The sequence below is a fragment of the Panthera leo genome, chromosome A1 (genome assembly GCF_018350215.1).
Source record: "Panthera leo isolate Ple1 chromosome A1, P.leo_Ple1_pat1.1, whole genome shotgun sequence".
In the NCBI taxonomy this organism is placed as follows: Eukaryota; Metazoa; Chordata; class Mammalia; order Carnivora; family Felidae; genus Panthera; species Panthera leo.
In genome coordinates this window covers 24,508,828-24,571,356 of record NC_056679.1, presented here as the reverse complement: position 1 = coordinate 24,571,356, position 62,529 = coordinate 24,508,828, and the positions used below count along the sequence as shown (strand labels likewise).

Below are 62,529 nucleotides of genomic sequence, written 5' to 3'. Positions count from 1 at the left end.
CTATTGGGAAAATGGTAAAGATTTCTAGCAACAATTGCTACACCTTTCCAGCAGACCACGCAGCCCTTTCACCAATGGCAAATCAGAGGTTCCCCAAGTGTTCCCCACCATTAGGAAAATCAAGAGCATTACCTGTGGGCTGCCTAGGGTTTCTTTTGCATAAGCTTTTATCTCAGTTTAGCAACATAAAAAAAAAAGACACAAAACACAGGATGTATATAACCTTGGCTCACCATTACTCTGGCCTCCTTAATACAATCTGCTAAAAGAGAGAAGTGTTGTGGTTCAGTTTTTTCTCATCACGTGTTTCTGTCTAATTGCAAAGCTAATGGGACAAGTAAACAGGCTGGCTGTACTGTACAACAGGTAAAATAAATCCTTCAAATCAACGACGGAGCTACTGTATTTAAAGAGACATGATTTTTTTTAAAAGGGAAAAAAATGGAGGTTGTGTAACATTTTCAAAAATAGTAAAAAAAAATTGATAAAAATAAAATAATCCAAATTGAATGTGATTTGTACTTTCTAAATCCAGCCTGTATTTGTACATCATTTCCACATTTAAAGCCCTGGGTTCTACCTGGTACTTGCTAGAAGGAATCTGCAGGGAATGAAGCCTGGTGCCTGATTCCATATATGACAAAGCATTTTTAAAAAAACTATTGATAAGCACATTGCCTTGATTTTGACCATGCAATACAAAGCATAAATTTTAAAGGCCAAGCATTGGTCAGTAAAACTGAATCTCAGCAGTTGGCACGGTTCAAACAACTTTTAAGAGCACAGGAACCTGACTCAATTTAAATACTGGAACACACATTTATATGAGAAACACATTTTTAGGCCTAAAAATACAAACATTTTTCACACTTACACACTATGCACAACAAATACTACTTGAGACAAAATTGAGCAATCAGATCTGCCTAATGCTGTCAATTTTCTTGTCTTTCTGAGAGGCTTATCAATCCGCGGAGCAAAATCTATAGGCAAAAACGGAATAAATTCATGGTCTGTGGCCGCGGCCTCATTGGGACACATTAATGTTACAAGGAAAAGAAACCACATGCTAATACTGTAAAGAAAAACAAGGTGCCTATTTCCCAGAGTCTGATGAAATACCTTTTTACTTTTCCACTTTTTTCAAGGACTATGCTTGCTTCTAAGGAGAAGAAGGAAGACTTGGTTAGGGAGTAAATCTTAAAGGATCCCCAAAGCTAGACAGATTTATAACGAAGTCTCTCACCTTCCAACATCTGTTACTAAAGTTCCTACACTTGTACTTAAGAAAAAAAAATTAGACTGCGAGGAAGTTCCATCTGCATTACTTTCTGAGTTGGGATTTACACACCTACCTGATGAGTTTTCCCTCATACTCTTTCTCCCTCAAATCTTCAAAGAAACATAGACATACACGCAAACACAGACGATGTACCGAGCCCTGCACGTACAGGATCGTCAACACCGAGAGAGAGGAGACAAGCCATACTATGATCAAAACAAATGACTGTAACCGTGAGAAACGGGTGGGTTTCTTTTAAAGCCCCCTTGGACCCTTAATGCCCCTCTTCCTACTCCAGGAACTTCATAGGCTCAGAAAGGCAAAACAGTTTGCATTCAAGTAAGAGAAAGAAAACAGAATGTTCGCTTTTCTGGGGCACTACCGCTGCGCCCAAGTGCAGCATTAAGGAACGCCAGCCCAGACCCTAGATACATCGTGTAATCAAGGAGAGTAAATAAATAATAGTGGTCAATGTCATTAAGAAGGAGAAAAGTAATAACGATTGTCACCACGGGGTTCCGTACAGCAGCGACACACGCAGCGGGCTTCTCCTCCAGCCCCCACCGCCCGCAACCTCCCGGCAGCAGGACACCGCGGCGGAGAGAGAGGCCCGTGGGCGCCGCGCGCGCCGAGCCGTGGGGCGGGGCCGGTTCCGCGGGGCTCGGCGGGCACGCGCCCCGCCCGGCCCCGCCCTCCTCTCCAGCGCCGGCGAGTCCCGCGGGCTGGGCGGGTTTATCGGCTTCCGGTTGCTAGGGCCCGTGCCCTTGGCCTCAGGCCAGGCCTTGCGGCGGGGGTGGGGGTCGAGGGTAGTTAATCTAGGTGCTTTCCCGGCGGACTGCTTCTCGCGGGAGACTGCCTTGACCTTTACCTCGCTGCCTCAATTCCGAGGAAAAGATGAAAGAGGAAAAGCCGGTCGTTTTGAGAAGCAGCTGATTGCCTTGAAGGATAGTGTAGGGGTCCAGCGCATCTTCTCCAATAATACGGAAGGAAAATTACCGGCATCAAGGGGGACGTACTAACAGGGACCATACCTTGAGCGCTTGTGTGCAAAGTTATCTTTGGGGGATAAAACGGCCCATTTATGCAGCTGCAGAGCATTCCCTTCCCAACTGTCAACGGAATCCTGGTGTGCCAGGCACTTTGATGTTGCCTTGAGAACTTAGCGCATGTTTTGAGCTTCTGGCATTATTTCTAAATTGTACCAATTGGAACAGAGATCCTGGAAAATCTGATTATATTGAAGACCATCTTAGTTTTGGGTTAAAGAGTATGACCCAACTAGTCGTGGTTGAAACTTAAAACAAGTCCTTTTGCAGAAAGAAACCAAGTTACCTGTGAACTGTAAACAGGTATTTCGAGTCTTAAGAGGCTATCATGGAGGGATTTCCTTAATCTTTTTGACCAAATCTTTTCCCAAATATGTAAAGCAATAACAGTTTGAAGGTAGAGGTGAAAAAATGAGTGTTATTTTTACTGTTCGGGAAAATCAGTATCTACTAAATGATCTAGCATGGGCAGATTGAACATTTTGCTAATAGGAGAAATTTTAGAATGATCCTGATTGGTAATAGTGTATATATTTTAAAATTGTGTTCGTCATAAACCTAAATTTTATCTAGAGTCTTTCTAGAAGTTTTAAAGAATTTTTTTTTCCTTATCCTCTTTTTCTTTTATAGGAATTCTGCTTGGACTCAGCACAGTATTAGCAAAGAATGATTTTCACTAAAATGTAGATTCTAATGAATTACTTTTCAGCAACAATTCAAACATATTGAAAACCTTTTCAATTCCCGATTAACCAATAGCTGTGAAAAACAGTGTTCATTGTTAGTTAAAATGCAAAACCACCCACAACTACTTCGAAGACCTTTACCTCCAAAACTCCCTAAGCTGCCTTTACCTAAGAAGAGAGTCTATGCAGGTATGTGTATTAATCAGATATGTTATTAAGTTTATTTATTTTTCATAGAAATTTCTCAGGCTGCACGGTTCAGAACCACAATAGTAAAAAAGACACTCACTAGTAACCGGTAACTTCCAAATGTTTGTTGTGAGAGGATAACATCCAATTCAATTCTACAGTTACAGTTGACCTTCATTATTTGTGGACTCTATGGGTGCAAAGTTACCTAACTGCTACAATTATTTCTAACGCCCAAACCAGTACCTTGTGCTGTATGTTATCTTTTTAACTCAACGATATGTCAATGAAGAAGACTTCAGAGCAGTAGAGACAGCTCTTTTTCTTTTTTTTTTTTAATTTTTTTTTTAATGTTTATTTATTTTTGAGACAGAGAGCATGAGTGGGGTAGGGTCAGAGAGAGAGGGAGACACAGAATCCGAAGCAGGCTCCAGGCTCTGAGCTGTCAGCACAGAGCCCGATACGGGGCTCGAACTCACGGACCGTGAGATCATGACCTGGGCCGAAGTCGGACGCTTAACCGACTGAGCCATCCAGGCACCCCTCTTTTTCCTTTTATCATAGGTGAAACTGTATGCAGGAGAATAGTATATATGGTAACTCTCAGTCATTAGTGGATGGATATGAGGCAGGCAGTGCAAACATACATGTTCCCAGCTGACGTCCAATAAGGAAAATGCTCTGCCTTCTTGTTTCAGCTCTCGTACTGTAAACAACTGCCCTTTTCTCACTCTGTTTTCAGTCTTTTTCCTCTGCCATGTTTTTAAAATTTTTGTGCCTTTTGTTGCTGCTTTTGCCATCACCCCCAGGAATAGTGTTCAAGTGCTGTCTGGTGTTCCTAAGCACAAGAAGGCTGCGATGTGCCTTTACAGAGAAAAGCATGCGTTAGTCAAGCTTCCTTCAGGCATGAGTTGCAGTGTTGCTGGCTGTTTGTTCAATGTTAACGAATCAACAATATATGTTAAGTGTCTTTAAATAGAAACACAGATAAAACAAGATTATGTATTGATTGGTTGCTGATAATGTTGAGACCAGAAGTTTAGAGGAACCTAACCCTATATTTTTCTTAGAAGCAATGGCTCAGTATTGGATAATTCAGTGTTCACCGAGATTTTATAGAACAGAACGGCCACTGATAACAAGAACTGACTGTACTTCTTAGCACAGCGCTAGGAATTGGGGATGTAATAATGAGCAAAAGAGACCTTGTCCATCTTCTTCATTGGTTGCCCTCTGTTTGGATCACATAATCACATAAGTAATTGTCAAATTACACTGCAGTAAAGTGAAGAGGAGTCCCTCGGATAACCAGAACTTTATATAATACCCTTCATCCTCTATTTCTGTATGTGGTATCTTTTGACTCTGTACAGCAATGATAAAAGCATATTTCCACTTCTTTCCCCTTTTCAGTCTCCTCAGTCACCTGATTTTAGTCCATTGTGTTCATTACTTTATAATGTATTTCATTATTTTCATGTCAACATTTATACTGTTAACATATGCCTAGTCCATTAGTTGATTTCCAATGCTAAATTATTACCTTTGATTCCTGGCTATTAAAGATGTAGAAATCAACATGCCCATACTACCTCCAATTTCCTATCCCACTTTCCCTTCAGCTTTTGTTATATCATTTCTACATGGTCATTTCTAGAATGTTCTATATTTCTACATTTACAACCTGTTGTGTAACAATAATGCCCACAGTTATGGGGATTTACTGCTCACTACCAGTTCTTTTGTTGTAGTTTTTTCATTCATCTCTTGGTTGAAGTCTATCCTCTAGTACACAGTTCTTGCTATTGACATTTTGGGCTGGAAAATTCTTTTTTGGGGGAGGGGGCTCTCTTGCTTTTTGGCACCTTGGAGGTTCTATGACCTTGACTGTTAATAATCCTATGTTTCCAAAGGCTCTTGGTGGAGTACTTTGCATATAGTAGGTGTTCAAAATATTTGTTGTTGAAATCCATTAATACTTAAAATGACTGAAGTACAGTTTATAAACATGAACAGTCAAACACTGAAATAAAACCCTGAAATGAATATCTAGAATTTGCATAAGATGCTAGATGCCATAGGGAGTTAATGACGTGAGTGATCTGGTCCCTGCCCTTCAGGACATTTTAAGACCTTTAATCAAGTTCTGGAGATGAGATACACATGAAATAAGAACCTTAACAGTATAAAGCAGCATAGAATTTTGTCCAATTAATGGTATAGGCAATAGTAGTTCATACATGTGAGTGAGCACCAGGGCAGGAATGGGGCTTGAACGAAGACTTAAGGAATTAGGAAAAGTGGAGTGAAATATGTTTTACAGAGGAGACTGGTGTACTTTTTTGATGGCAGCGAAGAGTCTCTTGGAAAAGTAGAAATTTAATATACTAGAAAAAAAAAACCATGGAGAAATGTGTCAAGAAATAGAGAAGCATGGAATTGAGAAGACAGATGCCATCTCCATTGGGAAGATATCCCTAAACACCACTTCCCCCTTCACCTAGTCAGGGTACCTTCCTTTATGCTCCCATAGTATTCCATGTTTACCCCTACCAAGCATTTGTCCTTCTCTAGTTTAACTGTTTACCTGCCTAGTTTCTACACTTAATGGGGAGATGTTTGATGGCACTAAGGTTTGTGCTGTGTGACTGTCCCCTCAGCACTGTGGGTACAGCTGGCATGTGATACATGTTAAATGTTTAGTGAATTAACGAGAATGGTAAATATGGGCTACGTTAATCAAGAAAATTGGATTGAGTAAGGTTTTTAGGTAGACTTGGAAAGAAGAGAATGATTTCAACTGGCTAGTGGGAGAAGGTATTCCACGCAGTGTGGTCAACGTAGGAAACGAAATTACAAATGAGCAGTATGGGCTTTGGGATTGTCAGTAATAAATTAGAGTATCTGGGGGTTTCTCCTGGAAACTGACGAATCGTTACACAGCAAGATTAGGTGAAGTGGGTCCAGTTTGCATAGATTTTTTTTTTAATGTTCATTTATTTATTTTTGAGAGGGAGAGAGAGAGAGAGGGAAAGCCCACGTTTAGGGGACAGGGAGAGAGAGGGAGAGAGAGAATCCCAAGCAGGCTCCATGCTTAGTTCAGTGCCCAACATAGGGCTGGATCTCACAACTTGGATCATGACCTTAGCCAAACTCAAGAGTCAGAGGCTTAACTGAGCCACCCAGGTGCCCTGGTTTTTTAAAAATGTTTACAGTTCACATAGATAGTTATTCACCAAACTAAGAAGTCTGAATCATCACTGATAAGATTCAGATAATTTGATGAAAACTTTATAAGGCTGCATCAGACAATCAAGGGTGAAGTTAAATTGATGTAGACTAGGATGATGGCAGTGAAAGTTAGAAGAGAAAATCTGGTTTTTTAAAAATGTCACTTAACTAAGAGAGAAGGAGGTTAAAATGCAATAGCCTGCGTGAAAGCACATTATAAGCTATAAAGTCACTGTGTGGTTGTAAGATGTTATAGTACTTGTAATACTTCTCACTTGGTCTGAACTTACTGGCTTGCAGCAACCTGGAACAGTGCCAAATGCCCTAGAATGGGAATCCAGGGATCTGAATTCTGGTCTTAGCTTCAACACTAATATGATGTGTGGCTTTAGGAAGTCATCCAGTCAATGGGTCTTACCTTTCTATTCTGAAACAGCAGAACTTAATTAGGTCACTGGTTTTTGATCCTAATCTCCACTGTAAACCAAATGAAGAGGGGACATGAATCCATGAGAACAATAGCTCACTTCTTCTGTGATTCTCATGGTAGAAAAGGAAAGGGGAGTGGGATGGGGGACGAAAGGGGTGGGGAATTAGAAACTTTAGAGTTGACATATCTAATTTGAATATAGCCTGGGGTGATTAATTGCATGTGTTAAATGTGAGGAATTAGAAGTATGGCAGACGGAAAAATAACCCCACAAAAGATATCAGCATCCTAACTTCTCAAACCTGTAATGTTATCTTCTATGGCAAAAAAAAAAAAAAAAAAAAAAAAAAGAAAGAGAGAAAGAAAAGAAAATGTTATATGGGGTTCCAAATATGATCAAGTTAAGGCTCTTGTGATGAAAGATTATTTTGGATTATTCGGGTGGGCCCAAAATGCAGTCACATGTATCCTTATAAGACAGAAACAGAGATTACACACACACACACACACACACACACACACACAGTCAGAGAGAAGACTATGATACGAAGATGGATCAAAGAGAGATTTGAAGGTGCTGGCCTTGAAGATAGGAGTGATGTGGCCACAAGCCATGGCGTGCTGGCAGCCACCAGAAGCTGCAAGAGGCAAGGAATGGATTCTCTACAGGGGAGTCCAGAGAGAACAGGGCCCTGCTGATACCTTGATTTCTGGCTCAGTTATATAACTTTGGACTTCTGGCTTCCAGAGCTGTAAGAGAATAAATTTCTGGTGTTTTATGCCATGAGGTTTGTGGTTATTTGTTACAGCAGCTAGAGGAAACTAATGCAAGAGGAATCTAGGATTCCAGTGTGTGTGTGTGTGTGTGTGTGTGTGTGTGTAACTAAATAACAGATGTATCTCTATGAGATAAAGGAGGACAGAAAGTGCTGATGACTTTGGTGTAGACATGACAAGTTTGAGGTGCTTAGGGCTTCCAGACCCAGATTTAGAATTATTACTGTAGATGGAAAATTAGTTACAATTGGGGGAGGGATAATGATAGAGTCTTTGGAAGTACTAAGTGGTAAGTTGAGAAAGAGAAAGGTTTGCGTAGAGAAGATAAATGGGCAGGGGTAGGAATGAAAAAATGGCTCTCATGAGAGCCAAGGAAAGAGTGATTTCATGGAGAATAGGGTGGATTAAAGTATCGAATGCCAAGAGGAGGTCACATAAAGGTAAATAATAATGTGTACCCGTTAGGTTTAGCAACAAGATATCAACGATCACTTTGTGATAACAGCTTTGGTAGCAGAGGTGGAAAATTCCAGGTCGTAACGGTTTGAAACGTAAATAGGAGGAAACTTTCAGTGTCAGCCTCAAAATGTAAAGAGATTGAAAGCGATCACTCATATCCTCATAAGGGGGAAAAGTAAATAAACTGATAATCGGTGACTTTCTTAGATCCATCAGAAAATTCGAGTCACAGAACAAACCAGCATCCTGAAATCTGGAGAGACAGGCAGCTATAGAGAATCTCAGCTGAGATTGGTTTATTGGGATCAGAAGATACTTAAGCCAGTAAGTGGTAGGAACACTTAAATGCTAATTTTGGCAAATTGCTGGAGGTTGAGTGTGGACTAGCTTGAGAGTTAAAAACTCCTAGGGTCTGGTCTTAGGGGAGCCTCCACACTGCCATGGGTTTTAACTCCAGGAGCCCCACAAGATTCTCATGAAGAGCAGAGAAAAATTTGTTCATCTTTTCCCCAGTATGAGGGAGAAAGTAACCACTGAAACATTCCCAGAGCATGCTTCTGCCCTCTAAAGAAAACTACATCACCAGACCCTTATCTGACCTGGGGTAAGGTCAAGTTAGATAACCCTCTCCCCCTGTAGCCTTTCTGTGTCATGTAAGGGGAAGAAAAAGCTAAGGGTTGTGGAAGCCACAACCCAGGGATTCAGGCCCACTAAAACCCCGAGATTTTTATATAATAAATATATATATGAGGGGCGCCTGGGTGGCTCAGTCTGTTAAGTGTCTGACTTTGGCTCAGGTCATGAGCTCATGGTTAGTGAGTTTGAGCCTCATGTCGGGCTCTGTGCTGACAGCTCAGAGCCTGCAGCCTGCTTTGGATTCTGTGTCTCCCTCTCTTTCTCTGCCCCTCCCCCGCTATCACTCTGTCTCTCTCAAAAATAAATAAACACTAAAATAAATAAAAATAAATGGGCGCCTGGGTGGCTCAGTCAGTTAAGCGTCCAACTTTGGCTCAGGTCATGCTCTCGCCGTTTGTGAGTTCAAGCTCCACATCAGGCTCTGTGCTGACAGCTCAGAGCCTGGAGCCTGCTTTGGATTCTTTGTCTCCCGCTCTCTCTGCCCCTCCTGTGCTTGAGTTCTGTCTTTCTCTGTCTCTCAATAATGAATAAGCATTAAAAAAAATAATAAATAAATAAATAAAAATAAATACATGAGATTTTTTATAATGAGAATATACAATAATTCCTTTCCCTAATACCTTATCACCACATCAGTAGGGTTCTAATATAAAAAGAGGGGATTACAACTGAAAGAGCTTTAAGATGCAGACTTTATTTAAGAAGGCATCTGTAGGGAAGCACAGAGACAACAAAGGAAGAAAAAAGAAAAACAAGAAAACTAGAAGAAACTTAAATGTCTGACACCAACAGCTACAGTCACCTCCATTCCTATTCCCCAGTACATTGTGCTCAGCTTTTGGCAAAAGAATTACAACTCATGCTTAAAGATTAGAAAAGAACACAGTCTGAAGAGAAAAAGGAAGCATGTAGAACCATACTCAGGACACAGTAACTGAAATTATCAGACAACAAATTGAAAATAACTGATTGATATATTAAGAACCTTGGTGGAAAAAGTAGACAGCATGCAAGAACAGATGAATCATGTAAGGAGGGATATGGAAACTACGGAAAAATCAAGGGAAATGCTAGAAGTAAAAATTACTGCGATGGAAATAAACAGTGCCTTTAATGGGCTCATCAGTAGCCTGGACACGACTGAGAAAAGGATCTGTGAGTTTGACAATAGGCCAGGTGAAAATTCTCAAACTCAAATGCGAGGAGTAAAAAGAATAAACAAAATAACAAAAAAGAATACCAAAAAACCTGTGGGAAAATAACAAAAGACAGGACATACGGGTAATGGAAATACCAGAGGAGAGAAAACAGCCATGAGAGCAGAAGAAATGTTTGAAGTAATAGTGGCTGAGAATTTGCCAAAATTAGTGACAGACCAAACCACAAATCGGGAAGCTCAGGGAACACCTACCAGGATAAACATATTTTAAAAATGCACTTAGTCATATCTTATTTAAACTGCAGAACACTAAAGACAGGGGGAAACTCTTGAAAGGAGGTGGGGCAGGGGGAGAGGGGAGAAATCCCTACAGAGAAAAAGGATTCAGAATCACATTGGATTTCTTGTCAGAAACCATGCAAGCAAGAAAAGAAGAAAATGAAAAGTTAAAAGTGTTGAAAGAAAAAAAAACTCCACCAAAGTAGAATCTGTATTCAAGTGAAATTATCCTTCAAAAACGAAGGAGAGAGGCACCTGGGTGACTCAGTTGGTTGAACGCTGACTCTTGATTTCAGTTCAGGTCACGATCCCACCGGGGCCGTGGGACGCAGCCCTGCATGGGGGCTCCATGCTGAGCATGAACTGTGCTTGATATTCTCTTTCTCTCTCTCTCTCTCTCTCTCTCTCTCTCTCTCTCTCTCTCTCCCTCCCCCTCTGCACCTCTCCCCACCTCATGCTCTCTCTCTCTTAAAAAAAAAAAAAAAATGAAGGAGAAATATAGACTTCCTCAGACAAAAACTGTGGGTATTTGTGGCCAGTAGAACTTTTTAGAAGTTCTTTTGTGTTAAAAGAAGAAAAATGATATTGGTCCCAAACTCAGATCTACCTAAAGAAAGGAGGAGTATCAGAGAAGGAAAACTGGAGTGAAATAAAAATTTATTTTTCTTATTCTTCCTTGATCTAATAACTATTTGAATGAATAATAGCCACAGTGTATTAGGTGATTACAGCATAAGGATAAATGAAATGAATGGCAGCAACACTATAAAGAATGGGAGAGAGGTCTTGGGAATACTCTGTTAAAAGACACCCACAATACCTGTTAAGTGGCATCCTATTATTTGAAAGCAGACTTAGGGTATGGAAGTGTTGAATTACTACATTGCACACCTGAAACTATTATAACACTGTAGGTTAAATGACTGGAATTAAAGTTAAAAAAAAAGAAAAGAAAGTAGACTTCGATTATTGAAAGGATAATAAAAGAAACTTTTTATTATGAATTAAATATCCTTTCTAAATGCCACACATCAGACTTGAGTTGTCTTGTTTTTTTGCATAGCGAGATAGTTGTAATTTACAGTTTTGATTCCAATCAATAAAGTACATGCCAATTAAAAAAAAAGAAAATAGACTTAGGTTAACTGTAAATGTATACTATAAACTTCAGGGAAACCACTTAACATTTTTTGTAAAAGAAGCATAATTGATATGCTAAGAGAAGAGAGAAGCTGAGAAACTGAAGGAGAGAAACTGAATGCTTGTAAAATGCTCAACTAAAACCAGAAAAAGAAAAAAAGGAAGGGAATATTAAAAAAAAAAAAAAAAAGCAGCAGTGCAGTATACATATTTTACATATAACAAAACAACCTATTATAGAGCGAGAGGCAAACCAGAGGAGACTCTTAAATACAGACAACGAACTGAGGGTTGATGGGGGGATGGGGCAGCAAGGAAGATGGGTGATGGGCACTGAGAAGGGCACTTGTTGGGATGAGCACTGGGTGTTGTATGTGAGCGATGAATCACGGGAATCTACTCCCAAAACCAAAAGCACGCTGTATACTCTGTATGTTAGCCAACTTGACCATAAATTATATAAATAAATAAATACATACATAAATACATCAAATAAATAAATAAATAAATAAATAAATAAATAAAAAACAAACTGTTATAGCAGATAAAAAACAAGACCCAACTATATGTTGTCTACGAGAGACTTACTTTTTAATAAATTATTTGTTTATTTTGAGAGAGAGAGAGTGCATGCAAGTGGGTGAGGGGCAGAGAGAGAGAGAGAGAGAGAGAGAATTCGAAGCAGGCTCCATGCTCTCAGTGCAGAGTCTGACTTGGGGCTCAGACTCACGAACCATGAGATCATGAACTGAGTCAAAACCAAGAGTCAGACACTTAACCAAATGAGCCACCCAAGCACCCCTACAAGAAACTTACTTGAAATATAAAAACACAGAGAGGTTGAAAGTAAAGGTGTAGAGAAAGACATACCACACTAACACTAATCAAAAAAATATATAGTAGATATATTAATTTCAGACAGAGCAGATTTCAGAACAAGAAAAGTTATTAGGGGAAAATAGGAGCAATATTTACGTATAAAGGAGTCAATTCTTTAAAAAGACAACAGTCTTTAACTGACAGGCACCTAAAGGAGAGAGAGGCAAAATATTTCAGGCAAAAACTGCTAGAGTTGTTAGGAGAAATAGATAAATCCATTGTTATAGTTGGGGAGTTCCACACCCCTTATCAGTAATTAACAGATCTAGCAGGCAGAAAATTAGTAAGGATATAGCTGAACCAAATAGTACCAACAATTGACAGGATCTAATTGACATTTATAGAGCACTTCATCCAACCACAGCAGAAAATATTCTTCTCCCTCACATAAGACACTCATCAAGCTAGACCACATTCTAGGCCATAAAACACGCTTAAAAAAAGCACACAGATATTATACAGTGTTTGTTCTCAGAACACAATGGAATTAAACTAAAAATCAGTAACAGAAAGATATGTGGAAATCCAAAAATATTTGGAGATTAAACAACACACTTAAATAACACATGGGTCAGAGAAGTCACAGAGATATTTTACAATGTTTTTTAACTAAATGGAAATAAAATTACAGCCTATCAAAATATGCAGTGTAAAACAATAGGGCTTAAAAGGCATGTAGAACCTTGAATGCATATTTTAGAAAAAGAAGATTAATCTAAAACAAATACTTTAAACTTTTACTTTAGGAAACTAGAAAAAGGAGAAGAATATAAACCTAGTGCAAGCAGAAGAAAATAAATAATAATTAGAGCAGAAATTAAGTTGAAAAAAGAAAATCAATTGAGAAAATCAACAAAACCAAAAGCTAGTTCTATGGAAAGATTAATAAAATTGATAAAACCCTAACAAGGCTATCTAAGAAAAAAGAGAGAAGAAATAAATTACTGCTATCAGAGATGAAAGAGGGTTCATTGCTTCTGAGTCTATGGACATTAAAAAAAAAAAAAGATAAAGAAATATTATGAACAACTCTAGGTCCATACATTTGGTAACAGATAAAAGGGACAGATTCTTTCGAAGACATAAACTACCAAAACTCACACAAAGTAAAATATATAATCTGCTATAAATAATGTCTATATTTATAAATAATTTATTACTTTATAGGCTTGTATAGGCCTATTTTAAGAAATTGAATCAGTAATAATAACTTTGCAGAATAGAAAGCACCAGGCCCAGATAGTCACTGGTGAATTCTACCAAACATTTAAAGAGTAAATTATATCCATTCTCTACAAACTATTCCAGAAGATAGACACAGAGAGAACACTTCCTAAATCATTCTGTGAGAGCAGTATACCCTAATACCAACACCAGACAAAGAATTTACAAGAAAACTACATATAAATATCACCCATGAACATAGGTGCCAAAATCCTCCACAAAATTTTAGCAAATTGAATTCAACAATGTATAAAAATAATCACACATCATGACCAAGTGGAATTTATTCTAGATATGCAAGACTGGTTCAACACTCAAAAATCAGTTAATGTCACCCATCATATAAATAGCCTAAAGAAGAAAAATCACATGATCACATCAGTAGATATAGAAAATCCATCTGTCAAAATCCAGCATGCCTTCATGAAGTAATTCTCAGCAAACTAAGAATAGATGAGAACTTTCTCAACTTGATAAAGAAGATCTACCCCAAATCCCACAGCTAACAACATCTTTAATGGTGAGAAACTAGATGCTTTCCCCCTAAAATGACAAAGGATGTCCCCTCTCACCACTGCTATTCAGCAATTGTACTAAAAAATCCTAGCTAATGCAATAGGACAAGAAAATGAAATAAAAGCTGTACAAGTTGAGAAGAAAGAAATAAAACTACCTTTATTCTATGTAGAAAATCCCAAAGAATCAACAAAAGAACTCTTGGAAATAAAAAACAGTTATAGCAATGTTACAAGATACAAGATTAATATACCCAAATCAATTGCTTTCCTATATACCAGCAACAGTTAGAATGTGAAATTCAAAACACTACAACTTACTTTAGTATCAAAACACACTACAATTGGGGCGCCTGGGTGGCTCAGTTGGTTAAGCATCTGACTCCGGCTCAGGTCATGATCTCACAGTCTGTGAGTTTGAGCCCCGCGTCGGGCTCTATGCTGGCAGCTCAGAGTCTGGAGCCTGCTTCAGATTCTGTGTCTTCCTCTCTCTCTGCCTCTCCCCTGCTCATGCTCTGTCTCTCTCTGTCTCAAAAATAAATAAAAACACTAAAAAAAATGTTTTTAAACACACTAGAATTAATTTAGGCATAAAGCTAATAATGTATTATAGGATTTATATGCATAAAACTACCAAATTGTGATAAAAGAAATAAAAAATATATAAATAAATGGAAAGGTATTTCATCTTCATGAATAGGAAGATTCAATATTGTTAAACTTGATCTACAGATTCAAAGAAATCTCAGCCAAAATACGAGCAAGTTATTTAGTGTGTATTGACAAAATTATTCTAAAGTTTATATGTAAAGGAAAAACACAATACCAAATACAATACTGAAGAAGAGGAAGGAAGTAAAATTGTCACCACTCAATTTCAAGACTTTAAAGTAATACAGTGTTGTATTGGCAAAATAAAGGACAAATAGATCAATGGATGAAAACAGAGAGCCAAGAAATAGATATACACAAATATAGTCAACTGATCTTTGACAAAAGAATAAAGAACAAAGGTATAGTCTTTTCAGTGAATGGTCCTGGAACAAATTAACTAGGTACCAACACGCAAAAAAAAAAAAAAAAAAATTAATCTAGACCAGACCTTATACCTTTCACAAAAATAAACACAAAAGAAGCATAGACCTAAATGTACAAATGCAAAACACTAAAACGTCTAGAATATAACACAGGAGAAAATCTAGGTGACCATGGATTTGGCAATGACTTTTTAGATATGACACCAAAGGAACAGTCCATGAAATTGAAGATTTATCAGGTTTATATTTCCGTCTGTTTCTTTTGGAACATTCCCTTATGCATTAAATAGAAATAAAACAATACAATAATAAAAAAGAACAACCCATGAAAGAAAAAATTGGTAAGTTGAACTTCATTAAAATTAAAAACTTCTACTCTGTGAAAGACATCGTTAAAAGAGTAAGAAGACAAGCCACACACTGGCAGAAAATATTTACAAAACACATATCTGATAAAGGACTTTCTATCCCAAATTAATGATCTCTTAAATTAAATAATAAGAAAATAACCTAATTAAAAAGTGGTCTAGGGGAACCTGGGTGGCTCAGTCGGTTGAGTGACTCTTGATCTCAGCTCAGGTCATGATCCTGGGTTCTTGGGATGGAGCCCCACTGAGTGTGAAGCCTGCTTGGGATTCTATCTTTCTTCCTCTGCCCCTCTCCCCTGCTTGTGTGCACACACACACACTCTCTCTAAAATAATAATAATAATAATAAATAATAACAATAATAATAATAATAAAAGTGAGCTAAATATCTGAAATGTCACTTCACTGAAGATATCCAGAAAGCAAATAAGCATAGGAAAAAATGCTTAACACTAAACGTTAAAAAATTTTTTTTTTTTTAAAAAAGGAGGGGGGCGCCTGGGTGGCTCAGTCGGTTGAGTGTCCAACTAAGGCTCAGGTCATGATCTCGCAGTTCGTGGGTTTGAGCCCTGTGTCAGGCTCTGTGATGACAGCTCAGAGCCTGGCGTCTGCTTCAGATTCTGTGTCTCCCTCTCTCTCTGCCCTTAACCCGCTAGTGTTCTGTGTCTCTCTGTCTCTCAAAAATGAATAAAAATGTTTAAAAAGATTTTTTTAAGAAAAAATGCTTAATGCCAAAAAAAGAAAGAAATTAAGAAAAAAAGATAAAAAATGCTTAATATTTGCATTTGTCATTAGAGACTGCAAATTAAACCAACAATGAGATACCACTGCGTACCTCTTAGAATAGTTAAAATACACAACACTGACACCACCAAATTCTGGAGAAGAGCAAAACAAACCCCTCTTATTTATTCAAGGGTACATACTGCATGATTCCAACCACTGTAATATGTTGGAAAAGGCAAAACAATAACACGGTAAAAACTAAAAAATCAGGGGTTGCCAGAAATTTGTTTAGAGAGAGAAGTGTTGAATAGGTGAAGCACAGGAGAATTTTAAGGTGGTAAAATTATTTTTTATGATACTGTAATAGTGGATGCAAGGCATTACACATTTGTCCAAATCTATGGAAATGTACAACACAGAGAATGAACCCTAATGTCAAGTATGGGCTTGAATTAATTGTATGTCAACATTGGTTCATCAATTATAATAAATGTACTCACCAATCAGGATGTTAATAATAGATAAAATTGTAGGGGGGAATATATAGGAATTGTATTCTTGCTCAAGTATTTTCATATCTAAAATTGTTCTAAAAAGAAAGACTATTAATTAAAAGTTACAGACTAAATAAAGTGAAACAGCAAAGAGAACAGAGAGGAGAAGACATCAAACTGAGTGTCAGTTACTTCACACTCCAGAAGGATAAATATGGTGAGACTGTGGTGGTCGGAAGGAGTTCTGGAGTTTGTTGAGGATTTTGCTTGCATTATTATGTTTTGTTTTAATATGGGAGAGAGGGAAAAAAGTTGAATGATGGTGTGACCATTTTTCTTGAATGAGCTAGTTTTTATTAATTCCATACAAGCAGGAAGCAAACGTTCTTATTCTCCCACTAATGCCCTTCAAACTCACCCGGGACACACAGCTTTCCTCCAAGGCTTTTCTAGTCAACTTCACCTCTTAGCCTTGTTTCCTTTTCAGATATTAAACGAATATTTCAATCTGAATCATTACTTTTATCTGGCCTGCCCCTTCCCCCAGCTTAGACTAGGTCTGCAAATTTTTAGACACGCCAGAGGAGACAGGGGCATGACAAGTTCTTCCACCTGGCTCTTTACTTCTTTCCCCCAACTTATGGTTTCTGCTCCTCCATAAGTGGGGCTAGGGATGAAGAAGAGTTAAGGAGAGTTAAAAACTAGGCGTCAGTCTCTGTACCCCCTGAAATGCCAGGAGATACAGGTCAAGGAGTTTCAAGGATTCTCTTGCCTTGCTCCAATTGGAACCCAGGACTGGGTGGGCTGATCCCTTTTTGCTACTCTGTAAGTATTAGTGGGGGAGGTGAGTAGAGGAATGATATGTTATTTTCTCCTCCTGGCATACATTCCTGCTCTCTAAATGGTTCTCTGAGAATTCTGGTCACATTGTCTGAGGTTGGGGAAAAATCATCCTCTTCCACCCACCACAAGGAGGGGAAGATTGAGGAAACACATAGCACTCCAATAACTCTATCCAGGAGAATTCCTCTCTCTAAACTCAGGTCAGACTCCAGCCATCTCTTATACGTAGACAGCAGATGTATGAGACCTGGATTTGTTTTGGCATCTCTTTGCAAGCCTTGCCTTAAAGAATCTATTATCTCTTCTCTAGAAGGTAGAAGTCTTCATCATTTAGTACTCAACTGAGACAATGGAAAAGAGTCATTTGACATTCTGTCCCGTAGGAAAGAGAAAGCATATTTGGTGTGGTGAGGTACCGAAGAACACAGGCATTGTGTGTTTTCTGGACCTAGGAGAGAAAAGAACATTTACCTTTTAACCTAACTGAACTTGTAGTATGTTGTACCCAGCATCAGGATGTTATCGTTTCAAAAGACACATTGGTCTGACATTTGGCGTTGAAAAGAATTGTGAGTCTTTGCTCAAGGAAGTTTCAATGAGGAAGGGATAATGAGAAATGATAAATAACAAAACTTCATCAAAATAATATTTACCCATTTTATTTCCAGTTTTAGTAGCAACTGGTCAAAAAATTACCTTTATACCCTTTCTTCTATCAATTCTGTTCTTCCAAGAGTCTCTCCCTACCCTTTCTAAATCTAATACAATTTAGTCTTTTCTCGTTTCCATTTGATTACTCAAACTTTACCCCAGTCAGTTAAACAAAAGTCCTCATAGCTGAGCAGGTATATGCAGAAATTTTTAGAAGGTGAAAGAGGGGTGAGCATGAACGTTAAGACATTAAATTTTGTCCCTGGTACCTTGATAAATATAAACTAATTGTGCCTTTTTTTTTTTTTTTTCTGGTTTAGCCAAGACTGGTAAAGCTAAGCCAAAACGTGTGACGTTCACTCCAGACGAAACCACTTCAACTGAAAGAAAGAAAACTAGTTTTCCTGATGTTTCAAGAGATCGATCACAAACCCCTATCAGTATCCAAAATCTCTCTCTGGATCATCATGTACAAGAAAGAGTGACGACTATTTCAATACCAAGAAAATATTTTAACAGGGTCTATTGGCACATTCCAGAGACTGCTACCGGTTGCATATTTTTTCCAAGCTGTCATTCAGCCTCAAGTCGAGTTTTTGGGAAAGAAACAAGCCAAACGGAAACTTCAAGAAAATCAAAACGAGAAGTGTCAAAAAGAAAAAATATTTATGTTGATAACATGTTCAAAGACATTCTGATTCTCTCCTCAGAGTTCTCCAAACCTGCAAGTGCACCTTCCCCAGTTATTACTCCCAAACCCAAGGAAGTTCTCTCTGAGTATCCACCTTTATCAAAGAATAAAACCTTTATTTTTAAGCAGGCTCTGATAGATTTAAGTGAAACAGGGCCAAGCCCTCCACCAAGAAGTGTGCCTGTTAAAGCAGAAAGACAGTGGTCTGAACGTTTAAAGCAAAATACTGCGGTGGTACTAACTATTAGTAATTTTCCAGGTCCCATCGCCCTACCAACACCAGTTTTGCCAAGAAAACCTCGAAGACAGTCTTTGTTAGGTAAATCCATGTTTAAAATGATACATGTTCAAAATGGGCATTTGGATTATTTACATTTTTTTCCTATCACAAATAATGCATGCTTTGTAATAATGGGGTCAAGTGGACCAAAGGGAAGAGAAGGCACGCGAGCGAAGTTTGCTTTCCCCTTGGGTTTGCAGGTTGGGATGGCGGGATCACTTTCTGCCTATGCATACATTCAATATACGATCCAGAAAGAGGTAACAGAAGTATTGACCTTGAGGGTCTGCCAAGGTCAAACTGGGTGCTCTACCCAGATGGCGGTAGTGGGAACCAGATGAGGAAGCCCGAAGGATCAGAAAAGTCAACATAAAAGAGGAGTGGGAATGAACAGTCATTCAGAAGGCGATCAAGATGAACTCTAGAAGCAGAATGCCAGTGTGGACGGAGCCCTTCACGGGCACGGTTCCGTGGACAATCCAAATTCATTAAAAGATGAACAATTATAATGAAATCATAACACCCTGAACATGAGTGTTCACAAGTATCCAAAAAGTTGTTTCATTTTTTTTTCTTTTTTCTAGAAACTCAAGTAACAGAATCCGACAATGTGGAAAGCACGTCAAGGCAAAGCGTGTCAAACCTGACAGAAGGTAAACACTAGGCGTATTTCATTCTTTAAAAAAACTGTATATAAGTTTATCTCTCTACAGAAGTATTCATGATTTTGTGTTGGTGTATGTGTGTGGGGTTCACACATATGTCTCACCTCATTTTCAGCTCTTTAAGCCATTTGCTCAGCAACTATGTTTGACGTATTGACTATAAGTCATAGTTTGTACTGATGCTGGGAACATAAAAGCTGGAGCATTTTTAATCTGGGTAGGTGAGATAAATATGCAACAATGAAAGGTAACTACTTTCCATGTGCCAGGCACTGTTCTAAGTGCTTTAACTTTAGTTACCTAGAAAAAACAAATGAAAAATCATCTCTTTTTTTCTAATGTTTATTTTTGAGAGAGAGGGAGAGAGAGACACAAAGCGTGAGCAGGGGAGGGGCAGAGAGAGAGAGAGAGAGACATAGAGAGTCTGAAACACGCTCCAGGCTCTGAGCTGTCAGCACAGAGCCGACATGGTGCTTGAACTCATGAACCGTGAGATCATGACCTGAGCCGAAGTCGGATGCTTAACTGACAGAGCCGCCCAGGAGCCCCCATATCCGCTGATTTCTAAGCTGTGCACGTGCAGGACAATACTCTAAGAAACACAGCAAAAAACATCAGCAGAGAAGCTACGAGAAGTGAGCATGCATGGGAGACAGTTATTGAAGTTAAAGCTCTGCCAAGATGCAGGGGCCTTGTAAACACATGGGGCTTTTAGTTGAAGACCCAGAGGACCCATGCCTTAGAAATAAGGATGATGTTTTAGAAAAAAGTACAAAACTAAAATAGATTATCCCTAGCAAAGCTCAAAACCAGTCCCTAATGAATCAAAGTGATACTTTTTCCACTTTTCTTTCAATCAAAGAAAATTTAACACTTGTTGGAGAGATATGGCGTTATCCGGACCCTTTAAAATTTTCATACACAATATCCAGCATTAAATTAAAAAATCACAAGTCATCCTATAAAAACAGGATAAAATGTCTGAAGATCTGTAGAAAGAAAAAAGGCAAGAGAAACAGACACATAGAATCAGATACCAAAGTTTTCAAAGAGGGATTTTAAAAATAATTGTGATGACTATGTTTAAGAAAGGAAAGAATGAGTTAGAGAATTTTACCAGAGAACTAGAAGTTTTGTTTTTAAAAATAGGAGTCAAATAAAATTCTAGAGCAGAAGAAATAACCAAGGAATGATTCAGTTAATGATTAAACACAGAAGGCTCCAATGATAGGACTTTCTCTTTTTCCCAGGTCATCAGCCGAAACAAATCATGCTGCCATTTCTGATTTGTTGACTTTGTCCCACTCTGGCGGTCCCCTTTTGAAAGTTTCCAGAGCCTTCAGGGATCCATCAGGGCATTTCTATTTTTTTCTCCACCTGAATTCCCATTCCCATTCCAAAACCAATGCTTGGGCCTAGTCCATGGGGATGGGTGGGCTGGGAACAGCACAGAGACCTAGGTCTTAACTCGCTCTCCTTTCCTTCTTGATCCACTCTCTCTCCCAAGACAACGACTCTCTCTATCATATCATACATCTCTCTTGATGCTGCAGTTACCTTTCACATCTACTCATCTGAGATGGGCACACAGGGCCTATTTTGGCAGCTAGAAACTGAACATTGCTTTCTTTGGTCTAGGATGCATGATTTCCTTTCACTGAAGCCATGGCCTAAGGCTTTCCGAGATTGTAAAATATGTTGCTGCAAATAATACAGCAAGAATGGCCGTGAATGTAAAATATATGTTCCGAGGTCACAAAATATTTTCCTGCTGCATTTGGGTTTATACTTGAATAGACCGTTTCTGAAGGTGAAACCCACAAGGGTCATGAGGAAGTAAATTTAGATGCTCTCTGTTTGACTAACTTCTAAGTTGTTTGGATTTTTTTTCTTTTCTTGTGTGGGGTCTCCAAACGGAGACAAGAAAGCCGAATTATATAAGGTCCTTGAAACAAAGCGAGGGTGTCCCTTGCGAGGTGATCTCTATCTGACTTATGATTATGTGATGTCCTTTATTAGTTTTGTGAAGCAAGAAGTTGCTTACGTAATTCGTAGTAAAAGTTTTGAAAATATTTGTACACATAACACAAAAAGACTGAGATTGATAGAATCTAAGTTATCTGGAGAGAAATCTATGAGCATATGGTTTTCCTTTGGAAAGACAAAGGTGCCAGCTAATATTTGAAACACAGACACACATGCATGCACACACACACACACACACACACACAACAAAGCCCAGTTTAGCAAATAGAACCAGTGGGACTAGGTTAGTAAAGGCTCAGAGCACTCTCTCCCAGAGGATGTACACAGCTAACCTACTTACCATGATTCACTGTGACCGTAATATAAATACCTCTTAGCTTTCATTCTAAGTGCTAATGCATTTAGGTCTCATTTTTTTCTCCTGTTTATTTAGGTATTGTTAACATTAAACCTATAAAAAGAGAGGAGTCACATGTGATACGGGGTGAAGGTTTTAAGACTATTAATGCAACACGATATGAAACAATAATAGCCATGACCAACCTAGCCATAATTAACTGTCAAATGCATGGAAGAAATGCACTTAATCTTAAGGTATGCTACATCTTTTTAATGGCAATTTCTTTTCAAATCAGCCATTATTCTTGCTCTAGGTTTCTTAACTTTGGTTAGTTTCCACGGTATTGAAGGGAGCCTTCCTGTTACAATAGAGATTTTCCAGGAACGCATGCAAATTTATCTCTAAACCTATGTCCTAGTTTGCCTTCATTCCAGTTTTGTAAAATGTTAAGATCCAAAGAAATTATAGTGTATTTTCATTATCTGGCGTGAGTAAAAAAAAGTGAGATTCGGAATTATCATATTTTGAAGTTATGGGCAATCTTCGGCCCTTGTGCCACATCTAGCAACAGGCTAAATTTTCACTGAACACAAGCCTGGTGTGATGAACAGCAATAATAATGGTTACCGTTTATTAAGGACCCACTCTGTGCAAAGCAAATGTTACTCTTAAAGCTTACAATTCAGCCGAATAGGTATTATAATCTGCGGTTTACAGTTAGGAGCACTGAAGCCCAATGAAAATAAGACCAGCCAGCCAGCAAGCAGCAGAGCCTTAGGTTTGAAGTCAGAGCTCTTTGACCTCAAGATCTAGGTTTCATTTAAAAATGTATTTCGAAATAAGTTCAAACTCATAGAAAACTTGCAAAAATAGGAAAAGCGACAAGAGAGTTTCTTGGGGGAAGGTAGGGCATTCAAAAAGTCCTATGGATACTGGGGAATTTAGAAAGTTATGTGCATGGCCAGGGCAGGATGCATTCTAGAGAAGATCCCTGCAATCACTACCTTTTAATGGCCTGGCTAAGCATTGAAAGGGTGCCCTTGCATAGAGCCAATCTGAAAAGACTGGAAGAAATATTATTCTCTCTCTACTCCTGTCCTGTTGTACAAGGAAATCTCTGTCAAAACACTAACTGAACACTAGCCAACAGAGCAGAGATTTCAAACACAACACATGAAAAATTATAGACTTCATGAAAACAATTAAGAAAAATCACTAAACCAACAGCTACAGCCCACAGCAAGTAAAATTTAAAAAAAAAAAATGGAAAGGGGGAGTAATATGATTTTTAGAGTTACCACATTATAATATGCAACTGTTCAGTTTTCAACAAAAAATATGGAATATGTGAAGAAACAAGAAATGTGGCCAGTCACAGCAGAAATTAATAGAAACTGTTTCTGAGGAAGCACAGACATTGGACTTACTAGGGGGGAAAAACCTTTATATCAACTGTCTTAAGTATTCTGAAGTAGCTAAAAACAAAACAAACAAACAAAAAACAGAAGAATGATATGTGAGCAGAGATTTATCAATAAAGAGATAGAAATTACAAAGAAGAACCAAAAAGTAGTTATGGAACTGAAAAATACAATAACCTCACTGGAAGCTTTCAATTGTAGGTTTGAGCAGGCACAAGAAAGAATCAGAGAACTGGAAGATAGGTCAATTGAAATAATCAAATATGATGAACAGAAAGAAGAAGAAGAGGAAGAAGAAAGAGAAGGAGGAGAAAGAAGAAAGAAAAATGAACAGAGGCCAAGGGACCAATCAGACACCACCAAGTGTACCAAGTAATGGAAGTCCTAGAAAAAGAAGAGAAAGAAACGGGCAGAAAGAACATTTGAAGACATAATGGCCAAAACCTCCCCAAATTGATTAAAGGTACAAATCTGTAGATCTCAGAAGCTTGACAAATTCCAAAAGGATAAACACAGACAGTTTCACATTGAAACACATTGTAATCTGTCAAAAGCTAGAGAAAATCTTGAGAACAGCAAGGCAGGAATGATTTGTCATGCATAAGGGATGCTCAAACTTAATAGCCAATTTGTCATCAGAAACCATGGAAGTCAGAAAGGAATGGGATGACATTTTTAAAGTGAAGAAAGAAAAGCAATTTCTCAACCAAGAATCCTATATCCAGCAAAACTATCTTTCAAAAACCAGATGACAAATTAAGATGTTCCAAGATAAACAAAAGCTGAGGGAGTTTGTTATTAGTACACCTGCCCTATATGAAATGCCGAAGAGAATTCTTTAGTCTGCAACGAAAAGATATTAGACAGGAACTAAAAACCTTAAAAAGAAATAAAATCTGGTAAAGGTAACTACATAGGTACATGTAAAACCCAGCATTGTTCTATTTTTGGTTTTCAACACTTCTTTTTATTTCCTATGTTATTTAAAAGACAAATGCATAAAACAATAATTACCAATATATGTTAATGGACACACAATGTAGAAAGATGTCATTTTTGATGAAACAACAAGGACAGGGGTAGATGTGTATAGGAACAAAAATTTTTTTGTGCTATTGAAGTTAACGTGGTATCAGTCCAAACTGGATTGTTATAAATTTAAGATGCCAACTATAATCTCCATGGTAACAACTATTAAGAAACTGTCTTAAAAATATACCACAAAAGAGAACAAGACAAGAATCAATATGGCAGATTGCAAAATAATTAAACACCAGTGAGGCAGTAATCAAATAACAACAATAAAAAACATTCTGGAAACGGCAAAACTATGGAGATAGTAAAACTATCAGTGGTCGCCAGGGATGTTGGAGGAGGGAGGGAAGGTTGAATAGGAGGAGTACAAGGGATTTTCAGGGCTGTAAAATTATTTTATATGATACTGTGCTAATGGATTCATTTCGTTATACATTTGTCAAGACCCACAGACTATTCAACAAGAGGTTTGAACTCTAATGTAAATTACGGACTTGGGTTGATAATGATGTGTGCAATGTTGGTTCATTGATTATAACAAATACATCATACTGGTGTGTGAAACGTTGATGTTGGGGAAGACCAGGTGAATGTGTGTGGAAAGGGTATGTGGAGAAGAAAAATCTCAAATCAACAACCTAACTCTACACCTTGAAGAACCTGAGCAAAAGAGAAAACTACACCCTAAACTAGCAGCAAGAAGGAAGTAAGAAAGATTACAACAGAAATTAATGAAATAGTAGATAGAAAAGCAGTAGAGAGATGGGGCGCCTGGGTGGCTCAGTTGGTTGAGCGTCCAACTTCAGCTCAGGTCCTGATCTCATGGTTTGTGGGTTCGAGCCCCACGTCGGGCTCTGTGCTGACAGCTCAGAGCATGCAGCCTGCTTCAGATTCCATCTCGGGCTCTCTCTGCCCCTCCCCCACTTGTGCTCTGTCTCTCTGTCTCTAAAATAAATAAACATTAAAAAGAAAAGAAAAGAAAAGCAGTAGAGAGAATCAACAAAAAATATAGTTCTTTAAAAAGATCAATAAAATCAACAAATCTTTAGCTAAATGAAGAAAAAAAGAAAATACAAATAACTAAAGCCAAAAATGAAAATGGAGACATTACTACTGACTTTACAGAAATAAAAGGGATTATAATAGAATACTATGAACAACTGTATGCCAACAAATGAAATATCTTAGATGAAAGGAAACATTTTTTAGAAAAACACAAATTACCAAAACTGACTCAACAACAAATAGAAATCTGAGTAAACCTATACAGAGTAAAGAGATTGAGTAAATAATCAAAACCTCCCAACAAAGAAAAGTCCAGGACCGGATAGCTTCATGGATGAATTCTGCTAAACGTTTAAAGAAAAATGAATACCTATACCTCTCAAACTCTTCCAGAAAATGAAAGAGGAGAGAACACCTCTAATAGTATTCTGAACCCAGTTCCACCATGGTGGGGGGAGCAGTTGCCCCACACCACTATGCAATTCTCAGATACCAGCTGGGTGTCCTACAATTCAACTCAATTCTCACACTACCTAGAGATAACACCAGATTCCACAGGTAAAGTGCTCACTCCCACAAGATTGCCATTCAACTCAGGATGCCAATCACACGCCCCGGCTGTCACCTACACTTCTAACCAATTGGCTACAAATTAGAGGTTCCCACGACCCTCTCCTTGGGTTCAATTAATTTGCTAGAGTGGCTCACAGAAATCAGGAATCCCATTTACTTGCTAGATAACTGGTTTATTACAAAGGATATTAAATGATATGAATCAACAGTCAGATAAAGAGATACACAGGGCAAAGTATGGAAAAAGTATATGGAACTTCCATGCCCTCTCCAGGCACCACTCTCCCCAAATCTCCACGTATTTACCAACCAGGATGCTCTCCAAACCCTGTCGTTTTGGTTTTCTGGAGGCTTTATTACATAGGCATAATTGATTAAACCACTGACCTTTGGTGATTGAACTCAATCTTCCTCCCCTCTTCCCTCTCTGGAGGAGGGCAGTTGACGAGGCCAAAAATGCCAACCCTCTAATCACATGGTTGGTTCCCCTGGCAACCAGCCTCCATCCTTCAGGGCTTTCCACAAGCCGCCTCATTAACAGAAACCCAGTTGTAGAAAGGGGCTTGTCATGAATAACAAGACACCCATTTCATCTTTATGGCTCTGATGTGGTTTCAGGAATGGAGGACAAGGAATTAAATATAACAGAAGATGTTCCCATTGCTCTTAGGACTCTAGAAATTTCAAAGATGTGGGAAGCTGTGAGCCAGGAACTTTGGAATGAAGACCAAATACACATATGACATTGTGTCCACACAATATATGACAAATGTCACATATGTGACATTTATTCTTGAAATAAAAGGGTGATTCAACATAAGAAAATCAATCAATATACATTCCTGCATAAGGGGAGAAAATACATAATCATCTCAATTGATGCAGAAAAGGTATTTGACAAAACTTGGTTCTTTAAAAAGAGGAATAAAATTTCTAAATCCATAGTATGATTGGTTAAGGAAAAAGGAAAGAAAATTCTAAACATCAAAATCAAAATAGAAAAGGGGAAACCACCGCATGTCTCACAGACTTTAAAATAGAAAATAATAAAACACTGTGAACATTTTCCCAGTGAGTGCCACGGCTATGATGAAATGGAAAACTTCACTGGAAAACACAACTTGCTGAAACAGGCGTAATAAGAAATAGAACACCAGTACAGTTTCGTATCTGTAAAAAAATCTAATTAAAATTTTAATTAAGAGCCTTCACACAAAGAAAGTTCCAGGCCCATAGGTCGTCCCCAGTGAGTCTACCAAACATGTAAGGGAGATACAACCTGTTTACACCACCTTATTTTATGATGCCTGTATAACTCTCATACCAACGCCACACAAGGACATTGTAAGAAAGAAAAATTATGGGCCACTGTTTTTCATGAATGTACGTGCAAAATTTCTTAAGAAAATATTAGCAATTCAAATCCTGCAATGTGAAAAGTTTTAAAACGAAGGACAATGTATCATGACTAAATGAAGCTTTTGCAAGAAACTCAAAGTTGCCTTGATATTTGAAAATCAATGTTATTCTCAACAATATCATCTCAATAGATGCAAAAACTTGACAACATTCAACACCCACTGAGGATGAAGGAAAACAAATATACCTCTAAGTAAACTGGAGTTGAAAGAAATTGTAAAGATCGTAATTGTAATAGATCGTTATTAATAATTTATTAATAATAATAATTATATAATAATTAGAAATAAATTATTAGAAATAAAGTTTTTAGAAATAACTTTACTTTATAACTCTAACTTATTAAATAACTTAAATAACTCTAACTTTATTAGAAATAAAGTTATTAATAATAATTAATAATTATTAATAATAATTGTAAAGATCGTTCTAGCTGGTGCCGGGGCTGCCCTGGTGGAGTGGCTTGAGCTGAAGTGGGTATGGGCCCCGCGGGGGGCGGGGGGGGGGCGCGGGGGGGGTCTCAGGATTCTCCGTGCAGAGGACACATTGGCAGGACAGCTGAAGCTGAAGTGTGTGCAAGTCAGGTCGTCCTGGGACACTCTGTGCAGGGTCACCCTTGTGGGGTGGCTGGAGCCGATACAGGGTGCAGGCTGGGGGTTCCCCGGGGTGGTTTTCACGGGAGAGGCCCTGGCGGGATGCTGGGGCCAAAGTACGCATGAGCCAGAAAGTCCCAAAGCCCTCTGCACTGGGGGTGCCCTGACAAGCCATCTGGAGCTGATGTGGGGGCAGGCCTGGCCTATTCTGGAGAGATTTGCCCCCTTGTCACCTTGGCTTGATGGCTGAATCTGTAGCACTGACTGGGAGTGTCCCGGTGTGTACTATCCTGGGCCATCTTGGAGGGGTGACTAGGGCTGGTGTGGGCTAGGGAACTGGGGCTCGCTGAGACAGCACACCGGTTATGGTGCCCAGACTCTGCTTCTTCCTGCACTGTCAAGGCGGCCGGGAAATGTTACACGTGGTGTTCACCAGCCCCTCCGACCCAGAAAGAGTTCCAGCAGCCCCCCTCCATTTGGCAGCGTTCTAGGGCTAAATCTTTTCTATTCTAGCTGCTCCTTTAAACCGCGGCTTTTTCTCTGTGTCCCCGGGAGCCTGGGGCTGGTGTGAGCTAGGGGCCTGGGGCCACCAGCGGGGCCTGCTCCCCTCTGCGCTATGGAGGTGGAGGGGGAGCATCAACCATGGCGCTTACCAGCCCCACAAACCCAGAGAGAGTTCCAGAGCTCCAGCGGCTCTCCCGCGGTTCGCTGGTTCCTTTTTGTTCCAGTTGCTCGCTTAAACCCAGGCTTTTCCTCTGTGCCTCAGAGCAGATGAATCTGCTCCTGGTCCCTCAGTACTATCCCACTGCAGTGCGTGGAGGGCGCGGGTTGCCTTCCTCACAGTATTTCCATCTCCTTTGACATTCTCTACGTGGTCTCTCTATCTTTTGTTGTGCAGAAGCTGTTCAGTCAGCCCTCGGTTCTTCTTCAGGAGGAATTGCTCTCTGAGTAGGTGTGTGTAGATTGGGTGTGTGCATGGAGGAGGTGAGTTCAGGGACTTTCTACACTGCCACCTTGGACCAGAAGCTTCGAAAGCTCTTTATTTTAATCTGAGCTTCAATCTTATAGAGCTTTCCTGTTAACCTTTTCTCCTAAGGCTGTAGCCTTTCGGCCCTTTCATACCAAGTCGGAGGCCCCCCTCGTCTTTGGTAAGCCCTGAACTCCAGTTTTTATCTTTCTAGCCCTAATTAGGCTGGCTATGATTCTATTCAGCCTCTTGACCATAGCTTTTGATGAAGCAAATGACTTCGGGAGAAAAGTAGTGTTGAGCGTCGGGTTTACCTCCTTGAGATTCTCTCCTCTCTGGAAGTTTGGTTTATGAAAGCCTAGCTACCCTTGGTAATTCCCCAAGCCTTTATTGTGTTGTGTTTGTTTACCCTGTCGGTTTCAGTGGGAAGGTTCTTTTGAAATAAGATTGTCAACCATTAGAAGTAAAAATATCAGATTATCTGGTTTTGAAGTGAATTACTTTGTTTTTTTTTAAAAATCTTATTTTTAAAATTTTTTTTATAGTTTATTTATTTTTGAGAGGGACAGAGACAGCATGAGTGGGGGAGGGACAGAGAAAGAGGGAGAGAGAGAGAATATCAAGCAAGCTCTGCACTGTCAGCACAGAGCCAGATGTGGGGCTCAAACTCGTGAACTGTGAGATTTGGACCTGAGCCGGGATGAAGAGTCAGACACTTCACCAACTGAGCCACCCAGGTGTCCCCGGAGCGAATTACTTTAAATGAGAGGTTGGCAAGCTTTTTCTGTAAAGGGCTGGATCGTAAAACGTTAGGCTTTGAGGGTTGCATGGTCTCTGTCACAAGTATTCAACTGTGTTCGATAGTTCAAAAGCAGCTATATGCAATGCTTAAACTTATGGGCACGGCTATGTTCCAATAAAACTTTATTTAGAAAAAAACAGTTGGCAAAGTGTGGTTTGCTCATCCTTGCTTCAAATGGAGAGAGAATGTAGCTTTTATTTATTTATTTATTTTTAACGTTTATTTATTTTTGAGACAGAGAGAGACAGAGCATGAACGGGGGAGGGTCAGAGAGAGAGGGTGACACAGAATCCGAAACAGGCTCCAGGCTCTGAGCGGTCAGCACAGAGCCCGACACGGGCCTCGATCTCACGGACCGCGAGATCGTGACCTGAGCTGAAGTCGGACGCTTAACCGACTGAGCCACCCAGGCGCTGAGAATGTAGCTTTTAAAGAGCTGGGTGAAGCTAGTCAAGAAAAAAAAATTATTTCCGCGGCTATAAATATTATTTAAAAAAATATTTGACTCCAGAGTAGAATCCAGAGTTCTGTGGGGGCGACACAGACGAATCAAACGTCATAATTCCTTATTTATTTCAGGGCCTTATTAAAAGAAGTAGATTTTATATGAACAAAATTTACACAAAACAAGTGTACCGAATAGTATGATACAGACTCAGGGTCTAAGCACTTAAAGGTCGCTAGAGCAGTTCGGGAGATGGGGAAAGGCTCCACATTCTCCGCGCTATTTAGTTCTTCGAGACCCTTCCATGATAACCACAGCAAACAGGTTTGGGAGGCCACTATTTATCACAGGTTGGTTAGGGAAGGCCTTTCTGGTCAGCTGCCTTGTGAGCTGACCGCTGACTATACGCAGGCCACTAATGAAGTGAGAAGGCAGTTCATGGAAGGAAACGGGGGAAGCACTTTCCAAGGCAGAAGGAAATGTAAAGGCGCTAATTGTTGGCACAGTAAGTGGAGTGATTGGAGACTACGACAGACACGTTTCTACTACATAAGTGTACCCGCCAGTTCGGCAGAGAGGAGTGTCTAATGACAGGAAAAAAAGAACGCCTCCTTTTTGTCTATATACACGTTTACCAATAGTAATACTTTAATACAAGGTCAGTCTCGGGGCGCCCGGGGTGGCTCAGTCAGTTAAGCGTCGGACACTTGATTTTGGCAGGTCGTGATCTCACAGTTGTGAGATCAAACCCCTCCATGGGCCCTGTGCTGGGAATGGAGCCTGCTTGAGATTCTCTCGCTTCCTCTCTCTGCCCCTCCCCAGCTCGTGCTTTCTCGGTAAAAAAATAAAAACGTAAACAAACAAACAAACAAGTAAAATCTCAGTTCTGAAACCAGCACTTTCAACTTCAAGATTCTTTAGCCGTGAACCTTTTCATTCTTATACGCTACCTGGCGTAGCCTGATGCACTATGGCGACGTCTCCCTTCTCTACGAGCTGAGCAATGGAGTTCCTTGGTTCAGTCAGGTGACCATTAGTGAGTCTCCGATCCTTAAGAAACAAATGTTTCTACTCTCCTGGAGCATTAAAGATATGGGGGGCCAGCAGGCGTGTCTTAATCAAAATTAAGCAGCAGTTCCGGCTGCTTTGACAAAATGCCACAGACTGAACGACTTCAACAGCGAATGTTCATTTCTCACAGTTCCGGCGGCTGGGAAGTCCAGCATTGAGGGGTCAGCTGACTCGCTTCCTGGTTCCAGGTCTCTTGCTCACAGCAGACTTCTTCCTGTATCCTCACATGGTAGAAAGAGAGAGCTCTGGTCCCCTCCTGTTCTTATAAGGGCACTAACCCCATTAGAAGGGCTCCACCCTTCAGACCTCGTGGAACCCTAATTACCTCACACAGGCCTCATCTCTACATGGCATCACACTGAGGGTTGGGGCTTTCACATATGAATATGGCGGGAACACAAACATTTAGTTCATAACAGGACATAGTTTTCTTCATTCCGAGTTGGCATATTTCAGTAAGAAATTTTAGCTGTTAGATTAACAGCGAGATTAGGGAGAAATAGAAGTAGAAACATGACAAAATAAGATAAAAGATGTAATTGAATGTAAAATATATTTACTAACTTTTCAGCATATAGTGGACACTCAAGCCATGTTTGCTTGTTATTAATGAAAATAATTCCTGCCACACATATAACACTATACTTCTTACACACATGAATGCTTAGCGGTGTTTCTATTTCGTTTCTGTCCTTCACATAATTAAGAAATTATTATTATGACAGACTAAAATACATGAATGGAAGGTGAATATAGGCTCGTTTGTGTGTTGTGATAAACACCGTCACTCAGATTATGTGCTCGTTGTTTTGCTTGGTTTACTTTAGTATAAAATATTTTGTGCCTTGTTAATGATTCACCTCTAATCTCTTGTCATTTTCTTTCAGGGTTTTTTTATTATGAATTGTCCAGACTTAACACCGTTGGCTTCCCAATTGATATATCTTAACTTATCCTTTAATGAGATCAGTTATTTTCCCACAGAAGTGAGTCCATTTTTATCATTGGTATATATTGCAATAATTTCTTTTAATTTTAATTTTGATTTTGATTTTACTGTCTTTTCAAGAATAATGTCTTATTAATAATTATAACCAAAAAATCGCCACTTATGATGCCCTGAAAAAGAGTGAAAAAAGAGATAAATAATACAGCCAGTTAATGTTCTTTTGCTGATTCTACTATGGTAGTTCAAAGGGCTTACAAAATGTAACAAACAGAGACTTTTACACTTTATCATGCCACTCATATTTGTTTCTCTTTTCTGTTCCTCAGATATTTTGTCTTAAAAATTTACAACTACTATTCCTGAGAAATAATCCTATCAAAGAAATCCCTTCTGAAATTCAACAGCTTAAGTTCCTTAGAGTTTTCAGCATCGCCTTTAATTTGATCACTACCCTTCCACCTGGGTAAGGTCGGTAGCCTGAGATTATAAACACAGAAAAGAATTTACTATTTAGAAAGCGATCAATTTCCCGTTTGAAAGCAGCTGGCAACTTGTTAGCCATCGAATAATTCGCATTTTGTTCTGATTCACTGATTTGCTTCTTGTTATTGTGTTGAAAGGAATCCTACCAGCTACATAGATGTCAACTCTTACGGGGGCTAGAGCGTTCATCTAGAGATCGATTATCTGAGTATAGATTAAAAGAATACATATCATATAAAGAGGCTCAAGTGAGAAATTTGCACCTATCCCTTGACAGCCTTTTTGGAAAGGACACTGTATGTGGAATTAGGAAATCTAGACTTTTAACTTGATAATGACCTGTTTTGTCTGGAGAAAGTCACTTAAGCTTCCTGGTCTCAATTTCCTAATCTGTAAACTAATAAATTAGCTAGTATAATACCGAAGATTCTGTAATAGGAATGTTGATATTTGGGTATGAGAGAGATGGGTTTCCTCCTCCCTCCCCCTCCCCCACATAGGGACAGGGAATTATTTAACCCCTAATGAAAATTTTAAACCAAAACTGTAACCAAATGCAAAACAAGATATTTCTTCAAGTTAGATTTTAACAAATTGAACATGGGTAAAGGGCAAAGGGACAGGGGCTCTTAAATAGTTGAACAACATTTTGTAAAGATTCTCACAGCAATTAAGGAACCGCATCAAAATTCATTTATAAGCTTGTTCACCTAGCATTGTTTATAACTAACAATCTGACAAATTCTATATTCATAAACTGTATCACTATTCAGTCATTTAAAAGAACAAAAAGCATATAGAAGTTATACCATTTCTGTATAAAAATGTGTATATACGCATCATACATTACACATATATAAAAACATAAACACTAAGAAAGTAAGAATACTGCCTTGTGTATATTTTATTTCTGTTTAAATCATCTATATTTTTTAACAGTAACATAAATTGTATTTTCTCTGCCTTGATACTAGAAGCAGCTATTTCTCTAGGGAAACCCTGTTTCTTTTTTATTGAAAGATGGTGTTTAAAAACTGAGATCTGAGTGCTGGATGTCCCATTGCTATGGTGATGACATTGCTTCTAGACAGTCCCGGTGAACAGAGCTAAGTAATATATGTGTGTACACTAATCTGTGTGTACATATATACATATATATACACACACACATAACCCTGCATATGTATACACACACACACATATACACACACACACAAACTGCATATATTTATGTACATATAAAGACACATATATGTATGTGTATGTACCTATATATGCATCTAAATATAAACTTACATTGGATAATCTATAATTAGAATTACAAGCTTTAATAACCATAACTGTCATTTAAACAAAACGTAGGGGCGCCTGGGTGGCTCAGTCGGTTGAGCGTCTGACTTCAGCTCAGGTCATAGTCTCACCGTTTTGCGTGAGTTCGAGCCCCACGTCAGGCTCTGTGCTCACAGCTCAGAGCCTAGAGCCTGTTTCAGATTCTGTGTCCCCCTCTCTCTCTGCCCCTCTCCCACTCACACTCTGTCTCTCAAAAGTAAATAAACATTAAAAAAAAATTTTAAATAAGCAAAATGTAAAAATTCTTTTTTTTAATGTTAATTTAGAGACAGAGAGAGAGGGAGAGAAAGATGGAGGGGGGCACATGTAGGGGAGGAGCAGACAGAGAGGGAGACACAGAATCTGAGCTGTCAGCACAGAGCCTGATGCGGGGCTTGAACTCACTATCCATGAGATCATGACCTGAGCCCAAGTCCTACCCTTAACTGACTGGGCCACCCAGGCGCCCAGGAATATAAAAATTCCTAAAGCAACTACAACTTGTTCGTAAGTAGAGGGTCAACATTATTCACTATTTAGAGATTAAGCAAATTAGTTTGGACTATTGGTTAACCATTGGTTATAGTCAAAAAGTTTTAAGGAGCTCTTTCTCAATAATACTAGTGTTTCTAAAATAAAGCCGTATATATTTTATTAGATAACAGGTTCTGTATGTGTATTAGGGGAAGATTGACAGCACAGCACAAATTCCCTGAGGCCCAATTTTTTGTTGCTACGATTTTGTGTTGAGCTGCTTAGGGCATCTGTTGTAAAGCAAAAGCAGAGAGGAAAGTCTAGGCTCTGGAGGCACAAAGAACGGGGTTCTCATCCCAGCTATGCCCTTGCCGTTAGGCCCCCTACAGTTAGAGTTATGCCCTTGATCATACAACGTAAAGGTGTCATCAACTCTCTCAGGTTAAGTGTTTGAAGTCTTGTAACCACGGGAAGCCCTTCGATGGGTCTATTTAGTTTTCTTGTAAAATAAAGATGATAAATCATTTCAAAAACCCAAAAGGTGTCTTCTTTTCCCCAAAGCCTTGAGATAGCATTGGTTCATGAAATATGTTTTCATTGTTTGTTTAAGGGGTAATGACATCACCAGAATGTCTCCTTTCTTTTCCCTTTTTTTTTTTTTTTTTTTTTTTTTGCCTCTTTCTTTCTTGGTTCTTGTCTTCTCCATCCCAAAGCCTACCTGGAGGGTCCTCACAGCCTCCGAAAGAGAACTGGCTCCACTAACACCCTGATTTCGGACCGCTGGCCTCCCGGACTGTGAGAGTGTACATGTCCCTTGCTCCACGCCACCTGGCTGTGACATTTGTTATGTCAGCCGTAGGAAACTAATACAGCAACCAAGAAAATAATATATCCGAATGTGCTAGACATTTCTCAGGTGGCTTTTTCTGCGTGGAGCTTTATCCACTCCAAACATTTCAAGGCAGTCTTAAAGGATAAATGGTTTATTTGAGGAACTTGGATTGTAATTGCACTGCCTATAATGAAAAGAAGTCCATAAATTATAAGATCTTAGAAAAATACAGCTTCTCTAATACTTTTACCTCTTTACTCAAATATTTAATTCTTCATTCATGCCCAGTAATGACAAACATGTCGTCATTTTTAATTTCATTTTCTTTTTTCTATTTAAGGTTATTTTCTTTGGCCCATCTTGAGGAACTTGATATCTCCTACAATAGTATTGCTTCTATCCCAAACAAAATCCAGAAACTCAGGTATTTGGGAAGTACTAAGTACACACAGTCATATGCCCTGTAAGGGTATATTTGGTAATGACTGTGTTGGAGAAAATTGAATTCGTTCATATATTGAATGGTCATAAAACATAATATGTGAAAGCATAAAGTTTACAAAAACAGAATTTGAATGATTGGTATTTTTATTTTTATTTTTATTTTTATTTTTTTAATATATGAAATTTATTGTCAAATTGGTTTCCATACAACACCCAGTGCTCATCCCAAAAGGTGCCCTCCTCAAAAATGATTGGTATTTTTAAGACATAACATTTTAAGACATAACATTTTCAGTGATCGTTTAAAAGCTGTCCTGATGGCTACGTAATAGAATGACAAGAGAACCTTGTTCATTTTTCTGTGTGTGTACCTGTGTTCTTATCAGTCTTCACTTATTTTGGGTAAGGATATACACATACATCGTGTAATCTTAATAATACCAAGCTCTGATTTTTTCTCACACTGATTTTTAAAAAGTCTCTGAAGTTCATCTATGTCCTTCTAGGTCAGTGTCATCCTATTTTACTTATGACTTTAGAATAATTTTTATTTTTATTTTATTTTATTTTATTTTTTAAGAATTTTTTCTAACGTTTATTTATTTTTGAGACAGAGAGAGACAGAGCATGAACGGGGGAGGGGCAGAGAGAGAGGGAGACACAGAATCAGAAGCAGACTCCAGGCTCCGAGCCATCAGCCCAGAGCCCGATGCGGGGCTCGAACTCACGGACCGTGAGATCGTGACCTGAGCTGAAGTTGGACGCTTAACCGACTGAGCCACCCAGGCGCCCCTAGAATAATTTTTAACAATTAATAGGGAGACTATTTTTCAATAATAATCTTTTAACTATTCTCTTTAGGGGGTGTCTGGGTGGCCCCGTCGGTTAAGTGTCTGACTCTTGATTTCAGCTCGGGTCACGATCTTGCGATTCATGGGATCGAGCCCCGAGTTGGGCTCTGCACGTATAGGGCAGAACCTGCTTGGGATTCTTTTCTCCCTCTCTCTCTCTGCCTCTCCCCCCTACTCTCTCTCTCTCTCTCTCTCTCTCTCTCAGGATAAATAAACATTTTTTAAAAAACCTATTCTCTTTATATCATGAGCTTTAAGATCATTTAATATAATTCCAAGCCCCTCCACCCCCAAAAAATATAAACACAAAATTGAAATTTCGATTGGAATTGTCTTGAGTTTACATATAAATTCTGAAGAATTTATATTTCTCATGTTACTAAATCTTTTCATCCTAAAACACAGCATAATGTTTCATTTGTTTAGATTTTGTTTTATGTCCTTTATAAGAATTTATGACTGGGAGCACCTGGGTGGCTCAGTCGGTTAAGCATCTGTCTTCAGGTTGGGTCATGATCTCACAGTTTGTGGGTTTGAGCCCCACGTCGGGCTCTGTGTTGACCGCTCAGAGCCTGGACCCTGCTTCAGATTCTGTGTCTCCCTCTCTCTGCCCCTCCCCTACTCTCTCTCAAAAATAAATAAATATTAAAAAAAATTAAAAAAAAAGAATTTATGACTCATTTCACATAAGTCCTTTATCTTTATTACTAACTTCCTCTAAGTATTCTATAATTGTGTTGCTATTATGAATGTAACATTTTCTCTAATTTTTATTTCTAGCTGACTATTGCCAGTACAGAATAGAGAAAAGCTATGTCCTTCTTTACATGAATTTAAAATCAAGTTATATAACTCAATTTATCTTCATTCTGGTTCAGTTTTACTGGATTTTCTTTGGCTTTCTAGGAGGATAGTCTTATCCTCAGTAAAGTGAGATAATTTTGTCTCTGCTTTTCTAATATTTGTACCAATCATTATATCCCATGTAACAATCTTTATATTTTAACAGGAGTATTCAACCTGTTCGCATTTGTTAGGACTGATATATTTAATTTTTTGCCTTCCATTTTACTTTGTATTTACTATTTATTTCCTTCTTCCTTCTCCTATTTGCCTTCTTTCTGTGTGTATATGTGTGTGTGATTTTTTCAAGACGCTACTTATTCTTTTTTTCTCCCTTATTAATTTTGAAACCCTACTGTACTTTCCCAGTCTATTAATGGCTATCTTGGGGCGCCTGGGTGGCTCGGTCGGTTAGGCGTCCGACTTCGGTTCAGGTCACGATTTCGCGGTCCGTGAGTTCGAGCCCCGCATCGGGCTCTGAGCTGATGGCTCAGAGCCTGGAGCCTGCTTCCGATTCTGTGTCTCCCTCTCTCTCTGCCCCTCCCCCGTTCATGCTCTGTCTCTCTCTGTCTCAAAAATAAATAAACGTTAAAAAAATTAATGGCTATCTTTTGCCCCCAAACACATGCAAACATTTTTCTTTACTATTTTAATACTATTTTTAAAAAATGTTTATCTATTTATTTTTGAAAGAGAGAAAGAGAGAGCAAGCAGGGGAGGGGCAAAGAGGGAGACAGAATCCCAAGCAGGCTCCGTGCTGTCAGCGGAGCCGGATGTGGGGCTCGAACCCACCAACCGTGAGATCATGGCCTGAGCTGAAATCGAGTCAGATGCTCAACTGGCTGAGCCACCCAGGCGCCCCCGATCATGTTTTAGTATTGTCAGGAGTCAGAACTGAAGAGTTTGTGTGGACAAGAAACGAGGCTGCACATGAGCACATGACACAGACTCCAGAGCTCCCAGCCCCTCGCTTCAAAAGTCGTCATTTCAACCTCTTCACTCCCAGCACACTTGACAAGTTGGACCAGCCTTTGATTTGTGTTTATGTGACCCTCATAAACAGATACTTTTCTGCCTGTCTCCAGCACTAATTTGAAAGGAGATGAGTGGCTGTAAAACACACCATCGAGACAAGTAGTATAAATGAGAAAATCAGTAAGGTTCGTTCTCTCTGAACAAAGAAATCAGGGCTTCAGAAGCAACGGACACAGTAAAAACCAGGGGGACTCGGGTGATGAAAAGTCCGTGTGCAACATAGCACATGATACGTATGATCGTGGTAATTCCACCGTTTTGATGAGGTTTGGATGAAAAAGTAGGTACTGGTGTTCAATTGCTCAACAAATATATGTCCTTTCTTTGTATCATTATGCTATAGTATTTCTTTTTCCATAATGACATGTTGCAAAGACCCAAAACATATGCTTTAACTCTTGCTATTCACACAAACGCACTTATTGGCATAAAATACTGTTTCAATTGCTTTTTAATTCTCTGATTCTAAAGAAGTTCTTAAACACTTGTATGTTATTGCTAAGTTTGATGCTAATTTTCCGGAACATTGGGACGTAATTTTATTTCAGTATTATGAGTTGCATAAACACCTTTTAAATTTGGTTTCCTTTATTTACAGATTACTTGAAAATCTGAATGTTAACGGGACTGATCTGACTACTTTTCCACCTGCGATTTTGAAGCTTAACCTGAAAAAACTCCAGTTTGAGAACACTTTCACGCATCCTACTCTTTGGAAAGAGAATTCTTTAAATAGCCCCCCGTGTCTGACTCATCTTACTTCCTTGTTCTTCTTAAAAAGTAATCTAGACAAATATTACGATGAGATCCCAGTGGAAATTCAAGAGCTGCTAAAATGGTGAGCAAATGCTGAAGCCCTTTTAGGAAGAATACACCTTTAAGCCTTTAAAATGGTAGTCAATAGAGGCCAGGTGAGAGTTTTACCGTCAACACACACACACCACACCACACCCTCGGGCATACATAAAATTCTTCGAATTTCTCCTTCTGGCTCTTCAGGCATGTGATGTAGTCTGAATTCAGCCCGTTTGCTAAAATTCTCAAGTCACTACTTAATTCCAGTGGGAGTTACACATTGCTGAGGGGTAGCTGGCAATGTCTCTACAGTCCGTAGTCATAGGTCCTGTGAATTACTAAGGACATAGAAGTGGGTTCTTCCAAAAAAGGCTTCTTTAGTCCCAGGCACACTATGCAGGGAAATGCTTTATACTCTAGCTTCCTAGAGACCAGACGTATTTAGAGCAACTTCTCCTCAGTGATCCGTGGCCAGTGTGAGAATCATTGCCTAATCTCAGGACTAGGGTTTTTAAACCCCATCCACTGGCGGTCCACTCAGCTTATCTCTTATTTCCTTCAGATGGTATAAATCTGTTGTTACACTCATCAGTGCGTATATTACTGATTTAACAAACATTTGTTGTATGCCTAAGTAAAATTTCCCAGGAGTATATAAATTACCAATATAGACTCAATAAAAGGCAGGAAGCCTAAACAGACTAGTAATCATCAAAGAAATTGAAGAAGGTGATTCTAAACTACCAGTAAAAAGGGACCAGGACCCAAAGTTTTCCATTTTAATGCATGGAGATGTCAGTGTTCATGAGATTTGAACGCACATGAAAAATTAAGAAATATCTCAAAAGATACAAAGTTTTCTAAAGAAATAAAACCAAACTAGTGAGTGGTAACAGATGTGGTACAAAAAGATTTGAATTCACCACAAAGTAGGGAAGCTGAACCTGACATTCCTCAAATCTGTACCCAAGAGTGGGCTACGTGTCCCTGGGCAGTAAATACCTTTTTTCTAGCTAGCCAAGTGTTTTTGAGAGAAACATCCTCAATTTGGACTTTGAAGACTCCGAAAAAATTAAGTTAAATTGAACATCATCTCACAATTGAAAGAAATGTCCAAATACGTGTGGAAATGAGCCATCAAGAGTTAAAGTCAGCAAAATCAGTCAACAGGTACAAGCCTCCAAGGATCCAAGAATATGAACTTTACAGAATATGAAATACCTATTTTCAGTGTTTAAAGTAATAAAACATATTCATTTTAAAAATGGTTAAGAAATAAAAGACCATCGAATATGAGTGGGCACATATGAAAAAGAAATTTTATTTTCATTTATTAAAAAAATTTTTTAATGCTTATTTTTGAGAGAGAGAGGGACAGAGACAGAGACAGAGTGTGAGTGGGCAAGGGGTAGAGAGAGAGAGGGAGACACAGAATCTGAAGCAGGCTCCAGGCTCTGAGCTGTCAACACAGCGCCCAATTTGGGTCTCAAACTCATGAACAGAACCGTGAGATCATGACCTGAGCCGAAGTCGACTGCTCAACTGACTGAGCCACCCAGGGGCCCCTATTTATTTATTTTTTAATGTTTATTTATTTTTGGGAGAGAGAGAGCCAGAGTGTGAGCAGGGGAGGGGCAGAGAGAGAGGGAGACACAGAATCTGAAGCAGGCTCCAGGCTCCGAGCTGTCAGCACAGAGCCCAATGAGAGGCTTGAACTCATGACCTATGAGATCATGACCTGAGCTGAAGTAGGATTCTTAACTGGCTGAGCCACCCAGGCGCCCTTGAAAAAGAAATTTTAAATGAAATGAAATTCTAGAAACCAAAAGTGTAACAGTTGAAATTAACTTGGTGCATGGGTTAAATAGACAACTATACAGACACGCAGAGGGATCTGAAGAGATTATTGTGTCTATGCAGACAGGAGGTAAAGCGATATTAATACATACTCTAACACAGACGTAGAGTCCCAGAGAATTTTGTGTATTTTCAGAAGTAATGAAAGATGTGACCTCGGACGCTGAAAGCTCTATACGAGGGCAGTAACACACCTTATAGACAACAAAGACGAAGGCAAAGACTCAAAATCAGCGAGGGGGGAAAAAAGGCACTTAGAATAAGAAATCAACTGCTAGCAACAGTGGGACAATGACTGAAAACATGCTACTTTGCCCAGCACAACGAACTTGCAAGAACAAGGGAGAAAGAATGTCATTTCAGAGAAAATAAAACAGAGAATTGACTTCCTCTAGATTGTCACTAAAGGAACTTGCAAAGGGTGTGCATCAGGAGGAAAACGACTCCAGAAGCAAGCTCTGAGATGTAAGGAGGAATGGAGGGAAAGAGATTGGAAATATGTGGATAAACAAACATGGTCTCTAGAATCCATGAAATAATAACAACAATGTCTATGGTGTGGTGTTGAAAAGAAGCTATAACTAAAACCAGATATCAAAAGCAATTAGAGATGTAATATTTAAATGATACTTTTTGTAAAGAAACGTAACGTACCTAGGAATACATCAAGTGAGATATGTACAAAGCATTTACAGAGAGAAAACATCAAATGACAGAAAAATAAAGAAGTTTGAATCAAATGAGAAAGATACATATTCAGGTATAATAAGATCCAACACCAAAAATACATCCATTCTCCCCAGACAGAACTGTGTGTTCAATGTAGTTCTGGTCAAAACTCCAACAGAATCTCCGAGAAACTTGATAAGCTGACTATAAAATGTGTATGGAAAAACAGAGACTCCAAAATAGCCAAGACAAGCCTGAAAAAGAAGACTAACATTAAAGGCTTCGTTGGTTTATATCTGGTCAGATATGAACAATTATTATAAAGTCAGAGAGAGTAATACAGCTGGTGTTACGTGCAACGAAAGACAAATTAACCGATGGAAGAGAATACATAGTCCAATTACGTTCTCGTGCGTGTGCAAAAGCTTGATGTCAGGCAAAATAGCACTGTGGATCAGTAGGGAAAGGAGAGATTTTTCAATAAGTGATACTGAGATATTTGGTCACCTACCGGGGGAAAAAAATGTGTCATTAGATTCCTGCTATGTGTATGTCACTATCCTATGCAAAACCAGTTCCAGTTGGATTAATAATGTAAATGCGAAAAACAAAACTTCAAAGCCTTCGCAAGCAAGTATAGGAGACTAATATGTATAACTTCATGATAGGAAAACACGCCTTGAGCAAAACGAAAAATATAAACAGTAAAGCCAAGTTTCATAAATTTGACAAAAGTGTAATCTTTCCATGTAACATGACACCTATAAAACTAAGAGGCAAGCCATCAAGAAGATATTGCAATGCATACAGCTGTTGAAACATATATGTATGTCTCCCACAAATCCATAAGAAAAGATATAACCAATAAAAAGTGTATAAGTGATAGGAACATGCAATTCAGGGGTGATGATACATTGATAGCTGATAAACATGAAGAATGTTAAATCTTATTGGTAATCAAGGAACTGTGATATCACATAGCAACAATAGGTTTTTTATGTACCCGTTTAATCAAGATGAAGAAGATTGACACTAAATGTTGGCTTTGGATGCCCCAAACTGGATTATCATGTACCATTCGTGGCACTGTAAATTGGTCAAAGCTTTGTGGGAGGCATTTTGACAGTACCCTGCTTATCCCTTGAAAGAGAAATTTAAGTCTTCAGAATTCGTCTTATAGAAATAGTAACATGTGAACACAAGTCAGGCATAGGGATGGTAATTGCAGCCTAAATGTGCATCAATAAAAAAGTGGTAAAATAAAATTACGGTGTATCCATGTTATGGAATATTATGATGCTATTCATAATATGAAGCAAAACAAAATGTATTGCCATAAAAATTTGTCCAAGACATTCTGTTAACTCTTTTGAGATTTTATACGTACATAAAATTTAACGTGTATCCATGTTTATATCATTTTTTTTTTATTTTTTAAATTTAAAATTGGTAAATCATACCGATGTCTACACCACCAAGAAAGTATGAGTGGCCCCTGATGATTCTCATCCACACCAAACTTTGTACTGGCAGACTTTTCCATTGTGCCCATCTGATGATTATGAAATGGTATCTGTAGTCTCTGATGGCTAATGAGGTTGAGAAGCTACATTTCTCAATGTGCTCTCGACATTCAAGTCTCTTCTTCTGTGAACAGTCTGTTCATGCAAATGGAATAAGCGGTTGATATCTTTATTTTTTTTTTAACTGATTTGTGAGCATCTAAAAATACATGCAGACACTAGTCCTATACTAGGTTATGGTAGTCCCTTTATTTTTAAAATAATATATTTATTTTGAATTCTAAAAATAATACGTAGTTCTTACAGAAAATTTGAAAACTATGGAAAAACTTTATAAAGACATTTAAAATGTCCTGTGATCACATTGACCAAGAATAAGTACTGTTTTCTCTCTGTGTCTATCCTTAGAGTGTTTTCTTGCTATGCATCTATATTTTTTGTTTTAGAAAACTAGGATTGTTTTGTAGTCACATATCTATTTTTTAGCATTTAATTTTTACTTGTGTATGTTTTAGCTCTTTAATTAGATGCTAAGGTCAATGACGATAAAGGCCCCATTTTAAACTACTTTGAGTCTTGCACAGCATCAGGCAAGATGTCTTTTCCTTAGTAGATATTTACTAAGTATTGACATGATGTTTCCTCATTCGCAGCCCGTCTAGATGTGAATGGTGTCACGGTCCCAAGTTTGGTGAAGGTTTTCGAGTCATCCGATCCTGTGATATTTTTGGAGCAACACAGCTTCCTGTTTTGTACCATGTCTGTTCCTCCTACTGCTACAGAAAAGTAAAGGAAAGCAGTTTTATTTTAAAGAATGATCCCAGTAAAAGAAGAGCTCTAAATTCTGAGTTGCTAAGTCATACAATGATTTAGGAGTCCCACTTTAAAAGCCATTAAAGTTTGTGTATATGGTAATTCCTGTCTTTGAGAGTACAGGTTCTGTCTTCTGTGACGCCTCTTTGTAACCCCAGCTCCTTAAGGAACTTTGTGATTGTGAGGGAATTGTTGCAGAATAATTACTTTAGGAAGATTAGTAAAAGGTCTTTGGATTTCAATGAAGATCTAGAAAATTTCTTTTATTGCATGTTGGGCGTAAAATGAGAACTGACAGAATCCTTCGCAAAAAAACACAATTTATCTTACAACTGGCTTTTTTGGGCATCCATTCCAAGTGATAAGATAGCATTTCAAAGTCAACCAGTGGCATTTGTGCCTCCTATGGGTTCAAAGTCACGTACCCAAGTTCTCTATGTGAATTCTGTTCGTGAATTTTTGTGGAAATCTGCCCAGTGCCAACCATCTCCATTGTGGATTGTTTTCAGTAATAAAAGATTTATTCCAGTCCTATATTTAGTTGTCTGAATTCATTACCCAGGCTTTTAGAACACTGGTACAATCTGTCAGTTATCCTGACCTTCATCTCATAAAGCCGGATTCCATAGGCCAGTGCTAGCACTCACCAGGCCTTCAAAGATAGCCTGGCAATTGGGGTGCCTGGGTGGCTCAGTTGGTTAAGCATCTGACTTCAGCTCAGGTCAGATCTCATGGTTCGTGGGTTCGAGCCCCACGTCGGGCTCTGTGCTGACAGCTTGGAGCCTGGAGACTGCTTCGGATTCTGTGTCTCCCTTTCTCTCTCTGCCCCTTCCCTGCTCTCGCTCTCTCTCTCAAAAATGAATAAACATTAAAAAAAAAAATTGAAAGAGAAACCCAAAGATAGCCTGGCAAGAAAATAAGGTAAAACTTACAAAATTACATTGCAAAGCAACATATGCATACAGTAGAACTTACTTCTTTAAGAATTAGTGTTTGGTAACAGGAAGGTAAGAGCATTTTGATATAACAAACAATTGAATTTCAGAATGGCACAAAATTGTTTCATATGCGTCATATTTTTATGTGTATTGAAGTCCAAAATGTCATTGCTAATGATGAAACTTGATGAAATCACATGATTGAAATTTATACAGGGATCTTATCTCTAGAGAATGTCAGAAAACTCACATTATGTCAGGTGTGTGTGTTTCATTTAGTAACAACAAGGGGGTACAGGAGTGATTCAGTCAGCTGAGTGACCGACCTCCTGAGGTCATGATCTCCCGGTTTGTGAGTTCAAGCCCCCCATTGGGCTCTCTGCTGTCAGCACACAGCCCACTTCAGATTCTCTGTCTCCCTCTCCCCCTCCCCCCCTCTCTCTCATGTGTGCTCTCTCTCTCTCTCTCAAAAATGCATAAACGACAACAAATGGCAATAACAAAAATGTGCGCTAAATATTTAAATAGCTGTAACAAAATTAAATACACATATATTTTCATCATAGTTATAAGAAGTTATTGCTCAAGAATACTCGCATCTGGGTGCAAATATATATAATAGTGATCACTTGGAAACATTTTAAGTTTTTATCAGTAGAGAGTTGGTTAAATATGGTAAATCCAACAAGGTAATATCATTCAGCCACTTAAAAAATTAGATAGCTCTGTTTTTCCTGACATGGAAAGATAATTATCAAGTATTCTTAACAAGATATTTATTAGGTAATATAATCACATAATTTAAAATTCAAAAGATACCAAAGAGTAGATCTTAAAAATTCTTTAACGCCAATGCCCTGCCGTCTCAGAGGCAATCAGTGATACCAAGCTTTTTGTATTCTTCCAGGATGTTTTATTGTATATGTAAGCTAGTAAGTAAATATATTTCTTCCCTACTATTTATACAATATTAACAGATATATACTCCTTTTTGGACCTTTCCTCTTAACTATGCCATAGAGGTGGTTCTGTATCAGTACATTATTACCTTCTATTATTTTTTACGATTGCCTATTATTCCATTGAGAAATGTATATAGTTTTCTTTACCAGTTCAGTACAAATGAACTCTAGACTTTTTACAACCTCTTGTTATGAAAAAAAAAAAAAAAAGTTGCAAAGAATAACATTGTCATTTGCACGTGTTTAAATCTGTTTGCGAGATAAATCCCTAAAGGTGAAGTTGCTAGGTCAAAAGGTATGTGCATTTATATTTAATTGGAGGCATACGGAATATATTTATTTTGTTCACTTTCAAATATGTAATACTAATATGTTGTACCCATTTGGAACAAGATTTGGGTCAGAGCGAAAAGTTAGTCTTTCCAATCAACTTCCTTCAGATTCCAATTCTCCTCAGAGGCAAACATTGCTACCAGCTTCTTGTCTTTGCCTCCAGGGAAATTCTAAGCATGTATAAGCACGCAGCTGGATGTAGAAGAAACTTCCTTATTCCAGTAGCTTTTTAAAAGAATTTTTGGGGGTCACATTCTATAGCAGCAATATTGACTTCGTCTGTAAGCTTCTTGGAAATGCAGAATCCCAGATCCACCCCAATCCTACTAGATTAGAATCTCTGGGGATGGTTTCCAGGAATCTTCATAATCACTCTCTCTCCAGATGATTCTAAGGGTCACTAACATGGACATTCTCTGGTCTCCAGAGGTCAGAAGGCTCACCCCAAGATGTCAGAGAAATAAAGATGCAGGTTTGGGCATAATGCGCTTTATTGTCTTCTCATCTCAGCCATACACTGTCATCCCCGAGATCTCATTCTACAAAAATTATTTAGGAATGTTATCCCAGGACTCGTTTAACATTCAAAAATTGATCAGTGTAGGCCACTGGACCTCCAGACCTCCATGAGCACCGGAATGCAGAGAACAGAGACAGGCGAATGTTTCTCTTTCTAGATGTTCATTATCCTGGTGCAAAACATCTCAATAAGTAGGTCCTTTCCCCCCTTTCTTTTCCTTCACTTGCCCTGACTTTCATTTTTTCTTCTCACTCTCCCTCCCTCCTTTCATTGCTTTCTTTGGACCTCTATTTTTTCCTATTTTTCCCTGAGGTAGGGAGTGCTTAATTAAATTTAAACACAAAGGAGGACTAAGGATCATGGAAACAGTCTGTCTGTAAAATACTCAAGGTAATCCCAGGGTCCCTGGGTGGTGCAGTGGGTTAAATGGTTAAATGTCTGACTCTTGATCTCATCTCAGTTCATGGTCTCGTGGTTCGTGGTCTCGTGGTTCATGCATTCGAGCCCCATGCACTGATGGCGTGGAGCCTGCTTGGGATTGTCTCTCCTTCTCTCCGCCCCTCCCCAGCTCGCGCGCTCTTTCTCTCTCTCTCAAAATAAATAAATAAACGTAAAAAAAAATTCTCAAGGTAATCCCAAAGTCATCCTGTAACAACAAGTATGTGTGTGAGCACACATCTGGGTACATGTAGAAGGGGGTGGGAGAAACTGTCTGGATGGTAAACAAAGGATTCATGGTGCCCTCTGGGAAATGGAACCTGGGGCTGGGACTACGGTCTTTCACTTTCTATTACGTGATTGTTTCCACTTCTGAGTGTTTGAATTTCAGTTTAATTATGAATTACTCTAATAAACATAAAAATGTTTTAATGGGATTTTAATGGGATCATGTAATGCCAACATTTTCTTTCTGTCTTTCTTCCCTGAGTCATATATTGCAAACATTTTTCTAGGTTGTTTATATCCAATATTGGTAAGTTGCCATGGAAATGCCCCAACTTGCTTATCTAATATTCTCTTGTTGAATAAACTATCTCTGGTGTTTATCTGTTGTAAACAACAATAGATTTCATAAATGTAATAAAACCAAAGATAAATAGTTGCCAAAATCTATTCTTGTTTTTGTTTGATTGTAACAAAAATTTCCGACATTTAAATTGCTAGATGAACGTTGTGCAGAGATTTAAAGCTTTTTATTCTTATGATTAAATTGTTATCCTCATTATCAGTTTAGCTTTTCACCAGCAGTCTGTGAGCTGCCCTTTTCCCCAAACCCACAATATCGTTGATTTTAGTTAATTAATTAACTGTATGCATTGCCAATTAGATAGAAAGTACATACATATGATTATTTCACTTTCTTTTATTACTAATAAAGTTAATTTGGGTTCCATGTTAAATAATCATGATTCTGTCATCTTTTGTAATTTTTTCCTTTACATCTTTTTTCTGATGCTTCTATTGATATGTTCATCTTACTGGTTTGTAATGGTTTATATATGTTGAGAATGTTACCTTCTGCCATTTATGATGAAAGGGGTTTTCTTCCCCCCATTTACGACCAGCCTTTTATTTTTATTCAAAGTGGGGGTTTTTTTGACAAGAAGATTTTATTTCATTTATGTATTTACTTTTTGACATAAAGATTTTAAATTTTAGGTTGCAAAATCATGGATGAAACTGGAGTTACGACATAACGTCAGTGAATAGTGAAATAAGCCAGACACGGAAAGAAAAATACTGCCTGATCTCCCATATATGTGGAATCTATAGAAGTCAAGGTCAGAGTAGAGAGTAAAACAGTGGTTACCAGGAGCCGGGGTTTAGGGATAATGGGCAGATACTGGTCAAAATCAATTTATTCCCTTATGTTTTTGTCTTTTATTGCTAAGCTTAGCAAATCCTTCTTTCTTTCCAGTTACATAAAGATCCATCTGTAGTTTATTTTACCTTTTAATCTCGATTCATTTCAAAATTACTTTAGTATGGAACATGAGGGGTGGCTCCAAATTTAAATCTTTCTAGAATGCTGAAAAATTAGGTCCCCATCCAATAGCAACCAAAGCTTCACCCTACCAACTTGAAATGTCACTTTTACTATGCATTAAATTCCTACATAATTAGGTCTGGTTTTTTTTTTTTTTTTCCTACTCTAGTCCACTAACTTGTTCTCTGTGATGCCAACACCATACGGTTTTAATTCTTTTAACTGAAACTGCATCTTAATTAATATATCTGGTTTCTCAAGTTCCAACTCATTGCTGTTTTTTGCTCAATACTTTTTAGTTATCCTTATACCTTTATTTTTCTACAATAATTATTAAAATCTTTAAAATTGTTGTGTATTATGTCCCTCCCTTTCACCAAATAAACTACTGTGGATTTTTGTTGGAAACTGAAGAAAACTGATATCCGCACAATATAGAGTCTCCCCATCCAGGCACATATACTCTGTGACATCATTTATGTAGTAATAATGATAATGATAGCAATTCAGCCATTGGGAGATTTTCTTCTGTATGACCTACATTGTTTATGTTAAAATCCTGGCATCTTATTGGGAGCAGTAATCGTGGCTATTATTGCTTATGCACTTATTCAAAAAGCAGAATTTTTAAGCTCAAAAGTTTGATCAATAGAGCTCCGAGGAATATTCTGCCCAGCTCCGAAAAACTGGATGCCAGCTCTGGTCGCTCTCCGCTTTGTCCTCTTGGCCACCATCAGAGCTCTCTATGGAATCAGCATTCTTAGCTGACTGTGGCCAAAGGCAGGGGTTGGGGATAGGGGGGCAGAGCCTCCTAAGCCCCCTTTGTTGTAGATTGTCATTTCCTGCTTGGAATCTAAGGAGACAGAAGTATGTGACATCTCCCGGGCTCCAGGGACTCAGCAGTCGCTTACTGGTATCCCTGTTTAACCATAACCATGACCTTAACCCATCGAGGAAGTTCTTTACTTCCACGTACCTGAATTCATGCATCCTGAGCCTGTACTCTTGATAATCTGTCTCCCATAAGCTGTCCTTCCAACGACGCACTGCAAGTGACAATTTGAAGAGATTCCATAGTGTCACTGCTTGCCAGAGACTGCAAGGATGAAAATGGGGAAGCACCAGCCCTCAACTGAGGCAGCCCAGAGCATTCTCCAGCCCCGGCAGGTACAGCTGCAGTGAGCATTCTAGATGGTACCACCCAGGGCCTCCACGTCCTGCAGGCTCAGAGTCAAGGCCTAAGGCCCCAGAGGTGGTTGTTAGGAAGCAGAAGGAATGTCCTGTTCCAGAGAGGTGACTGGGCCATCCAGTCTCCTCTACTAATGCTCCATCCCTACCAAACTCCCAGACCCTGGGTCCTTACTTCCAATAACGTCAAGGAAAACAGAGGTCAAGTGGCGAGCATTACAGGACCCCACCCAATTCTCCCTTCTCCGATACCACGATGGCTGCCTTCAAGGGCGTTGTGGTTTGTCTTTTTAAATGGATTTTAAACACGGGTTTCTCCAATTTCTCCTACTTTTAAATTACCAACACAAGGACATTTCCAATTGATTGAGGGTCAGTTGAGGATCTCTCATATTTTTTTATTTGTTGTTTTCATTACATTTAGGGGAGGGGGAAGATGTAGAGATTAATGGCAAAAATTGATTCTTTTTTCTGTTTTCTCCAAGTTGTGCTTAGTTAAGCACTTCTAATCTTTAAATAGGATTCTTTTGGCTAGCAAACAATACAAATGTTCCAAATCCAATTAATCTCAGAAATCCATAACTCCACAAATCAAGAGCGCCAACCCATTTTGACCATCCGAGGCACTCTTTCCTAACACGTCAGGAATTCCTGTTTTTCACCAATAAGAAATGCTACACGTTTGATCATAAAGTGGTTGTGGGAGGACATATGTGCGGGAGGCCAAAGGGCCCTTCTGCTGCATACCTCTGGGGACCCCTGAAGATTTGTTGTTTTGTAGCAGAATAAAGAAAATAAATAATGATCACATTAAACTTATTTGAGTAAAACTTTCAAGCTAGTGTTCCCTGGAGATCGCTTCTTCCCCAGGTGAGTTCAAGTTTCGCCAGTGATTTATTGAGTACCTACTACATGCCATGAAATATAGGCTCTTTGGATAAAGTATCATGTGGAATGTTCTATGACAGAGGTGTATCCACAATGAAGTAGCACAGAACCAATTATGGAGATTCAAGAAAGATTTCCGGAGGGCATATTTGTTAAGCCAGATGAACAGGGTTAATGTTGTAAATTGCACAGCGGAGGATTTTTCAGAGATAAGGCTTAAGGCCAGAGAAGTAAACAGGGCTGGGTCTTAAGGCTCTCACATTCCATACGAAGAAGGGTCATTAGCTGCTGAAGAGCCATTGAAGATTTTAATGGAAGAATAATAACACGATCCACCGTGTGAACAGATTGGAAAACTCAGAGAAGGTGCTGGGAATTGCAACAAGTCATGACCGTAGTAATAGGGAGGAAAATTTTCTAGAAATATTTAGAATGTAAAATTGGCAGAAAGGATGTTGAGCATGAGGGAGAAGGGGAGTCTCTGGAATGATTCCCTTGATTTCTACTTCATGAGAGGAAGAAGCATGAGAAAAATCTTGACTGCACTCTCAATTTGCCAAGCCTAACACTTTGTCGTAGAAAAAAATAGTTTTATAGAGACGATGTGATACTTCAAAACTGCATATTGGTTTCAATTCATATTCTGTTCTCTTCTGGACACCTAAGTGGAGTTGACTTTATACAAATGTCACATTTCAAAAATCTAGATCTGGGGCGCCTGGGTGGCTCAGTCGGTTGAGCATCGACTTCGGCTCAGGTCATGATCTCACGGTCTGTGGGTTCGAGCCCCGCGTCGAGCTCTGTGCTGACAGCTCAGGGCCTGGAGCCTGTTTCAGATTCTGTGTCTCCCTCTTTCTCTGACCCTCCCCTGTTCATGCTCTCTGTCTCAAAAATAAATAAATGTTAAAAAAAAAAAAAAAAGTTAAAAATCTAGATCTGTCAAACAAACCAAAGGTGATTATTCTCTTCATTAAAGGATCTTTGTTTTATAAAATCAACCTTCATATGACACCTTTAAATTGTCAGCTCGAGGGGCGCCTGGGTGGCTCAGTCAGTTGAGTGTCCAACTTTGGCTCAGGTCATGATCTCGCGATTTGTAAGTTCGGGGTCCGCGTCGGGCTCTGTGCTGACAGTTTGGAGCCTAGAACCTCCTTCAGATCCTGTGTCTCTCTCTCTCTCTGCCCCTCCCTTGCTTGTGCTCCCTCTCAAAAATAAATAAACATTAAAAATTTTTTTAAATAAAATAGCTCTAAATATGATTTAATATTCTGCTCCTCAGAAATACATATATTGTATAAAATCAGACATATACTCACTTTTGAATTGATTAGTCGGTTTTCTTTTCCAAGATAGTTTTTTGGTTTTTTTAGAGTAAGTGGCAGGTATTTTTCCGGATGAATTCATTTATTTGTTCATTCATTCAATTAACAAATATTTGTTGAGTTCTTTTTGTTTGACAGACACTTGTGTAGGACACTTCAATGACAGCAGTGAATGAAAGAGACAAAAGTTCCTGTCTTCATGGAATTTGCATTCTCATAAATTGTTCCTTTTTTTTCTTCTTACAAATAGCGGAGGTTGTTTTCCCTTTTGTTGGTTTTTAACTTATTTTCTAGCATGGTGTCTGGCCCACAGCAGGGACTTTTTCTACATTTATTCAACTGAATAAATTCTCCACGCAACAGAAAGTGACTCTAACAATATACTGCATAAGTGACTTCACAATTTTAAATATTCTGATCTATTGTCAGCCTCAGACAAGATGTCAGACTATATATTCTCATTTAAAAAATAATTCAGGTATTTGCTCACAATCTTCAAGTTATTTATAAGGAGAAAAAGACAGTATGATTTAAATGCTCTTAATTTGCTCACTGAATCTCTCATCAAATAATGTGCTGTCTTCACAACACTTCAGCCCCTTACATACCATTGTAAAGCAGATTACATTGCCTAAATATTTTATAATTTGCAAAGCACTTTCATATACTGAAGGAAAGGAGGGATTTTAAAGCCATTGTTTTTTTAGTATTACCTGTGTGGCACAGAAGACGGATTATTCACATTTCCTTTTTCCTTTCCCTCCTTTGAAGTAGAATCTTGATTTTTAACTAGGCACAATTGTCTCCCAGTATAAAGTACTTTGTTTCCCAGGCTCCCTTGAAGCTAGATTCAGTCACTACCTCATGGCAATGAAATCTAAGTGAAAGTGTTGGTAGGACTCCAGGAGGGCTGTTAAAGGGAACAGATTGATTTGAGAGAAGACTCGTTTTGCTCTTTAATCTCTCCCCTTGTCTCTAGCCTGGAATGCAGACAGGATGGCTGGAGTTCCAGTAGCCATTTTGGGCCATGAGGTCACCTCGAAAATAGAAGGTAGGAGCCTAGGTCCTTGGTGACACCATAAGCCACAATATCAGACTGGTATGCCTACCTTGTACATGGAAAGAACTCAATTTCTATCTTGTTGTAGCCATCAATATTTTGGGCTTTTCTGTTATCTCCAGCCAAATTTAATCTTAACAGATACAGCTTGTAATACACTACAATCAAAAATACATTAGGAGAGAGTCATATTCCCTCTACTAAAGTAATATGCTTTTAGATCATTTCTTTTTCCCTTCAGCTGGTCTTAACTCCCTTTTGAACCTGATTTCACTTAGGTTTATACATTAGGTTGGGGACAAGGGTAAGCAAACTGATTTACCTGCAAGGCTATTTGTGCAGTAGGGCAGGGAGTCAGGCAGGCTCTCTCACCTCATCAGACTCTGACCTACTTACTGGCAAGGAACAAATCGACCACTTCTGGTCAAATTATTTTCCTTTTTATACCCCTGTATACCTCTTAAAAGAAAATAAAATGTCTTCTAAACCAGCAAGCCAAGAAAGCCTAGGAACAGCATATAAGCATGTTATTGAGTGGCCAACATGCACCACGGTGGAAAATGCCAGCCCCACGTTATCATAGTCCCCAGCTCGCTGCAGACTTTACTAAGCAATCCTTACGCTCTCACCTGCTCAGCCTGTTCTGCTTCTGACTCCTTAATAAAATAATTCCCCAGGGGCACCTGGGCAGCTTAGTGGATTAAACGTCCGCCGACTCTTGATTTCAGCTCAGGTCATGATCTCACGGTTCGTGGGTTTGAGCCCCACGTTGGGCTTCGTGCTGACTTCACGGAGCCCGCTTGGGTTTCTCTTTCTCCCTCTCTCTCTCTCTCTCTCTCTGCCCCTCCCTGCTTGCATTCTCTGTCTCAAAATAAATAAATGAACTTAAAAAATAAGAAACTCCCCAACTAAGCTTCTCTCTGGGTACACGTTAGCACCTTACAGACGCATGCATCCGAGCTAGGTTGCTAAGCTATTGTTTCGTCCTGGTTAGCAACGATAATAGGATGCTAAAATGTGACTCTTGGCATTCCCACTTTTAAATGCTTAAGACAAAATGATACGTTTCCAAATTGAGGTGTTAGAGGGAACATTCCCAACCAAAGAGCTAGGAAAGAAGAGGACAAAACTAGTTTTGTGACGGCTCATGGGAGCTGCAGTGGCAGATTCCTGGTGAGTGGGGGCCTCTCCAAGAAACCCACTACATTGCCCAGACGGAGTCCAACTGAGCACCCAGCAAGGCCAAAAGGCACAATGTCTGATCACGGCAGTGCCGGTGACAAAGACCGTGTCCTTTTCTCCCATCCCGTTCGCCCTTGGCATCACTCGGAAAGCATCAGAAACTACAGAGAAGCGATGGGAGAGCAAGCGGGGTGGGGAGAGTAGCCAGGGGGTGACAAGCACAGTTGATCAGAGCCCCTACCCCACTGTGGGTTTCAAGCCTGACCCGGTACTATTCTCATTTGCTTAAGAGCTGCCAGTATGACTGCCACACCAGACTGGATGCTTTGTTGCTGCAATGATACTGGTCATATGACCCAAAGGGGCAGGAAGGACTTCTGGCATCTACCAGAGATTTCTTGCAGAGGCAGGAAAGAACCAGTTCTTGAAAGACGTTACAAAGGGCCAGTGGGGGGGAGGGGTGAGGGGGGAGGGTCAAATTACTCCGTCTGTGCTGCCCCCAGCTGCCTCCCCCCCTTCACTGGGTCTCACTTGCTCAGAAAAGCAGCCACACCAGCTTCCCCATCAGGCCCCTCATGACCCACAGGCAATGCTTGAATCCGGGGCAGTGGAACTACTCGTCCCTTTTGAGAGAATTTCTACCCTGGCTGCTCCTGAAAATTGGAAAGGATGTCTCCTGACACCTAGAGCATGACAATAGGAGTCTGTGTCCTCAAAGTGTCACATCACATTTGAAATGTCCAACCCTCCTCAGCATTTCCACATCAACTTGCTGAATTTGTTTCATTGCTGGGAAAATCCAGACCAGTTAAATTTTTGGTATATTTCAAATACAGAAAGCTGACGTTTAGAAATTCAGCAGAAGCCAGGGATATGCCCAGAATAGTATTATGACTAGATTGGTCTTGAGTTGATACTTCATGCGGGAAAGGGGCGTTTTCCTCAGGAACTCAGCCAAGCCACTTACCATAATATTTTAAAGTTCGGTGAAAACCATGGGGTTACTTAAAACTGTAGAAATAATGGCTCGATTTTCTTCTTTTACTTTTCTCTAGCTCAATTTCATATAGCTTACGGGTTGTATCAATTTTTTGTACTAAAAAGAAAGGCACACTAATGGCATTTTTTTTGCGCCCTGAGTCACTCTCGCTTCTGTCATATGCTTCTAATTTGAAAAGTGAGGCACTAAAAAGTAAGAATTACCCGAGTAATTTATAGTAATGCAAAACTTGGCTCAACAACCAGATCAATAGTCTCCAGAAGGCCGAGGACAGATACAGAGACAGTTAGAAATAAGTCATTATTTAATTGGGAGATACTTGCTCGGGCACCAGATTTCCAATTGAACTTAACTGAGGATTCTCTTGGCCCAAAAGCACGGTAATAAACAGACCTTAAAACAGCATCCAGACAAGGGCAGTTCTTTGTAACATCATACATCACAGAAAGAATTGCCTTAACTGGAACTTTCCCATTTTATTTCCCCTTCTATTTGGCAATATGCCAAAAAAGAGACCCAAAGTGATCTACAGGGTTCCTTTTGGCAAAGCTCAAGGAGCCCTCAAATGTCCCCGTATTTGGATTCCAACCGCATTCATTCCATTACGATAATAGAGAGCGTTTGTTATCATGACGATTAGATCTCGCTCCTTGCCTGCGCTCCTTTGAGCAAATGGAATCACAGCTCTCCCGAGTTCTCAGTGGGCACAGTGGAAAGTGTTTCCTGTGTAAAAGGCAAATAGCTTTAAAAGAAGTAGGAAGAGAATCTCACATTATAAGGGTAACGGGGATGTCCTTAAGCACTATCCCAGCCTGAGGGTCTAGATGTTGCTCAGTTTGGCAGGACCTGTGCTCAAGCTGAAGACCGGAGCTTCCCCAGCGCCCCTCTTGGGTTTTAGGTATCCTGGGAGGTTGTGGGGGAAGTGTCTGCACAGGGCAGTTGGACAGAAGCCGGCCTATGGCATTGCTGGGGGGGGGGGTCACCCCTGCTAGTCTGGCGGCTGGAAAGGTACAGGAGCAGGTGGAGCCCCGTTTCTCCTGTGTGCAGCTCAGAGCTGGACTTAGTGGTTTCCACATGGGTGAAGGCTGGGTGGTCAGTGATAAAGACACCATTCAAGGATGTTCCTGGATGCACGAGAGGGACCCAGCATAGGCCTAGAAGTCTTCTCCCCCAGCCCTTCCTCTCACCCCCCAGCCCCCGACAGTCTCCCCTCCCATTCTGACCACTCTCTTTTACTCAGGGCCCAGGTCACTGAGCCTCTATCCCATAACCACTAGAGCTCTGTCTTCCCTATTTTCTGTGACTTCCTGCCATGCACCATTTTTACTGCCTTCCTAAACAGCAGTATTCTCCTTTTATTTCACAACAGAACTTGATTTCCTTATCTAAACCACAGCCCACTCCTTCCCAGCCAAAGCCAATCTGGATCCCCTTTCCGCAGGGGCCCAGAAAGTGCCATCTTCAAAGCTCTTTGAAAACCTTCAAAGAGCCCCATATCATAGCTCTACAGCAGTGCCTGCTGAGAAAGGTTGGTAAGCCCACACTTAACACGCAACTCCAGGAACAGGGCGCTCACCAGAATGTTCCCTCAAGAGAACACTAAGTTGGCCCAGAAGTATCCCATTAAAAATAACATGTGCAGTTTTCTTATGTCAAGGAAGTCCTCACCCCTTTTTATGACCATATGTCTGAATTAAATCAAGATCTCCAATTTACATAACTTTGAGACATCTGAAGAGATCTATTTCAAGAGCTGAATGGCAAGTGGGTGAGCCAAAGCTCTCTTCCTAGAATGGTTTTCAGGTGTGCTCAGGCATATGGTGCTATCCATGCCTGAAATCTCTATGCCATGATGCTGCAATAATTTTTATCTGGAAGGGCTCTTCCTTTTCCATCAATAACGACGCCTAACGATTGCTAAGCACACACTGTGGGCCAGATGTCTGCTATTCTTACATCACTAACAGTTTCTACTAATAGCTTGATTTTACAGGTGATGAAACTGAAGGGATGAGTTTGATTTATTTATTTTTTTTTTTAGTTTACTTTTATGTATTTATTTATTTTGAGAGAGTGAGAGAGAACAAGTGGGGAGAACAAGCAGGGAAGGGGCAGAGAGAAGGGGAGAGAGACAATCCCAAGCGGGCTCCTCGCCCGGCAGGGTGGCGGGTGGCTTCATCTCCCAAACTGTGAGACCGTGACCTGAGCTGAAATCAAGAGCTGGATGAGTTTTACATTTTTTATAATGTTTTTATGTATTTTTGAGACAGAGAGAGAGAGCCAGCGTGAGTGGGGGAGGGGCAGAACCTGACGCAGGCTTCAGGCTCTGAGCTGTCAGCACAGAGCCTAACTTGGAGCTTGAACTCGTGAACCACAAGATCATGGCCTGAGCCAAAGTCAGATGCTTAACCAACTGAGTCACCCAGGCGCCCAAGAGTTGGGTGAGTTTTAAAAGGAAGGATCTGAACAGTAAAATTTCAGGGTCACAAACATTAACATGTTTAGGGTTCCTGGTAGAGGAAGTCAATTTGCTTTCTGGAAAATCTGTACCTCCTGCTTGTGGTACATACCACACATTCACCAACACATTGAGGATTATCTTTTGAAATATTTAATCATTTGATGGAGGAAAACCATACTTTACTGTGGTTATTTCAATTGTGTTGATCTTAAATGTCCTATTTTCTTCTGAATTTTGTAGGGAGCAAACATGACAGAAATCCTAAACAAATGGATGAAATGCTTCACTATTCTACTGGGAGCCAGCCTTTGCTATTTTATTTTATGTTTTATTTTATTTTATTTTATTTTATTTCATTAAAACATTTTTTTAATGTTTATTTATTTTTGAGAGAGAGACCTAGCATGAACAGGGGAGGGGCAGAGAGAGGGAGACACAGAACCTGAAGCAGGCTCCAGGCTCTGAGCTATCAGCACAGAGCCCCACGTGGGGCTTGAACCCAGGAACCATGAGATCATGACCCCAGCCAAAGTCGGACGCTCAACCAACTGAGCCACCCAGGCGCCCCTTTTTCATTTCATTTTTTAGTTTATTTCTTTTGGGAGAGACAGAGAAGATGAGTGGGGGAGGGGCAAAGAAAGAGGGAGAGAGAGAATCTCAAGCAGACTCTGCATGGTCAGCACGGAGCCCCATGCAGCACTGGATCTCATGAACTGTGAGATCATGACCTTAGCCGAAATCACGAGGCGGACCCTTAGCCGACTGAGCCACCCGGGTGCCCCTCGCTATTTTATTTTTAAAAGGAAAAGAAAAATTTAGAAAAGGGAGAAGCTAAAAGTAACCCACACTTCCACAGCTTGCTCCAGAAGTAGGAACGGCTTGTCTCCTTGGAGGAACCAGAAAGAAGTTTGCTCCGCTCCCCTTCTCAACAGCCCACATCAGCGCCAGCATCAGCACCGGCCAGAGAGGCTGAGAGCGGCCGACCCACGTGACTGGAAGCGTGTGGGCACGGATGTACCAAAACCAGGTGGAGCTTCACCCTGCGTTTTCTCCATTTCTTATATAAACTCATCACTGGCAATGGTCATGTTATAGTGTCTCTGAAGACAGAGAATTGTATGGAACTTAACGAGCACGTGGTCGGATTGTATGGAATTTAACGGGCACGTGGTCGGATTGTATGGAACTTAACGGGCACGTGGTTACCCAACGCGCCAATCCCGATACCTGCCCCTGAGTATAAAAAAGTAGGTCAAACAGACACTCCTGCTGCAGCGGCTTTCACGCTGCATCAAAGGGTTGTGTCAAACAGGATGGTGGCTGTCGCAAGGGGCAGAGACCACAAACCGTCTGCCACCGCTGCCAGTCAGTGCAGAACCTCGCCGTTGCCTCTCTCTCAACCATTTCCTGGCGACTAGCATCTGACACCTTGCAAGAGGGCAGCACCTTCTGGAAAGACTGCAGCTCTAACTTAAAAAATGTATCATCGAGCAGGCAAAAAACATATCCGATTACCAGCTATTTTCGAGTCCATTTGCATTCACGAGCGCGAGGCGTTCCAAATGCAAACCATTGCTTCCAGTTCAGCTGTAGCCAAACTAGCTAAAAGGACTTGAGAAGCATCAAGAGAGAAGCGACACCCCGCGAAGAAGCAGCCTTTATGATTTGGTTGTCTGATGTTAGAGCAGGAGTTCTGCCCAAGAATACCACTACGAGTGTCCTCCAAAAAGCTGCGTCTAACCAAACGACAATGCAAAGGCCGCTCTGGGGGAAGAGGAACAACATTCAGGCGAAAGGTCGATTCATTTCCTATAGCTGCTGGGACACAAATTACCACGGACCAGTGGCTTAAAACAACATGCTTGTATTACCTTTATCGTTCTGGAGTTCTGAGGTCTAAAATGGGTTTTACTGGGTTGACGTCAAGGTGTAGGCAAAGGTGTGTTCCTTCTGGATGGTCTGGGGATGAGTCCATTTTCTTGCCTTTTCCAGCTCTAAAGGCTGCCTATATTCCTTGGCTCGTGGATCCACTCCTGCATCTTGGAAACCAAGAGTGGCGGGCTCAATAATCCCACAGTCTCTCTGATTCTTTCTCTTCTACCTCCTTCTAAGGACCTTTGTGATTACACTGCTCATCCGTCGAATCCGGGATAAGCTCCTCGAGATCAGCTGATTAGCAGGCTTAATTCCACCTGAAACCTTAATTTCCCCATTGCCAGGAAATACCACATAAGGCTCCAGGAGTTAGAATGGAGACATCTTTGGGTGGGGGTGGGGGGTGCAGGGGCCTTTTTCTGCCTACCCCAAGAGGGAACACCAGAGAGTTCAGTTCTGCATCTCTAATCTTCAGAGCCACCTTGGAGGTGGAACGTTTACCAAGAAACTGAGGCTTTGAGAATCGAAGTACTTTGTTACTTTTTCCAAAGGTATTCTGCTAGTGGCAGATACAGCTGGAACATGACCCAGATCTGTTTTGGAAGCCCGCACCCATCCTCTACACTATGCTCCTACCCGGGAGACAACCTGGCCCTTCTGCTGGATCCCTACACCGCATGGAGCCTGAAGATCCTTCAGCAGGAGTCTCAGAGGAAATTCATCTTCCTTCAGGAATTTCAAGGAACCCTGGTAACGACCAAGAGTCAGGACAATTGGCCTCCACTTCATATTGCTTTGTAACCACTGCAGAGCTGAGCAATGTGCTGAAACTTTCGGGTTCTCAGGATCCTCAAGGGTAAAACCAGATGTTGGACTGTATGGTGTCTAAGACACCTTCCAGCTCTAAAATTCCAAAATTGAGTAATCCTATTGGTGAAGCCAGTGCGCTGCAGAACGGGTCCGCTAAGTGCATGGCTAAGTGTTCCAGATGTTCCTTACTATTGTCACGTGCTGCTCACCGGTCACAATTTCTAGGCACTCAAACAGATCGGCTATTTTCAGCGTTTTTCCTTGGAAGCCCTGTTCTCCTGCTCCAAGCTGGACTATCTTCTGCCCACACCTGCTGCACACAGTTCGTCCCATCATTTTCCTCCACTGCCATCTCAGGACTTTTCATGTGCCATTCTCCTGTGTTAGATCTTCTTTTTCTGGACCCGCATCTTCCTCTTTCTTGGTTTATTCCTTTATTTTGGGGGAGGACAGACTCTGGTAGTTTCCCAAGAAAGCATAGAAGGGAGACGATTCTTTTGAGGGCTTTGAAAATGCCTTTAATCCAGCCTCCACGTGTGTGGCTTATAGAATTCGGGGTCCCGCAGCATGGAACCTTGTCTACTAGCTCTGGCATTGCTGTTCAGCTCATAAGCCTTTGTAGATTGTTGTTGCTTTCTCTCTCTCTCTCTCTCTCTCTCTCCCCAGAAGGTTTTAGAATCTTACCTCTTGCGTTGTGCAACTACATAATGATGAGCTTTGGTGTGAGTCTTTTGTGCTGGGCACTCAGCGAGCCCTGCCGCTGGGAACTCTGTCCTTCAGTTCTGAGAACTTCTCTCATTGCATCGCTTTATTTGTTTTCATGACTTCCTTCTGCTTTCTCTCTTCTGCTTTATGAAAGTCCTGTTCGTTCATATTGGACATTCGAGACAAATCTGATTCTTTTATTTTTTTTTCTCCCACATTTTCCACTGCTTTACTTCACTTCTATTTTATGTGAGATTTCTTCGGCCCTTTAATTTTGGGGAAAGGTACCATTTTTAACCTCAAATGTTTATTCCTTTGCTTATTTTTTATAGTACTTCTTTTTTGTTTGGGATGTAATATCTTTTCTTAACTCATTGGGGATATTGGCTTTTGTTAAACTTTTTATTTTGAAATAATTATAGAATTGGCAGGAAATTGCAAAGATGGACAGGGAGGTCCCAAGCACCCCTCACCCCTTTGCCTAGTTTCCCCCATTGCATACTTATAATACAATATCAAAAACCAAGAAACTGACATTGGTCCAAGGCGTGTGCATAATTCTGTGTCATTTTATCACATAAAACACATCACCACGAAGATCCCCCTTGTGCTACCCCTTTATAGTCTCATCCTTCCTCCTTTACTATAGAATATTAATTTAAAGTTATTTGGGGGGGCACCTGGGTGGCTCAGTCGGTTAAACAACTGACTTCGGTTCAGGTCATGATCTCACGGTTCATGGGTTCAAGCCCTGCATTGGGCTCTGTACTCCAGCTCAGAGCCTGGAGCTTGCTTCAGATTCCATGTCTCCCTCTCTCTCTGTCCCTTCCCTGCTCATTCTCGGTCTCTCAAAAATAAATAAATGTTTAAAAATTTTTTTAAAGATGAAGTTATTTTTTTCCTGTTTTCAGCATAATGTTTCCTCAGTGACCCCCCCCCCCCCCCGCCCTTTCTTATCTTTCATTTTGGAAACGACTCAAAATGTTTGGCAATGTTGCCTATTCATTCACAGTTAAGCATGAAGCTCAGCTGAGAGTATTTGTGGGACCTCACCACA

The 62,529-nt window shown here is 39.7% G+C and overlaps 1 protein-coding gene across 3 annotated transcripts; it reads left to right on the top strand.

Annotated features, from left to right (window-relative positions):
• Nucleotides 1–2,075: 2,075 nt before the first annotated feature.
• LRRC63 (leucine rich repeat containing 63) lies at nt 2,076–44,961 on the top strand. Of its 3 annotated transcripts, none has more exons than XM_042920137.1 (10): nt 2,076–2,232; nt 2,959–3,203; nt 18,372–19,061; nt 19,607–19,675; nt 22,107–22,267; nt 32,232–32,330; nt 32,620–32,756; nt 35,752–35,835; nt 39,183–39,422; nt 44,082–44,961. In XM_042920137.1, the coding sequence occupies exons 2-10, from the start codon at nt 3,119–3,121 to the stop codon at nt 44,299–44,301; spliced, it is 1,785 nt and encodes a 594-aa protein (XP_042776071.1). In that variant the 5' UTR covers nt 2,076–2,232; nt 2,959–3,118; the 3' UTR covers nt 44,302–44,961. The 3 variants fall into 3 exon arrangements, with proteins under 3 accessions (XP_042776071.1, XP_042775972.1, XP_042775886.1); XM_042920038.1 differs by having other exon boundaries at nt 2,076–2,725; XM_042919952.1 differs by having other exon boundaries at nt 2,076–2,846.
• The last annotated feature ends 17,568 nt before the right edge of the window (nt 44,962–62,529 follow it).

What these genes read in the sequence shown, in the direction of transcription:
- LRRC63 (XM_042920137.1), top strand. Translation starts at nt 3,119, where the DNA reads ATGCAAAACCACCCACAACTACTTCGAAGACCTTTACCTCCAAAACTC. An exon ending in CGTGTCAAACCTGACAGAAG is followed by an intron (nt 19,676 to 22,106) that starts GTAAACACTAGG and finishes CTGTTTATTTAG; the next exon opens with GTATTGTTAACATTAAACCT. An exon ending in ATTCAAGAGCTGCTAAAATG is followed by an intron (nt 39,423 to 44,081) that starts GTGAGCAAATGC and finishes CCTCATTCGCAG; the next exon opens with CCCGTCTAGATGTGAATGGT.